Here is a 56276-nt window from a genome sequence, read left to right as displayed (position 1 = left end):
GTAGAGAGGGATCGAGTCGTGAGTCTGGAGAGAAGCTGGTGGTAGCCGATAGAGGTGCTTCTCTCTCCGGTCGGTGGAGTTGGCAGAGTCCCCGATCCGACACGAGAGAGAGAGACCAGAGCTAGCCGGACAGGGACCAGGACTCAGTGTAGGACCCCCTAACCCCTGGGAGCTGTGTACCCTTGTGTTAGATTGTAACAGCCCTTAAAAAACCTTTGGCGAAAGCCCTTAACCTTACCTGCGTCTCCGAGTGCGTCCTGGGAACTCCTCAACACATGCACAATCGAAGTTACTTACCCTCACAGGAGAAGCTAACAGCGAGGAGATGGGGCCGATTCACATTCACAACAAAATTCCAGCACTTAATCTTCAACGTTAAGCAGAGTGCTCGAAGTTGCTGTGAGCGTGAACAGTCAAGACGCGTAGATTGTCACTCTGCACATCATAGCGTGCTATCGTTGTCGTCACGAAACACATTTCAATTGTCCGAGTGAGCCCTTGAGAATGAACTCCGTGGCGAGCATGACCGCTCACGTGCAGACTTCGAATAGACGTTCCGTGTAAACGTTCACAACAACAGCGAGCACTTGTTGATGAATGTACAACAAAGTGCTCAGTGTTGCCGTGAACGTAGTAGGTGTACAGGGTAGCGAATCGCGCCTCCTTCTCTGCAATGCGAATCGCACCCTGATTTCACCTTAGTCATTTGAGATGTATACCTTGTTGATTTATACATGCATGGTCAAAGTTACTCGCCCTCACAGGAGAAGTTAATAACCAGTAGATGGGTCTAACTCACATTCACAACAACAGCAAGCACTTGCTAGTCATCAGTAAGAAGTGCTTGAAGTTGCTGTCAACGTAAACAGAATACACGATGTCAAGACTGTGTAGATTGTCACTGGTCTAGCGGAAGAATCACCAGCTGGATAATACAATTTCGTGACATTTACAATTGCAAAATGTACCACGTGGCCATGCAGTCACCTCTACGAATCGATCCCTTATCTTTCGTTAGTTTGTCAAAGTATTCTTTGGCGATATATATACACACATTCCATATATTTAAACATGTGCTGTTTAAGTTGTTTACCGTTACAGGATAACCTAACAGCGAGTAGATGGGTCTGATTCACATTCACAACAACAGCAAGCACTTATTAATCATCATTAAGCAGAGTGCTCGGAGTTGCTGTCAACGTGAACAGAAGACGAGCAGTCACGACGCGTAGATTGTCACTCTGCACTTCATACCGTGACACCATTTTGTTCACAGACACACATCCGTGGCGAGCATCACTGCTCACGTGAAGACTTCGAATAGACGTTCCGTGTCAACGTTCACAACAACAGCGAGCACTTGTTGATGAATGTACAACACAGTGCCCAGTGTTGCCGTGAACGTAGCAGGTGTACAGGGTAGCGCATCGCGCCTTCTTCTCTGCAATGCGAATCGCACCCTGATTTCACCTTAGTCATTTGTGATGTATACCTTGTTGATTTATACATGCATGGTCAAAGTTACTCACCCTCACAGGAGAAGTTAACAACCAGTAGATGGGTCTGATTCACATTCACAACGACAGCAAGCACTTGCTAGTCATCAGTAAGCAGTGCTCGAAGTTGCTGTCAACGTAAACAGAATACAAGATGTCACGACGTGTAGATTGTCAATGGCATATCAGCAGCATCACCACCTGAATAATAATAATTAGTTACGTTTCGAAATGCAAAATGTACCACGTGGCCATGCAGTCACCTCTACAAATCGATTCCTTATCTTACGTTAGTTTGCCAAAGTATTCGTTGTCGATATATACAGACACTGTCGATTTATACATGCACCCTCAAAGTTATTTACCGTCAAAGGATAATCTAACAACCAGTAGATGGGTCTGATTCACATTCACAACAACAGTACGCACTTGCTAGTCATCAGTAAGCAGTGCTCGAAGTTGCTGTCAACGTAAACAGAATACAAGATGTCAATACGTTGCAGATTGTTACTGGCACTCATAACATGAACAAACAACTGTTTTTAAACATACAGTATACCCAGATATACGTTAAGTCCATTTACAATAATTCGTTATTGCGTTCGTCTTCAATGTACACTGGTTTAGGTTTACGTCTACTTTGTATCGTTATTACGTTTTTTCCTTCCAAATTTTAAGTTGCATTTTTGTTGGTGGAAGAAAAAAGATCTATATAGCTCTGTCTATGAACCAGTAGATGGGTCTGACTCACGTTCACCACAACATTCAAGCTCTTGCTAGTCAACATATTACGCAGAGAGCTCGAAGTTGTTGTGAACGTGAACAGACGACAAGATGTCACGACGGGTAAATTGTCACTGGCCCAGCAGCAGCCCCACCTGAAAAATAATTCGTTACATTTCTAATGATAAATGTACCGCGTGGCAATGCAGTCACATCTATAATTCACCCCTTTATCTCACGTTTTTGTGCCATCATTGTCGATATATACACTTTTGATTTATACATGCACGGTCAAACTTACTTATCGTTACAAGATAATCTAATAACCAGTAGATGTGTCTGATTCACATTCACAACAACAGGAAGCACTTGCTAGTCATCATTAAGCAGTGCTCGAAGTTGCTGTCAACGTAAACAGAATATAAGATGTCAAGACGTGTAGATTGTCATTGGTCTAGCGGAAGCATCACCAGCTGGATAATACAATTTCGTGACATTTTTAATTGCTAAATGTACCACGTGGCCATGCAGTCACCTCTACAAATCGATCCGTTATCTTACGTTAGTTTGTAAAAGTATTATTTGGCGATATATATACATACACCGTCTATTTAAACACGCACCATCGAAGTTGTTTACCATAACAGGATAACCTAACAACCTGTAGATGGGTCTGATTCACATTCACAGCAACAAGAAGCACTTGCTGGTCGTCATTATGCAGAGTGCTCGAAGTTGCTGTCAACGTAAACAGAATACAAGATGTCAATACGTGTAGATTGTCACTGGCCTAGTGGACGCATCACCACCTGGATAATACAATTTCGTGACATTTTGAATTGCTAAATGTACCACGTGGCCATGCAGTCACCTCTACAAATCTATCCGTTATCTTACGTTAGTTTGTCAAAGTATTCTTTGGCGATATATATACACACACATCATCTATTTAAACATGTGCTGTCAAAGTTGTTTACCGTTACAGGATAACCTAACAACGAGTAGATGGGTCTGATTCACATTCACAACAACAGCAAGCACTTATTAATCATCATTAAGCAGAGTGCTCGGAGTTGCTGTCAACGTGAACAGAAGACGAGCAGTCACGACGCGTAGATTGTCACTCTGCACTTCATACCGTGACGCCATTTTGGTCACAGACACACATCCGTGGCGAGCATCACTGCTCACGTGAAGACTTCGAATAGACGTTCCGTGTCAACGTTCACAACAACAGCGAGCACTTGTTGATGAATGTACAACACAGTGCCCAGTGTTGCCGTGAACGTAGTAGGTCTACAGGGTAGCGCATCGCGCCTCCTTCTCTGCAATGCGAATCGCACCCTGATTTCACCTTAGTCATTTGTGATGTATACCTTGTTGATTTATACATGCATGGTCAAAGTTACTCAATCTCACAGGACAAGTTAACAACCAGTAGATGGGTCTGATTCACATTCACAACAACAGCAAGCACTTATTCGTCATCATTAAGAAGAGTGCTCGAAGTTGCTGTCAACGTAAACAGAATACAAGATGTCACGACGTGTAGATTGTCACTGGCATATCAGCAGCATCACCACCTGAATAATAATAATTAGTTACGTTTCGAAATGCGAATTGTACCACCTGGCCATGCAGTCGCCTCTACAAATCGATCCCTTATCTTACGTTAGTTTGCCAAAGTATTCGTTGTCGATATATACAGACACCGTCGATTTATACATGCACCCTCAAAGTTATTTACTGTTACAGGATAATCTAACAACCAGTAGATGGGTCTGATTCACATTCACAACAACAGCAAGCACTTGCTAGTCATCAGTAAGCAGTGCTCGAAGTTGCTGTCAACGTAAACAGAACACAAGATGTCAAGACGTGTAGATTGTTACTGACACTCATAACATGAACAAACAACTTTTTAAGACATACACGTGGTCCCCGATATACGTTAATACTGGTAGGAACGAAGTGAACCAGCCTACAATAGATTACATCGTCCGTCCGTCCGTCTGATGTCCGATTAGGTGTAGCAACATCGCCCCCTACTGCAAACATTTGGCAGGACCCTACAAAAACCTTTAGACTCAGTGACGCTTTCCTGGCTAAACAAGTGTAACATTCCCTTATAATTCCCTGAGATAGCTTTTAATTAAATTATAATTCCCTGAGATAGCTTTTAATTAAAACATTTAAATTAAATATTAGTAATTCCCTGAGATAGCTTTTAATTAAAACATTTAAATTAAAAATTTACTCACAGCGGCCTAAAGCCTACAGCTAGACCTAAAGCCTAGAACTAGGCCTCAAACTCTCCCTTCATATCGTACCCCCGCGTGTGTGAAAGGGAGTTAATGTTTAACAATGTTACATTCCCTGATGTTTTTAAATATAAATATTTACATTTAAAGCTTTTACATTAGTAATTATACATTAATAATTAAAACATTTACATTAAAAATTAACTCACATCGGCCTAAAACCTACAGCTAGGCCTAAAGCCTAGAACTAGGCCTCAAACTCTCCCTTCGTATCGTCCGATTAGGTGTAGCAACATCGCCCCCTACTGCAAACACTTGGCAGGACCCTACAAAAACCTTTACACTCAGTGAGGCTTTCCTGGCTAAACAAGTGTAATTATACATTATGTTTATATTCTTTGGTTATTCGTTCCTACCAGCCCACCCCGCAGGGACCTGTTTAGATTAACAATAATTCGCCATTATGTTCGTCTTAAATGTGCACTTGTTTCGGTTTGCGTCTACATTGTTTCGTTATTACGTTTTCTCCAAATGTCAAGTTACATTTTTTTGGTCGGAAAAAAATCTCAATGGCTCTGTCTATGAACCAGTAGATGGGTATAACTCACGTTCCCAACAACATTCAAGCTCTTGCTAGTCAACATATTAAGCAGAGAGCTCGAAGTTGTTGTGAACGTGAACAGACGACAAGATATCTCGACGGGTAAATTGTCACTGGCCCAGCAGCAGCTCCACCTGAATAATAATTCGTAACATTTTGAAAAAGCTAAACGTACCGCGTGGCCATGCAGTCAGCTCTATAAATCACCTCCTTATCTTACGTTAGTTTGGCAAAGATTTCTTTGTCGATTATATACAAACACTGTTGATTTATACATGCACGGTCAAAGTTACTTACCGTTACAGGATAATCTAATAACCAGTAGATGGGTCTGATTCACATTCACAACAACAGGAAGCACTTGCTGGTCGCCATTATGCAGAGTGCTCGAAGTTGCTGTCAACGTGAACAGAAGACGAGATGTCAATACGTGTAGATTGTCACTGACCTAGCGGAAGCATCACCACCTGGATAATACAATTTCGTGACATTTTGAATTGCTAAATGTACCACGTGGCCATGCAGTCGCCTCTACAAACCGATCTGTTATCTTACGTTAGTTTGTCAAAGTATTCTTTGGCGATATATACACACACATACCATATATTTAAACATGTGCTGTCAAAGTTGTTTACCGTTACAGGATAACCTAACAGCGAGTAGTTGGGTCTGATTCACATTCACAACAACAGCAAGCACTTATTAATCATCATTAAGCAGAGTGCTCGGAGTTGCTGTCAACGTGAACAGAAGACGAGAAGTCGTCACGACGCGTAGATTGTCACTCTGCACTTCATACCGTGATACCATTTTGGTCACAGACACACATCCGTGGCGAGCATCACTGCTCACGTGAAGATTTCGAATAGACGTTCCGTGTCAACGTTCACAACAACAGCGAGCACTTGTTGATGAATGTACAACACAGTGTTCAGTGTTGCCGTGAACGTAGTAGGTCTACAGGGTAGCACATCGCGACTACTTCTCTGCAATGCGAATCGCACCCTGATTTCACCTTAGTAATTTGAGATGTATACCTTGTTGATTTATACATGCATGGTCAAAGTTACTCACCCTCACAGGAGAAGTTAACAATCAGTAGATGGGTCTGATTCACATTCACAACAACAGCAAGCACTTGCTAGTCATCAGTAAGCAGTGCTCGAAGTTGCTGTCAACGTAAACAGAATACAAGATGTCACGACGTGTAGATTGTCACTGGCATATCAGCAGCATCACCACCTGAATAATAATTAGTTACGTTTCGAAATGCGAATTGTACCACGTGGCCATGCAGTCACCTCTACAAATCGATCCCTTATCTTACGTTAGTTTGCCAAAGTATTCGTTGTCGATATATACAGACACCGTCGATTTATACATGCACCCTCAAAGTTATTTACCGTTACAGGATAATCTAACAACCAGTAGATGGGTCTGATTCACATTCACAACAACAGCAAGCACTTGCTAGTCATCAGTAAGCAGTGCTCAAAGTTGCTGTCAACGTAAACAGAACACAAGATGTCAAAACGTTGCAGATTGTTACTGACACTCATAACATGAACAAACAACCGTTTTTAAGACATACACGTGGTCCCCGATATACGTTAATGCTGGTAGGAACGAAGTGAACCAGCCTACAATAGATTATATCGTCCGTCCGTCCGATGTCCGATTAGGTGTAGCAACATCGCCCCCTACTGCAAACATTTGGCAAGACCCTACAAAAACCTTTAGACTCAGTGACGCTTTCCTGGCTAAACAAGTGTAACATTCCCTTATAATTCCCTGAGATAGCTTTTAATTAAATTATAATTCCCTGAGATAGCTTTTAATTAAAACATTTAAATTAAATATTAGTAATTCCTTGAGATAGCTTTTAATTAAAACGTTTAAAGTAAAAATTTACTCACAGCGGCCTAAAGCTTACAGCTAGACCTAAAGCCTAGAACTAGGCCTGAAACTCTCCCTTCGTATCGTACCCCCGCGTGTGTGAAAGGGAGTTAATGTTTAACAATGTTACATTCCCTGATGTTTTTAAATATGAATATTTACATTTAAAGCTTTTACATTCATAATTATACATTAATAATTAAAACATTTACATTAAAAATTAACTCACAGCGGCCTAAAACCTACAGCTAGGCCTAAAGCCTAGAACTAGGCCTCAAACTCTCCCTTCGTATCGTCCGATTAGGTGTAGCAACATCGCCCCCTACTGCAAACACTTGGCAGGACCCTACAAAAACCTTTACACTCAGTGAGGCTTTCCTGGCTAAATAAGTGTAATTATACATTGTTTATATTCTTTGGTTATTCGTTCCTACCAGCCCACCCCGCAGGGACCTGTTTAGATTAACAATAATTCGCCATTATGTTCGTCTTAAATGTGCACTTGTTTCGGTTTGCATCTACATTGTTTCGTTATTACGTTTTCTCCAAATGTCAAGTTACATTTTTTTGGTCGGAAAAAAATCTCAATGGCTTTGTCTATGAACCAGTAGATGGGTCAAACTCACGTTCACAACAACATTCAAGCTCTTTCTAGTCATCATATTAAGCAGAGCGCTCAAAGTTGTTGTGAACGTGAACAGACGACAAGATGTCACGACGGGTAAATTGTCACTGGCCCAGCAGCAGCCCCACCTGAAAAATAATTCGTAACATTTTCTAATGCTAAACATACCGCGTGGCCATGCAGTCACCTCTATGAATCACCCCCTTATCTCACCTTATTGTGCCATCATTGTCGATATATACATACACTGTTGATTTATACATGCACGGTCAAAGTTACTTACCGTTGCATGATAAACTATTAACTAGTAGATGGGTCTGATTCACATTCACAACAACAGGAAGCACTTGCTGGTCGCCATGATGCAGAGTGCTCACAGTTGCTGTCAACGTGAACAGAAGACGAAAAGTCAATACGTGCAGATTGTTCATTCCACTTATAACATGAACAAACAACTGTTTTTAAACGTACAGGTATACCAAGATATACGTGAATTATATTAACAATACTTCGTTATTACGTTCGTCTTCAATGTTCACTGGCTTCAGTTTACATCTTCTCTGTTTCGTTATTACGTTTTTTCCTTCCAAATTTTAAGTTACATTTTTTTGGTGGAAACAAATCTAAATTGCTCCGTCTATGAACCAGTATATGGGTCTGATTCACATTCACAACAACAGGAAGCACTTGCTGGTCGCCATTATGCAGAGTGCTCACAGTTGCTGTCAACGTAAACAGAAGACGAGAAGTCACGACGCGTAGATTGTCACTCTGCACTTCATACCGTGAAACCATTTTGGTCACAGACACATATCCGTGGCGAGCATCACTGCTCACGTGAAGACGTCGAATATACGTTCCGTGTCAACGTTCACAACAACAGCGAGCACTTGTTGATGAATGTCCAACAAAGTGCTCAATGTTGCCGTGAACGTAGTAGGTCTACGGGGTAGCGCATCGCGCCTTCTTCTCTGCAATGCGAATCGCACCCTGATTTCACCTTAGTCATTTGTGATGTATACCTTGTTGATGTATACATGCATGGTCAAAGTTGCTCACCCTCACAGGAGAAGTTAACAACCAGTAGATGGGTCTGATTCACATTCACAACAACAGCAAGCACTTGCTAGTCATCAGTAAGCAGTGCTCAAAGTTGCTGTCAACGTAAACAGAACACAAGATGTCACGACGTGTAGATTGTTACTGGCACTCATAACATGAAGAAACAACTGTTTATAAGACATAAACGTGTACCCAGATATTCGTTAATTAGATTAACAATAATTCGTTATTGTGTTCGTCTTAAATGTGCACTTGTTTCGGTTTGCGTCTACTTTGTTTCGTTATTACGTTTTCTCCAAATGTCAAGTTACAATTTTTTTGGTCGGAAAAAAATCAAAATGGCTCTGTCTATGAACCAGTAGATGGGTCATACTCACGTTCACAACAACATTCAAGCTCTTGCTAGTCAACATATTAAACAGAGAGCTCGAAGTTGTTGTGAACGTGAACAGACGACAAGATGTTACGATGGGTAAATTGCCACTGGCCCAGCAGCAGCCCCACCTGAACAATAATTAATTACATTTTCTAATGCTAACCGTACCGCGTGGCCATGCGGTCACCTCTATAATTCACCCCCTTATCTCACGTGATTGTGCGACCATTGTCGATGTATACATACACTGTTGATTTATACATTTACGGTCAAAGTTACTTACCGTTGCATGATAAACTAATAACTAGTAGATGGGTCTGATTCACATTCACAACAACAGGAAGCACTTGCTGGTCGCCATGATGCAGAGTGCTCGCAGTTGCTGTCAACTTGAACAGAATACAAGATGTCAATACGTGTAGATTGTCATTGGTCTAGCGGAAGCATCACCAGCTGGATAATACAATTTCGTGCCATTTTGAATTGCTAAATGTACCCGTGGCCATGCAGTCACCTCTACAAATCGATTCCTTGTCTTACGTTAGTTTGTCAAAGTATTATTTGGCGATATATATATGCACACACCGTCTATTTAAACACGCACCATCAAAGTTGTTTACCGTTACAGGATAATCTAACAGCGAGTAGTTGGGTCTGATTCACATTCACAACAACAGCAAGCACTTATTAATCATCATTAAGCAGAGTGCTCGGAGTTGCTGTCAACGTGAACAGAAGACGAGCAGTCACGACGCGTAGATTGTCACTCTGCACTTCATACCGTGATACCATTTTGGTCACAGACACACATCCGTGGCGAGCATCACTGCTCACGTGAAGACTTCGAATAGAAGTTCCGTGTCAACGTTCACAACAACAGCGAGCACTTGTTGATGAATGTACAACACAGTGTTCAGTGTTGCCGTGAACGTAGTAGGTGTACAGGGTAGCGCTTCGCGCCTTCTTCTCTGCAATGCGAATCGCACCCTGATTTCACCTTAGTCATTTGTGATGTATACCTTGTTGATTTATACATGCATGGTTAAAGTTACTCACCCTCACAGGAGAAGTTAACAAGAAGAAGATGGGTCTGATTCACATTCACAACAACAGTAAGCACTTGCTAGTCATCAGTAAGCAGTGCTCAAAGTTGCTGTCAACGTAAACAGAATACAAGATGTCAAAACGTGTAGATTGTTACTGCCACTTTTAATATGAAGAAACAACTGTTTATAAGACATACACGTGTACCCAGATATTCGTTAATTAGATTAACAATAATTCGTTAGTATGTTCGTCTTAAATGTGCACTTGTTTCGGTTTGCGTCTACTTTGTTTCGTTATTACGTTTTCTACCAAATGTTAAGTTACATTTTTTTGGTCAGAAAAAATCTAACTGGCTCTGTCTATGAACACGTAGATGGGTCTGACTCACGTTCACCACAACATTCAAGCTCTTGCTAGTCAACATATTAAGCAGAGCGCTCGAAGTTGTTGTGAACGTGAACAGACGACAATATGTCACGACAGGTAAATTGTAACTGACTAAACAGCAGCCCCACCTGAATAATAATTCGTAACATTTTGAAAATGCTAAACGTACCGCGTGGCCATGCGGTCACCTCTATAATTCACCCCCTTATCTCACGTGATTGTGCGACCATTGTCGATGTATACATACACTGTTGATTTATACATTTACGGTCAAAGTTACTTACCGTTGCATGATAAACTAATAACTAGTAGATGGGTCTGATTCACATTCACAACAACAGGAAGCACTTGCTGGTCGCCATGATGCAGAGTGCTCGCAGTTGCTGTCAACTTGAACAGAATACAAGATGTCAATACGTGTAGATTGTCATTGGTCTAGCGGAAGCATCACCAGCTGGATAATACAATTTCGTGCCATTTTGAATTGCTAAATGTACCCGTGGCCATGCAGTCACCTCTACAAATCGATCCCTTGTCTTACGTTAGTTTGTCAAAGTATTATTTGGCGATATATATATGCACACACCGTCTATTTAAACACGCACCATCAAAGTTGTTTACCGTTACAGGATAATCTAACAGCGAGTAGTTGGGTCTGATTCACATTCACAACAACAGCAAGCACTTATTAATCATCATTAAGCAGAGTGCTCGGAGTTGCTGTCAACGTGAACAGAAGACGAGGCGTCACGACGCGTAGATTGTCATTCTGCACTTCATACCGTGACACCATTTTGGTCACAGACACACATCCGTGGCGAGCATCACTGCTCACGTGAAGACTTCGAATAGACGTTCCGTGTCAACGTTCACAACAACAGCGAGCACTTGTTGATGAATGTCCAACACAGTGTTCAGTGTTGCCGTGAACGTAGTAGGTCTACAGGGTAGCGCATCGCGCCTCCTTCTTTGCAATGCGAATCGCACCCTGATTTCACCTTAGTCATTTGTGATGTATACCTTGTTGATTTATACATGCATGGTCAATGTTACTCACCCTCACAGGAGAAGTTAACAACCAGCAGATGGGTCTGATTCACATTCACAACAAAAGCAAGCACTTGCTAGTCATCAGTAAGCAGTGCTCAAAGTTGCTGTCAATGTAAACAGAATACAAGATGTCACGACGTGTAGATTGTCAATGGCATATCAGCAGCATCACCACCTGAATAATAATAATTAGTTACGTTTCGAAATGCGAAATATACCACGTGGCCATGCAGTCACCTCTACAAATTGATCCCTTATCTTACGTTAGTTTGCCAAAGTATTCGTTGTCGATATATAGTATATACATACACCGTAGATTTATACATGCATCCTCAAAGTTATTTACCGTTACAGGATAATCTAACAACCAGTAGATGGGTCTGATTCACATTCACAACAACAGGAAGCACTTGCTAGTCGCCATTATGCAGAGTGCTCGAAGTTGCTGTCAACGTAAACAGAATACAAGATGTCACGACGTGTAGATTGTTACTGACACTCATAACATGAACAAACAACTGTTTATAAGACATACACGTGTACCCAGATATTCGTTAATTCCATTAACAATAATTCGTTTTTACGTTCGTCTTAAATTTTCACTTGTTTCGGTGTGCGTCTACTTTGTTTCGTTATTACGTTTTCTTCCAAATGTTAAGTTACATTTTTTTGGTCGGAAAAAAATCGAAATGGCTCTGTCTATGAACCAGTAGATGGGTCTAACTCACGTTCACCACAACATTCAAGCTCTTGCTAGTCATCATATTAAGCAGAGAGCTCGAAGTTGTTGTGAACGTGAACAGACGACAAGATGTCACGATGGGTGAATTGTCACTGGCCCAGCAGCAGCCCCACCTGAAAAAGAATTCGTAACATTTTCTAATTTCTAAACGTACCGCGTGGCATGCAGTCACCTCTATAAATCACCCCCTTATCTCACGTTATTGTACCATCATTGTCGATATATACATACACTGTTGATTTATACATGCACGGTCAAAGTTACTTACCGTTACAGGATAACCTAACAGCGAATAGTTGGGTCTGATTCACATTCACAACAACAGCAAGCACTTATTAATCATCATTAAGCAGAGTGCTCGCAGTTGCTGTCAACGTGAACAGAAGACGAGAAGTCGTCACGACGCGTAGATTGTCACTCTGCACTTCATACCGTGACGCCATTTTGGTCACAGACACACATCCGTGGCGAGCATCACTGCTCACGTGAAGACTTCGAATAGACGTTCCGTGTCAACGTTCACAACAACAGCGAGCACTTGTTGATGAATGTCCAACACAGTGTTCAGTGTTGCCGTGAACGTAGTAGGTCTACAGGGTAGCGCATCGCGCCTCCTTCTTTGCAATGCGAATCGCACCCTGATTTCACCTTAGTCATTTGTGATGTATACCTTGTTGATTTATACATGCATGGTCAATGTTACTCACCCTCACAGGAGAAGTTAACAACCAGCAGATGGGTCTGATTCACATTCACAACAACAGCAAGCACTTGCTAGTCATCAGTAAGCAGTGCTCAAAGTTGCTGTCAATGTAAACAGAATACAAGATGTCACGACGTGTAGATTGTCAATGGCATATCAGCAGCATCACCACCTGAATAATAATAATTAGTTACGTTTCGAAATGCGAAATATACCACGTGGCCATGCAGTCACCTCTACAAATTGATCCCTTATCTTACGTTAGTTTGCCAAAGTATTCGTTGTCGATATATAGTATATACATACACCGTAGATTTATACATGCATCCTCAAAGTTATTTACCGTTACAGGATAATCTAACAACCAGTAGATGGGTCTGATTCACATTCACAACAACAGGAAGCACTTGCTAGTCGCCATTATGCAGAGTGCTCGAAGTTGCTGTCAACGTAAACAGAATACAAGATGTCACGACGTGTAGATTGTTACTGACACTCATAACATGAACAAACAACTGTTTATAAGACATACACGTGTACCCAGATATTCGTTAATTCCATTAACAATAATTCGTTTTTACGTTCGTCTTAAATTCTCACTTGTTTCGGTGTGCGTCTACTTTGTTTCGTTATTACGTTTTCTTCCAAATGTTAAGTTACATTTTTTTGGTCGGAAAAAAATCGAAATGGCTCTGTCTATGAACCAGTAGATGGGTCTAACTCACGTTCACCACAACATTCAAGCTCTTGCTAGTCATCATATTAAGCAGAGAGCTCGAAGTTGTTGTGAACGTGAACAGACGACAAGATGTCACGATGGGTGAATTGTCACTGGCCCAGCAGCAGCCCCACCTGAAAAAGAATTCGTAACATTTTCTAATTTCTAAACGTACCGCGTGGCATGCAGTCACCTCTATAAATCACCCCCTTATCTCACGTTATTGTACCATCATTGTCGATATATACATACACTGTTGATTTATACATGCACGGTCAAAGTTACTTACCGTTACAGGATAACCTAACAGCGAATAGTTGGGTCTGATTCACATTCACAACAACAGCAAGCACTTATTAATCATCATTAAGCAGAGTGCTCGCAGTTGCTGTCAACGTGAACAGAAGACGAGAAGTCGTCACGACGCGTAGATTGTCACTCTGCACTTCATACCGTGACGCCATTTTGGTCACAGACACACATCCGTGGCGAGCATCACTGCTCACGTGAAGACTTCGAATAGACGTTCCGTGTCAACGTTCACAACAACAGCGAGCACTTGTTGATGAATGTCCAACACAGTGTTCAGTGTTGCCGTGAACGTAGTAGGTCTACAGGGTAGCGCATCGCGCCTCCTTCTTTGCAATGCGAATCGCACCCTGATTTCACCTTAGTCATTTGTGATGTATACCTTGTTGATTTATACATGCATGGTCAATGTTACTCACCCTCACAGGAGAAGTTAACAACCAGCAGATGGGTCTGATTCACATTCACAACAACAGCAAGCACTTGCTAGTCATCAGTAAGCAGTGCTCAAAGTTGCTGTCAATGTAAACAGAATACAAGATGTCACGACGTGTAGATTGTCAATGGCATATCAGCAGCATCACCACCTGAATAATAATAATTAGTTACGTTTCGAAATGCGAAATATACCACGTGGCCATGCAGTCACCTCTACAAATTGATCCCTTATCTTACGTTAGTTTGCCAAAGTATTCGTTGTCGATATATAGTATATACATACACCGTAGATTTATACATGCATCCTCAAAGTTATTTACCGTTACAGGATAATCTAACAACCAGTAGATGGGTCTGATTCACATTCACAACAACAGGAAGCACTTGCTAGTCGCCATTATGCAGAGTGCTCGAAGTTGCTGTCAACGTAAACAGAATACAAGATGTCACGACGTGTAGATTGTTACTGACACTCATAACATGAACAAACAACTGTTTATAAGACATACACGTGTACCCAGATATTCGTTAATTCCATTAACAATAATTCGTTTTTACGTTCGTCTTAAATTTTCACTTGTTTCGGTGTGCGTCTACTTTGTTTCGTTATTACGTTTTCTTCCAAATGTTAAGTTACATTTTTTTGGTCGGAAAAAAATCGAAATGGCTCTGTCTATGAACCAGTAGATGGGTCTAACTCACGTTCACCACAACATTCAAGCTCTTGCTAGTCATCATATTAAGCAGAGAGCTCGAAGTTGTTGTGAACGTGAACAGACGACAAGATGTCACGATGGGTGAATTGTCACTGGCCCAGCAGCAGCCCCACCTGAAAAAGAATTCGTAACATTTTCTAATTTCTAAACGTACCGCGTGGCATGCAGTCACCTCTATAAATCACCCCCTTATCTCACGTTATTGTACCATCATTGTCGATATATACATACACTGTTGATTTATACATGCACGGTCAAAGTTACTTACCGTTACAGGATAACCTAACAGCGAATAGTTGGGTCTGATTCACATTCACAACAACAGCAAGCACTTATTAATTATCATTAAGCAGAGTGCTCGGAGTTGCTGTCAACGTGAACAAAAGACAAGAAATCACGACGTGTAGACTGTCTCTGGCACTTATAACATTAACAAACCATTTTATTAACATGCAGGTGTCCCCTGATATACGTTATTTCATTTACCTATGATTCGTTATTACGTTCAAATGTGCAATTGTTTCGGTTAAGGTCTAGTTTGTTTCGTTATTACGTTATTTTTCTCAATTCGAAGTTACATTTTATTAGTAGAAAAAAATCTAAAAAGCCCCATCTATGAACCAGTAGATGGGTCTGACTCACATTCACAACAACTTTCGAGCACTTACTCTTCATCATTAAGCAGAGTGCTCGAAGTTGCTGTGAGCGTAAACAGAAGACAAGATGTCAATACGTGTAGATTGTCACTGGCCCAGCAGCAGCTCCACCTGAATATGAATTCGTTACATTGTTAAAATGCTAAATGTACCGCGTGGCCATGCAGTCACCTCTATGAATCCCCTCCCCCTTATCTTACGTTAGTTTGGCAAATATTTCTTTGTCGATTATATACAAACACTGTTGATTTATACATGCACGGTCAAAGTTACTTACCGTTACAGGATAATCTAATAACCAGTAGATGGGTCTGATTCACATTCACAACAACAGGAAGCACTTGCTGGTCGACATGATGCAGAGTGCTCGAAGTTGCTGTCAACGTGAACAGAATACCCGATTTCAATACGTGTAGATTGTCAATGGCCTAGCGGAAGCATCACCACCTGGATAATACAATTTCGTGACATTTTGAATTGCTAAATGTACCACGTGGCCATGCAGTCACCTCTACGAATCGATCCGTTATCTTACGTTAGTTTGTCAAAGTATTATTTGACGATATATATACACACACCGTCTATTTAAACACGCACCATCAAAGTTATTTACCATAACAGCATAACCTAACAACCTGTAGATGGGTCTGATTCACAACAACAGGAAGCACTTGCTGGTCGCCATTATGCAGAGTGCTCGCAGTTGCTGTCAACGTGAACAGAAGACGAAAAGTCAATAAGTGCAGATTGTTCATTCCACTTATAACATGAACAAACAACTGTTTTTAAACGTACAGGTATACCAAGATATACGTTAATTCTATTAACCATACTTCGTTATTACGTTCGTCTTCAACGTTCACTCGTTTCAGTTTACGTCTACTCTGTTTCGTTATTACGTTTTTTCCTTTCAAATTTTTAATTACACTTTTTTTTGGTGGAAATTGATTTTTGTATTGCTCCGTCTATGAACCAGCAGATGGGTCTGATTCACATTCACAACAACAGGAAGCACTTGCTCGTCGTCATTATGCAGAGTGCTTGAAGTTGCTGTCAACGTAAACAGAATACACGATGTCAAGACGTGTAGATTGTCACTGGCCTAGCGGAAGCATCACCAGCTGGATAATACAATTTCGTGCCATTTTGAATTGCTAAATGTACCACGTGGCCATGCAGTCACCTCTACGAATCGATCCGTTATCTTACGTTAGTTTGTAAAAGTATTCTTTGGCGATATATATACACACACATACCATCTATTTAAACATGTGCTGTCAAAGTTGTTTACCGTTACAGGATAACCTAACAGCGAGTAGTTGGGTCTGATTCACATTCACAACAACAGCAAGCACTTATTAATCATCATTAAGCAGAGTGCTCGCAGTTGCTGTCAACGTGAACAGAAGACGAGAAGTCGTCACGACGCGTAGATTGTCACTCTGCACTTCATACCGTGACGCCATTTTGGTCACAGACACACATCCGTGGCGAGCATCACTGCTCACGTGAAGACTTCGAATAGACGTTCCGTGTCAACGTTCACAACAACAGCGAGCACTTGTTAATGAATGTACAACACAGTGTTCAGTGTTGCCGTGAACGTAGTAGGTCTACAGGGTAGCACATCGCGACTACTTCTCTGCAATGCGAATCGCACCCTGATTTCACCTTAGTAATTTGAGATGTATACCTTGTTGATTTATACATGCATGGTCAAAGTTACTCACCCTCACAGGAGAAGTTACCAATCAGTAGATGGGTCTGATTTACATTCACAACAACAGTAAGCACTTGCTAGTCATCAGTAAGAACAGTGCTCAAAGTTGCTGTCAACGTAAACAGAATACAAGATGTCACGACGTGTAGATTGTCAATGGCATATCAGCTGCATCACCACCTGAATAATAATAATTAGTTACGTTTCTAAATGCGAAATGTACCACGTGGCCATGCAGTCATCTCTACAAATCGATCACTTCTCTTACGTGATTTTGCCAAAGTATTCGTTGTCGATATATACAGACACCGTCGATTTATACATGCACCCTCAAAGTTATTTACCGTCACAGAATAATCTAACAACCAGTAGATGGGTCTGATTCACATTCACAACAACAGTAAGCACTTGCTAGTCATCAGTAAGCAGTGCTCGAAGTTGCTGTCAACGTAAACAGAATACAGGATGTCAAGACGTGTAGATTGTCATTAGTCTAGCGGAAGCATCACCAGCTGGATAATACAATTTCGTGACATTTAGAATTGCTAAATGTACCACGTGGCCATGCATTCCCTCTACAAATCGATCCGTTATCTTACGTTAGTTTGTCAAAGTTTTCTTTGGCGATATATATACATACGCCTTCTATTTAAACATTTTACGTCAAAGTTACTTACCATTACAGGATATCCTAACAGCGAGTAGTTGGGTCTGATTCACATTCACAACAACAGCAAGCACTTATTAATCATCATTAAGCAGAGTGCTCGGAGTTGTTGTCAACGTGAATAGAAGATGAGAAGTCGTCACGACGCGTAGATTGTCACTCTGCACTTCATACCGTGATACCATTTTGGTCAAAGACACACATCCGTGGCGAGCATCACTGCTCACGTGAAGACTTCGAATAGACGTTCCGTGTCAACGTTCACAACAACAGCGAGCACTTGTTGATGAATGTCCAACACAGTGCCCAGTGTTGCCGTGAACGTAGTAGGTCTACAGGGTAGCACATCGCAATGCGAATCGCACCCTGATTTCACCTTAGTCATTTGTGATGTATACCTTGTTGATTTATACATGCATGGTCAAAGTTACTTACCCTTATAGCGGAAGCGAACAACCAGTAGATGGGGCTTGTTCACATTCACAGCAACATGCAGAGCGCTTGCTCGTCATCATTTAACGTGAAAAGAAGACGAGAAGATGGTTCTTTCGGTAAAGTCTCGTGGATAGAAGAAGAAAAATAATAGCAATTAAGTAATAAAAATGAAAATAAAGTCGATAAAAATAATAATTAAATATCACGACGTTTCGATCGCAACACAAGCGGTCAACTTCTTTGATCTCCTGATGACGACCGCCTGTGTTGCGATCGAAACGTCGTGAAATTGTATTCTTTTTAAAATCCTTTATATTAAGTTCGCTTGCTTGCTTAGGACCGTGCAAATCTTTCGGTCGTTTTTTAACCCACTTCCCGTGATCCAATCGAGCTGACATTTTGCACGCAGACTCGTTGTGCGTGACAATTAATGTTCGTAAAAATCTTTTCAAAAATTTTACACTTTTTAGGACAAAATTTTTATATTTAATAACCAATTGCTTAATGGTGCAATGCAATCATCTGACCCATAGGTGGCAGCCATCTCAAGCCAGAGGAAGAGAGGACTCTAGCCGCCACGCATATAAAGGATTTAGAGTGAAAAACTTTGTTTTTACGGGTTATACTTATTCTTATTATTAACTTTATTTTCATTTTTATTATTTCATTGTTATTATTTTTCTATCTACGTGACTTCACCAACAGAACCGTAGAATGTGAATTCCTGCAGTCACGAAAGTTTTAAGTAAAAAAAAAGTTAGGACGTGTACATTGTCAATTCCACTTTCGCCCGTGATATCATTACGGCCACAGACACACATTCCCGTTGCCCGAGTGAGCCCTTGAGAGTGATCTCCATGGCGAGCATAATCATCATCACCATCATCACCATCATCACCGTCATCATCGTCACCACCATCATCACCATCATCACCTCCACCATCACCATTACCACCACCATCATCACCATTACCATCACCGTCATCATCGTCGCCATCATCACCTCTACCATCACCATCATCACCATCACCACCATCATAGTCATCGTCACCATCATCACCATCGTCATCATCACCATCATCACCATCGTCATCGTCACCATCATCACCTCCACCATCACCATCATCATCACCACCATCATCACCATCATAATCACCATGACCACCAGCACAACCATCTTCATCATCACCATTACCACCACCATCATCATCACCATTACCACCACCATCATCATCATCACCATCGTCATCACCACCATCATCACCATTATCACCACCATCATCATAACCATCACCACAACCACCATCACCACCACCACCACAACCATCTCCACCACTACAAACACCACCATCATCACCACCACCACCACCATCACAACCTGACCCGCTCTCCTTGTTGAACCATCACCGCACGCGGACCTCAGCCGGAGGCAGACGGAATGGCAGACAGCAGCAGCAGCAGCCGGAGTTGAACCTGGACCCTTCACCTGCTCCTGATGCTGCTTCCCTCCGTATCAACTTAAATACCATCTACCCCCCCTCCACCCACCCACCCGCTGCGCCCCTCCCCCCATCCCTCTCTCCCTCCCGCACTCCCGCAGGTGTCATTGTGATGGACTTGCATAATTGCTTAACAAAGCCGGCGCCGGGTGCTGTAAATCGTCAATCCGAGTAGGAGCGCAAGTCTGCGGTGGTGGTGGTGGTGGCACGCGCTGTAGGGTGGGAGGCGGGGGGCTTTCGCGTGCCCGATCGAGGCCGCGAAGACAAATTTTTCATGATTTCACGTTCAGTTTGCCAGGACCGGATGTCTCTCTCGCTCACTCGATCTCTCGCTGGCGTTTCTGCAAATTGGTTGAAAATCGGTGTGGTTCTTCTGCTTCTTAACCTCTCTGGGGGGTGAGAAGGGATGTGAGGTTCCCTTTCTGGGGGTGCAAATTTTTCCTTTCTGGGGGTGCAAATTTTCCCTTTCTGGGGGTGTGAGATGCCCTTTCTGGGGGTGTGAGATGCCCTTTCTGGGGGTGCAAATTTTCCCTTTCTGGGGGTGTGAGATGCCCTTTCTGGGGGTGTGAGATGCCCTTTCTGGGGGTGCAAATTTTCCCTTTCTGGGGGTGTGAGATGCCCTTTTTGGGGGTGCAAATTTTCCCTTTCTGGGGGTGCAAATTTTCCCTTTCTGGGGGTGTGAGATGCCCTTTTTGGGGGTGCAAATTTTCCCTTTCTGGGGGTGTGAGATGCCCTTTTTGGAGGTGTGAGATGCCCTTTCTGGGGGTGCAAATTTTCCCTTTCTGGGGTGCAAATTTTCCCTTTCTGGGGGTGTGAGATGCCCTTTCTAGGGGTGCAAATTTTCCCTTTCTGGGGGTGCAAATTTTCCCTTTCTGGGGGTGTGAGATGCCCTTTCTGGGGGTGCAAATTTTCCCTTTCTGGGGGTGTGAGATGACCTTTCTGGGGGTGCAATTTTTTCCTTTCTGGGGGGGCAAATTTTTCCTTTCTGGGGGTGCGAGATGCCCTTTCTGTGGGGGTGCCAGACGTGGCCACATTGTTTTGTTAACGAGGTGAAATCACCGACAACGCAAATCGCGACTCGCTTTGTTTCACCAAAGCCTGTGTATTTATTGACATTCTTCATTGTTGCACTTGGTTAACGGTTAAGCACCAAATGCTGTAAGCAAAGATCAAGGACCGCTGATCGAAATGAATCACGAAATGTCTGAACCGATTTTGAAATGGAAAAGTCACGTAGGTAGAAAATAATTATTATTTATAGATAAATTACTATAAGTAAATGTTTTGTTATATATTAATGGATTATTATTTCTAGATAAATTACTATAAATAAATATTTTGTTACTTATTAATTGCTTCTTATTTTTAAACCATTATTTATTTATAAATAATTATTATTTTTCTACCTACGTGACTTTATCGAAAGAACCACAGAGTATGGATTCCTGCAGTCACGAAAGCTTCGAGATTGACGAGTGTAATGTGTAAAATATAATGTCAATATCTTCTTGGTTCTTTCGGTAAAGTCACGTAGAAGGGAAATAATAAAATAATAAAAATAAAACATAATAAAATAAAATAATTATAAAATAACATTATAAAATAATAGAACAAACTAATATAATATAATAATATATTAATAAAATAATATATTATTATATAATAAAATAATATAATAAAATAATAAAAGACATTTACTTTCTTATTTTTTTTATTTCCCTTCTACGTGACTTTACCGAAAGAACCAAGAAGATGAATCCCTGCAGTCACGAAAGCTTTAAATCGAAATACAATGTCAATAGCTTCGACAAAGTCAGAGAGTTTCTCCCAACTCGTTCGCCTTCGTTGTCAACCGCGTGGACCTGGTAATCTTCTCCCGGTGGTCTCATAGAAGCCACGGAGTTGGCAAACTTCTCGTGGCGTCGTTCTTGCAAATTCTCAGAAGCGTTAAAACATTTTCTTGAAGCGCCCTGTGTGTGTGTGTGTCTCACTCTACGCTGCGCTACGAACCCGGCGACCCGAGTTCGATTCCCGCTCACGGCCAACACCACCAGTGACGATGATCTGAACCGGTCCTGGGCCTCCCCTAGGTCGACTCAGCCTCAAGTGAGTAGCTGGTGTAGCGGTGTGTAGTAAACATCGCCACTGGGGAGACAAAGGCGGTCGGGCGTGGTGCCGGCTACCCACCCCCTCGTGTACCACAGCGCCGGTAGCCTTCATAGGCGCTCGCTAACAGCACTTGTCCCTACAGTCTGTTACAGGCTACACGGGGGATCTCTATCTTTGTGTGTTCATAGGCGCTGCTGCTACTCGCTAGCAGCACTTGACCCAACAGTCTGTTACAGGCTACACGGGGGATCTCTATCTTTGTGTGTTCATAGGCGCTGCTGCTACTCGCTAACAGCACTTGCCCCAACAGTCTGTTACAGGCTACACGGGGGATCTCTATCTTTGTGTGTTCATAGGCGCTGCTGCTACTCGCTAGCAGCACTTGCCCCTACAGTCTGTTACAGGCTACACGGGGGATCTTTGTCTTTGTGTGTTCATAGGCGCTGCTGCTACTCGCTAACAGCACTTGCCCCAACAGTCTGTCACAGGCTACACGGGGGATCTTTATCTTTGTGTGTTCATAGGCGCTGCTGCTACTCGCTAGTAGCACTTGCCCCAACAGTCTGTTACAAGCTACACGGGGAATCTTTGTCTTTGTCTCGTGTTATTCTGGCTGCGTACGGCGCGAAAGAAGTTCAACGTGCACACACTAACAAAAAGTACACAGACAAAGATCCCCCTGGATAGCCTCAACAGACTGTTGGGGCAAGTGCTGTTAGCGAGTAGCAGCAGCGCCTATGAAGGCTACCGGCACTGTGGCACACGAGGGGGTGGAGGGGTAAAAAATTAACAAGTATACTTGTTATATAACAAGTATAACCCGTAAAAACAAAGTTTTTCACTATAAATCCTTTATATGCGTGGCGGCTAGAGTCCTCTCGTCCTCTGGCTTGAGATGGCTGCCACCTATGGGTCAGATGATTGCCTGCCACCATTAAGCAATTGGTAATTAAATATAATTTATTTTTTCCTAAGAAGTGTAAAATTTTGGAAGAAAATTTTCACGAAAATAAATTGTCACGCACAACGAGTCAGTGTGCTAAATGTCAGCTCGATTGGATCACGGGAAGTGGGTTAAAAAACGACCGAAAGATTTGCACGGTCGTAAGCGCGCAAGCAAGCAAGCAAGTGAACTTAATATAAAGGATTTAATAAAACCCGAAGGACCCGGAGGAAAATCCACGCGACCATTAAGAGAGAGAGAGAGACGCTGCAAACTCCAAATATACAGCAGCAGCAGGCGTCAGGGTCAGGATCGAACCCACGACCTCCTGTATACCAGGCGAGGTAGTTAACATCTCCTAGCCACCGTGATGATGATGAGAGAGAGAGAGACGCAAACTCCAAATCTACAGCAGGCGTCAGGGTCAGGATCGAACCCACGACCTCCTGTACACCAGGCGAGGTAGTTAACATCTCCTCGCCAACGATGGATTGGCCACCACCGGGCGAGAGGATTTCGCAGCGACGTGTGTTAAGTCCTGGACACACGCGAGCAACTGGTTTCCAACTTAGCCACCATCCATCGGCGGGTGGTGGCTGGCACGTCGCACTAATTCCCGGTGATTAATTCCAATGGCAAATAACATTTATGTTTGTTTGTTCCACTCGTGCTGTGTGTGTGTGTCGCTGAGCCACGTAGCCCCCATGCCCCAGCAGCCAACGCATGGCCAAAAGCAGATTTTGTTCGGCCAGATAGAGGGGGTCTAAACGGGCGCGGCACGGGCTAGAGAAGAGATGGAGTTGATGTGGTACAGGAGGATATGGAACTGAGTAGACGACTGGTACCAGCGGTGTCAAGATCGGCCTCTGTGGAGGAGGAGGCTCGTGAAGAACGCTGATAGTGGGCAGTGCCAGGCTAGGTGCACCTTGAGGCTACTGGGCAGTGCCAGGCTAGGTGCACCTTGAGGCTACTGGGCAGTCGGAGGCAATCGCCCTCCAGCAACAATGGAGGGCGGAGGAGCGACGCTCACTACAACGAGCGGAGCGCCGGGCGGATAAAACGCAGCGAGTTGGCACAGTCGGGGGGCATAGGTAGTGCATCAGCCGGTGATCTCAGTCGGTCGACCCGTGGCACCTGCTGGGTCTGTCACCGTGACCTCCTGCCGGCAAGGGCGTTCGACACATCACGTGGTTTTAAAGTGCACCTAGCCTGGCACAGGCGCCGTGGTGACCGCGTAGTGGCGAATGGCGGTTGTTGTTGTTGTGGTGGTGGGGGTTGGGGCAGTGGGTAGCTGCGCTACCAAACCCGGCCACTCCTACTTCGATTCCCGCTCACGAGGCCACCAGCAGCGGTGGCCACGATCTTAAACCGGTTCCTGGGCCTCCCCTAGGTCGACTCGACCTCAAATGAGCACGTGCTGTTGTGGAGTAAAACATCGCCAGGTGGCAGCCATCTCAAGACAGAGGACGAGAGGACTCTAGCCGCCACGCATATAAAGGATTTATAGTGAAAAACTTTGTTTTTACGGGTTATACTTGTTTGTAGTGCAAAGTTAGCCTGATAACTTTAATCTGCATTGTCTTATGGTTGTTATTGTTTGACTTGCATCCCACTGGGATTTTTTGCACGCAGCGTTGAAATGCGGTGGGGGTTTTTTTTCGCGGAAGACTTTTGCTGTTTCTTCCAGGATTTTTCTGTTGCGTGTAGTAACTTTTAAGATGTTTCTTTGATCACGTTTTTGTTTTGTTACGGTTGCACCCGAGTCAAGAGCCGCATAGCTCACAGGGTTATATACCTAATACATGAAATGAAATGACTCACGGTCAACTTCAGCGGCTGGTACGTGGACCTCTCCTTCGACATTCTGGACTAACCCGATCTTAGATTTGAAGCTTTCGTGACTGCAAGTATTCATATTCTTAGGTTTTCGGTAAAGTCACGTAGGTAAAAAAAAAATTATTAATAAAAAGTAATAAAAGTAAAATAAAAATAAAATAAAAATCACGACGTTTCGGAGGCAACACAAGCTTCCGTCTTCAGGTTTTTATTTTTATTAATTTTAATTTTTTTTACCTACGTGACTTTACCGAAAACCTAAGAATATAACCCGATATTGCCCAACAACGGACAACGAAATCCTCTCGGTTGTCTTTTAAAAGTTGTGAGCGAAGTGACGACTCAAACGCGCCTCCCCAAAGAACACACAGGTGCAAGATGATCAGTGTCTTATTATCTTAGCAGCAAAAGTAGCTGCAAACGCTACGGGGCCACGCACTTTCAAAGGCCCCGCGCTAAACGCTTTCAAGCTATCAATTCCGGTTAAGTGATGCTGCACTTGCTCTACTACTATAGTACTATACCGCCTTCGACTTCGATGAACGACTGGGGTGTTTAAGGTTAGCGATTTGTCGTACTATCTGGCCGTACAGCAAATGAAAAAATACAATTTTCTTTACTGTGCAAGTTAAAAAGTTACGTGTTTTAATATTTACGTTTATTTTTACTTGATAACAACATTTGCTACAGGCCCCGCACTTAGCTTCGTCCGGCACTGGAGGTGAGGCATTTATTCAAGTGTGTGTAACTCCACGCGTGTGCATCTAAAGTGGATGTCTATGTGTGTGTAAGTCCATATGTGTGTGTGTGTGTAAGTCGATGTCTGTCTGTGTGAGTCCATATGTGTGTGTGTGTGTAAGTCGATGTCCGATGGTAACCTCCTGCCAGCGGGCGTTCGACACTTCACGTGGCCTCAAGGTGCACTTGGCCTGGCACAAGCGTCGTGGTGACGTCACCGCCACTTAGTGGCGAATGGCGGTTGTTGTTGTTGTAAGTCGATATCTGTCTGTGTGAGTCCATATGTGTGTGTGTGTGCATGTAAGTCGATGTGTTTCTGTGTGTGGGTCGATGTCTGTGTGTAAGTCAATGTGTGTGTCTGTCTTTTTCGCCCGGGCAACGCCGGTTACTTACCGCTAGTTCAACAATAATTATCTGAGAGCCTTCGTTAAATCGACTGAAGGGGAGTTGCCGCTGCAAAACATTAACAGCCGGGGTAAACAAAGATCATCTCTCGCTTGCACAGACGTTAGAGCATCGCACACGAAGTCGGTCACTGTCTGTGTTATTAGGGTTAAGTCAGCCCTCCCCCATGCAATGAAGAAGCTCTAAATGGGGGGAAAATCTCGACTTAAAGCTTTCGTGAGTACAGGAATTCATATTCCTTGGGTCACGTAGATAGGTTTGAAAGAAAATAACAATTTTTTCTCTTTGGTTTTTTCGGTGAAGTCACGAAAGTAAATATTTTATATAAATTAAATCACGACGTTTCGGGCGCAACACAAGCGTCCTTCTTCAGGTGGGGACAACTTAGTGAAAACACAACCGCTTAATCTTCTTGATTCTTTCGGTAAAGTCACGTAGAAGGGAAATAATAAAATAATAAAAATAAAACATAATAAAATAATTCTCACGACGCGTCTGAATGACGCTGTCTTTCCGACAGACCTGTTCTTCACCTGAGGACGGCTGCTTGCGTTGTGGCCGAAACGTCGTGAGAATTATTTTATTATGTTTTATTTTTATTATGTTATTATTTCCCTTCTACGTGACTTTACCGAAAGAACCAAGAAGATGAATCCTATGGATACTTTAACGGACTTTTAGCTGTGTGGCCTGGCCTCTCAATGTTGTGCTGTGAAGAAGGGCCATTGTCCGAAACGTCGCCTGTTTTATATTTCTATTGTTTTCCTATTTAAGGCCACACACATTCAAGATAGATACGCACAAAGACAAAGATCCCCTATGTAGCCTTTTTCAAATTTTCCTGCTGTGGTTTTCACACCTGATGATGATTGCTTGTGCTGCAATCGAAACGTCGTGAGAATTTTATTGTTTTATTTTTATTATTTCATTATTTCCCTTCTACGTGACTTTACCGAAAGAACCAAGAATACGTGCTTCAAATGCGTTAACGGTGTGTGTGTGAGCTTCCCGTTCAAGTCGTAAGTTGCGTATTGAGACGAAAACGCCTTCCCAGCGAAGGACGGTGGGTGATGGGTGGGTGATGGACCCTCTGTAATCTTCTTTCGAGGCGAGGCACCAGACGGGCGAGTGTTGTAGACCCCCCCCCCCTGGTTGCTGCCGCTCGTTGTTTACGCAGCGCCTCGGGGAACAATGGGCAGAGCAGAGAGGCGGCTCTCCGAAAAGTTCCCGTTGCCTTGATCCTCGCGATACATAAGAAGGCGATTGCTAATAATTGTTTCTTTACCCTTCTATCTGGCAACAAAACTGACACCTTTTTTACAAGGAGTCATGTTTGCATAGACCGCAATACCTGCAGTCATAATACAAACAAAAGACATAACTCTGATAATGTGCACTGTCCTTGAAGTTGATTGGTCCACACCCGAGACAGCTTTCCTTAGAGCCTAGTCTCACATGTGTTGGACCAGATGACGCCAAAAGGCGCACAACTCAAAGACAATTCACCATCAGAGTATGAGAGCTCGGGGCAAGAATCTACACTATGGGAACCTCATTTGCCAGTAAAAATATGATAATTGTTTTTTTACCCTTCTATCTGGCAACAAAACTGACACCTTTTTACAAGGAGTCATGTTTGCATAGACCGCAATACCTGCAGTCATAATACAAACTAAAGACAAACTCTGATAATGTATGCACTGTCCTTGAAGTTGATTGGTCCACACCCGAGACAGCTTTCCTTAGAGCCTAGTCTCAGATAGAAGGGTAAAAAACCAATTATCATATTTTTACTGGCAAATGAGGTTCCCATAGTGTAAAGGCGATGTTGCTGTACAAGGAAAACCAAAATGTGGACTCTTGTCTGGACCGCGTCTTTGTCTCAATGCGCTAAGGCCGTAGCCATGGAGTCAACATTGGGGGGGGGGGGGGGCAAATCTTCCAGGGGGTCTGGGGGTCCTCCTCCCCCCAGAAAAAAAATTAAATTTGAAAACTAATTTCCTGCCTAAAACATTAAAAAAATTCACAAACGCATGGGATGGACTTTTTTTTTTTACAATAATGTCTAATAGTGTATTGTATTACATTTATCAGTTTTTTCTTATTTACCTTTTCTTGTTTCATAGTATGTAATGGCAGAGATTAGGGATTCATAAAGTACAACCATAACCTACAATCATATAAACAGAAATCTACGCGTTGACTTATATGAAGACAAGTCCACATATTGTGGCCAAGGTTTAGCAAATTGTTGTTTTTATTTACATAGCATAGCAATTATATTTTTTTATCGCAATATATTGGGGGTGACATTTTGAGCATATTTGAATATTTGAGGGGGGGGGGGGGATTTGTGAGCATCCAATCAAGGCCGGCACTGTGGCACACGAGGGGGTGGGTGGCCAGCACCATGCGCGACCGCCTTTGTCCCCCCCAAAATATATTATAATTACGGCCATGCCACACACACACACAGAGAGAGAGAGAGACAAGTATAACCCGTAAAAACTAAGTTTTTCACTATAAATCCTTTATATGCGTGCCGGCTAGAGTCCTCTCGTCCTCTGGCTTGAGATGGCTGCCACCTATGGGTCAGATGATTGCATTGCACCATTAAGCAATTGGTGATTAAATATAATATTTTTGTCCTAAAAAGTGTAAAAATTTTGGAAAAAAAATTCACGAACATTAATTGTCACGCACAACGAGTCTGTGTGGAAAATGTCAGCTCGATTGGATCACGGGAAGTGGGTTAAAAACGACCGAAAGATTTGCACGGTCGTAAGCAAGCAAGCGAACTTAATATAAAGGATTTAAAAATATATTCGCCTGTGGAGGGGAAGCGAGGGCGCTACTAACTGCGCTACTCCACCACGGCCTGTGGAGGGGTTACGCTCTGGGCTCTTGCACTGTGATGTTCAGCCAAAGCCACGAATGCGTTCTATTTGAATATATGCAAAATAAAAAAATTTTGCCTAAAAAGTGTAAAATTTTGGGAATTTTTTTTCACGAACATTAATTGTCTGGCACAACGAGTCTGTGTGGAAAATGTCAGCTCGATTGGATCACGGGAAGTGGGTTAAAAAAACGACAGAAAGATTTGCACGGTCCTAAGCAAGCAAGCAAGCGAACTTAATATAAAGGATTTAAAAAGCTCCCGAGTCGAGAGTCGAACTCAGGTGGTCGTTACTGCGAGGCGCAGCTGTACAGCAGCAGCACCACCGCCCTATTCATTAGCAACGCGTTGGGCCGCGCTTTAGAAATGCGCCCTCAACTCGCATCTCAAAGAGACGGAGCACGTGGCCGCGTCTCCGCATCACAATGAGAGCGGCGGCATCACGTGGTGCTAGAGGGGGCGGGGCGAGGGGTTAGGGAGGGAGGGGGCGAGGGGGGAGGGTCACTGAGGGGGGGGGGCGCAACGATGCCCTCAGTCGTGAACATCGGAATGTGATTTGTTTATTTTTGTTTTATTTTAGTTTTATTTTTAAATCCTTTATATTAAATTCACTTGCTTGCGTGCTTGCTTGCTTACGACCGTGTAAATCTTTCGGTCGTTTTTTAACCCACTTCCCGTGATCCAATCGAGCTGACATTTTGCACACAGACTCGTTGTGCGTGACAATTAATGTTCGTGAAAATTTTTTTCCAAAATTTTACACTTCATAGGACAAAAATATTATATTTAATTACCCATTGTTTAATACTGCAGACAATCATCTGACCCATAGGTGGCAGCCATCTCAAGCCAGAGGACGAGAGGACTCTAGCCGCCACGCATATAAAGGATTTATAGTGAAAAACTTAGTTTTTACGGGTTATACTTATAGTCCTATTTTTATTTGTATTTTAATTTTATTTTAGTTTTATTTTATTTAAATTTTATTTTAGTTTTATTTTAGTTTTATGTTTATTTTATTTTTTATTTTATTTTCTTTCTAACTACGTGACTTTACCGAAAGAACCAAAGATTATCAGAATGATTTTTTTTGTATGTCTACTGCAGGAGGAATCCGATGAGCTATGAAGCTCTTTGTTCACGGATGTCCCAGTAGGGTCACGGGTCTGAGCTGGGGTTGGCGAATATGGGGGAGGGCGATGGGGAGGAATGAACTCTAAACTATTTATTTTATTTATTTTACCAAGTCTATGTAGCTTATTGTTCATAAGCGAGCCTGGCTATCACAAATGATGACTCAATGGAGTGGGCTTATCACCATCATCTGTGGGTCTGTATGAGTTTCTATGGGTCTCTGTGGGTCTCTGTGGGTCTGTATGAGTTTATATGGGTCTCTGTGGGTCTTTGTGGTCTCTGTGGGTCTGTATGAGTTTCTATGGGTCTCTATGGATCTCTGTGGGTCTGTATGGGTTTCTATGGGTTTCTATGGGTCTCTGTGGGTCTCTGTGGTCTCTGTGGGTCTGTATGAGTTTCTATGGGTCTCTATGGATCTCTGTGGTCTCTGTGGGTCTGTATGAGTTTCTATGGGTCTCTGTGGGTCTTTGTGGTCTCTGTGGGTCTGTATGAGTTTCTATGGGTCTCTATGGATCTCTGTGGTCTCTGTGGGTCTGTATGAGTTTCTATGGGTCTCTGTGGGTCTTTGTGGTCTCTGTGGGTCTGTATGAGTTTCTATGGGTCTCTATGGATCTCTGTGGGTCTGTATGGGTTTCTATGGGTTTCTATGGGTCTCTGTGGGTCTCTGTGGTCTCTGTGGGTCTGTATGAGTTTCTATGGGTCTCTATGGATCTCTGTGGTCTCTGTGGGTCTGTATGAGTTTCTATGGGTCTCTGTGGGTCTTTGTGGTCTCTGTGGGTCTGTATGAGTTTCTATGGGTCTCTATGGATCTCTGTGGTCTCTGTGGGTCTGTAGAGTTTTTATGGGTCTCTGTGGGTCTTTGTGGTCTCTGTGGGTCTGTATGAGTTTCTATGGGTCTATATGGATCTCTGTGGGTCTGTATGGGTTTCTATGGGTTTCTATGGGTCTCTGTGGGTCTCTGTGGTCTCTGTGGGTCTGTATGAGTTTCTATGGGTCTCTATGGATCTCTGTGGGTCTCTATGAGTCTGTAGAAACCCGCCTTTAGAGTATTTGGCTGCTGCGATGACATTCCACGTGATGATGATGATGGTGATAATCCCACTCCGTTGAGCCATCATTTGTGATAGCCAGGCTCGCTTATGAACAATAAGCTACATAGATCAGTGGGGCCTTCCACTTGGTAAAATAAAGAAAAATTAGTATAGAGTTCATTCCTCCCCATCGCCTGCCCCCATATCCGCCCACCCCAACTCAGACCCGTGACCCTACTGGGACATCCGTGAACAAAGAGCTTCATTATTTTACTTCTATTATTTATATTTTTTTATTTTTTACCTACGTGACTTTACAAAAAAAAAACTAAGAGTATAGCTTCATAGCTCATCGGATTCCTCCTGCAATAGACATACAAAAATCTCATTTTGATAAATCTTTGGTTCTTTCGGTAAAGTCACGTAGTTAGAAATAAAATAAAATATAAAATAAATATAAAATTAAACTAAAATAAAAAATACAATTTAAATGAAACAAAATACAATTTAAATAAAATTAAATTAAAATAAACTAAAACTTAAACAAAACTAAAAATAAAAATAAAATAAAACAAATCACATTCCGATATTCACGATTGAGGGCATCGTTGCGGCCCCTGCCCCCCTCCCTCAGTGACCCTCCCCCCTCGCCCCCTCCCTCTCTAACCACCCCGCCCCCTCCAGCACCACGTGGTGCCGCCGCTCTCATTGTGATGCGGAGACGCGGCCACGTGCTCCGTCTCTTTGAGATGCAAGTTGAGGGCGCATTTCTAAAGCGCGGCCCAACGCGTTGCTAATGAATAGGCCGGTGGTGCTGCTGCTGCACAGCTGCGCCTCGCAGTAACGACCACCTGAGTTCGCTTCTCGACTCGGGAGCTATTTTCTCTCTCTCTGTGTGTGTGTGGCAAGGCCGTAATTATAATATATTGGGACACACACACACCCCCCTCCCCAATATTCAAATATGCTCAAAATGTCACCCCCAAATATGTTGCGATACAAAAAAGAATTGCTATGCTATGTAAATAAAAATAACAATTTTCTAAACCTTGGCCGCAATATCTGGACTTGTCTTCATATAAATCAACGCATCGATTTCTGTTTATATGGTTGTGGTTATGGTTGTACTTCATTAGTCCCTAACCTGTGTGTGTGGTGTTTACGTGCTCTCACCATGTGCTGCAGAGTGTGGGTGACTGGTGAGTGAGTGAGTGGGTGATTGAGTGAGTGAGTGGGTGAGTGAGTGAGTGAGTGGGTGAGTGAGTGGGTGACTGGTGAGTGAGTGAGTGGGTGATTGAGTGAGTGAGTGAGTGGTTGAGTGGGTGGGTGAGTGAATGAGTGGGTAGGTGGGTGAGTGAGTGGGTAGATGAGTGAGTGGGTGGGTGAGTTAGTGAGTGGGTAAATGGGTGAGTGAGAGTGTCTGCGAGTGAGATGGTGAGTCTTTGTAAGTGAAGGTGAGTGAGTGGGTAAGTGAGTGAGTGAGTGGGTAAGTGAGTGGGTGGGTGAGTGAGTGAGTGGGTGAGTGAGTGAGTGGGTGGGTGAGTGAGTGAGTGGGTGATTGAGTGAGTGAGTGGGTGAGTGAGTGAGTGGGTGAGTGAGTGAGTGGGTGAGTGAGTGAGTGGGTGGTGAGTGAGTTGAGTGGGTAAATGGGTGAGTGAGAGTGGAGGACTCCCCCCCACCCCCTCCTCACCCACCTCACCCCCCCTGCCCCCCCCTCACCCCCTTCTCCTCACCTCCCACTGCCACGCTCCCTTTGCAATGCGCAGTGGCTGGAATCTATTCGCATTGATACGCAATCGTCAATTACCGACCCAAGTGAGCTAAACAAATGGAAATTGTTCGCAAATGAACAAAACCACTCCGCCATTTCCATGTCAATGGAAACCCCCACACCGCCGATTTGTGCGGGAGGTTACATACGGTGCGACGGAAGTTCAACATACACACGCTACACTATACACTACACTATACACTACTACACTATACACTACACTATACACTACACTATACACTATTATACACTATTATACACTACACTATACACTACACTATACACTACACTATACACTACTATACACTATTATACACTATTATACACTACACTATACAAAACACTATACACTACACTATACACTACTCTATACACTACCATACACACTACACTATATACTACTATACACTACACTATACACTGCACTATACACTACTATACACTACAATATGCACTACACTATACACTATTATACACTACTATACACTGCACTATACACGACTATACACTACACTATACACTACACTAATATACACTACACACTACCATACACTACACTATACACTACTATACACACGACACTATACACTACGATACACTACTATACACACGACACTATACACTACTATACACTACGTCACTATTCTAAATAAAAAAACTAATTTCGTTACAACCGATTGTTGTTGTTGTGTTAGTTTGTTGTCCTTTGCCCACACGGTGCGAAATAAGTTCAACATCCATACAAATAAATAATCCCTTACGTAGTTTTAAAAAAACGTGCTTTACTGCGACAGCCGGGAATCGAACCCGGGTCAACTGCTTGGAAGGCAGCTATGCTCACCACTATACCACTGTCGCTGTTGTTGTTGTGTAGCTTGCTGTTGACCCACTCATCATCATCACCATCATTACCACCATTACCACCACCATCATCATCATCACCACCATCATCATCACCATCATCATCATCACCATCATCACCATCACCACCACCATCATCACCACTATCATCACCACCACCATCATCATCACCACCATCATCACCACCATCATCACCATCATCACCATCATCATCATCACCATCATCATCATCACCATCATCACCACCACCATCATCACCACTATCATCACCACCACCATCATCATCACCACCATCATTACCACCATTACCATCATCATCACCACCACCATCACCACCATCATCACCACCATCATCACCATCATCATCACCACCATCATCATCACCATCACCGCCATCATCATCATCACCACCATCACCACCATCACCACCACCATCATCACCACCATCACCATCACCACCATCATCACCACCATCATCACCATCATCATCATCACCACCATCATCACCATCACCATCATTACCACCATCACCACCATCACCACCATCATCACCACCACCATCATCACCACCATCACCATCACCACCATCATCACCACCATCATCACCACCATCATCACCACCATCATCACCATCACCATCATTACCACCATCACCACCATCACCACCACCATCATCACCACCATCACCACCACCATCATCATCATCACCACCATCACCACTATCATCATCACCATCACCACCATGATCATCATCACCACCATCATCATCACCACCATCATCACCACCATCACCATCACCACCATCATCACCACCATCATCACCACCATCACCATCACCACCATCATCACCACCATCATCATCACCACCATCATCACCATCATTACCACCATCATCACCACCACCATTATCATCATCATCATCCCAGGCTGTACACCATGCAAAAATTATAAAAAATACACTTTTGTATTTTGGGGGGACGTCAACCCGCATTCAGGACTGGCGATAATCGATATCTGGTGAGCGTTTGTGGTATCGATTAAAGAAATCTACAACCTTCGATTCAATTTTTCGATTTAAAGCTTTCGTGACTGCAGGGATTCATCTTCTTGGTTCTTTCGGTAAAGTCACCACGTAGAAGGGAAATAATAAAATAATAAAAATAAAACATAATAAAATAATTCTCACGACGTTTCGGCCACAACGCAAGCAGCCGTCCTCAGGTGAAGATCAGGTCTGTCGGGGAGACAGAGTCTAATAAGCCAATAATGTGTGTGTCCCGCGCGTGACGTCACTGCACATGAGCCCCCCACCCCCCCGCGTGACGTCACTCCACATGAGGCCCACCCCCCCCCGCGTGACGTCACTCCACATGAGGTCCCACCCCCCCGCGTGACGTCACTCCACATGAGTCTCCCCGCGTGACGTCACTCCACATGAGGCCCCACCCCCCCGCGTGACGTCACTCCACATGAGGCCCCCGCGTGACGTCACTCCACATGAGGCCCCACCCCCCCGCATGACGTCACTCCACATAAGGCCCCCGCGTGACGTCACTCCACATGATGCCCACCCCCCCGCGTGACGTCACTCCACATGAGGCTCCCTGCGTGACATCACTTCACATGAGGCCCCACCCCCCCGCGTGACGTCACTCCACATGATGCCCACCCCCCCAGCGTGACGTCACTCCACATGAAGTCCCACCCCCCCGCGTGACGTCACTCCACATGAGGCTCCCTGCGTGACGTCACTTCACATGAGGCCCCACCCCCCCGCGTGACGTCACTTCACATGAGGCCCACACCCCCCGCGTGACGTCACTCCACATGAGGCCCCCCGCGTGACGTCACTCCACATGCCACTCCCCTCATTAATAACCATGAGGGGGTGACGTCACTCCACATGCCGCACCCCTCCCCAACAACCATGAGCGGGTGACGTCACTCCACATGCCGCACCCCTCCCCAACAACTATTAGGGGGTGACGTCACTCCACATGGGGCAATCCCCCCCCCCACCCCCTCATTAATAATAATGAGCTGAACAATTTTTCTATTCAATATTTCAGGCTTACTGCAATAGACACCCGTCCCTGGACGGGCAAATAAAGAACGAGTTGTCCATGATAGAGGTTTTAGTTGGGGTTACATCACGCGATCTAACCTCCAAATAAGTGTAACCCGTAAAAACAAAGTTTTTCACTCTAAATCCTTTATATGCGTGGCGGCTAGAGTCCTCTCGTCCTCTGGCTTGAGATGGCTGCCACCTATGGGTCAGATGATTGTCTGCCAGTATTAAACAATTGGTAATTAAATATTGAATTTGTTTTCCCTAAACAGTGTAAAATTTTGGAAAAAAATTTCACGAACATTAATTGTCTCGCACAACGAGTCTGTGTGCAAAATGTCAGCTCGATTGGATCACGGGAAGTGGGTTAAAAAACGACCGAAAGGTTTGCACGGTCGTAAGCAAGCAAGCAAGCGAACTTAATATAAAGGATTTAAAAACCCTCATCAATCAATGGATAATAACACAACGCGTTCAATTAAATTTAAAGAGCTGCGACAGCCGGGAATCGAACCCGGGTCAACTGCTTGGAAGGCAGCTATGCTCACCACTATACCACTGTCGCTGTTGTTGTTGAGCAGCTTGCTGTTGACCCACTCATCATTACCACCATCAACATCACCACCATCATCATCATCACCACCATCATCATCATCACCACCATCATCATCATCACCACCACCATCATCATCACCACCATCATTACCACCATTACCACCATCACCACCATCATCACCACCACCATCATCATCATCACCACCATCATCATCATCACCACCACCACCATCATCATCACCACCATCATTACCACCATTACCACCATCACCACCATCATCACCACCACCATCATCACCACCATCATCATCATCACCACCACCATCATCATCACCACCATCATTACCACCATTACCACCACCATCATCATCACCACCACCATCATTACCACCATTACCACCATCACCACCATCACCACCGTCATCATCATCACCACCACCGTCATCATCAACATCATCATCATCTTTCGATTTAAAGCTTTCGTGACTGCAGGGATTCATCTTCTTGGTTCTTTCGGTAAAGTCACGTAGAAGGGAAGTAATAAAATAATAAAAACAAAACGTAATAAAATAATATAATTCTCACGACGTTTCGGCCACAACGCAAGCAAGAACCAAGAAGATCATCATCATCATCACCACCAGCATCATCACCACCACCACCATCGTCATCATCATCACCACCATCATCATCATAAACACCATCATCATGATCATCACCATCATCATGATTATCACCATCATCATGATCATCACCATCACCACCATCATCACCACCACCACCATCGTCATCATCATAACCACCACCGTCATCATCATCACCACCATCATCATCAACATCATCATGATCATCACCATCATCATGATCATCACCATCACGACCATCATCATCATCACCACCATCATCAACACCATCATCATGATCATCACCATCATCATGATCATCACCATCACGACCATCATCACCACCATCACCACCACCATCATCACCACCACCATCAGCTATCATCAGCCAGGGCTCAATCCACTGCTGGATTGAAGGCCTCCTCTTCCCCAAATCCGTTGCCACCACTCAGGGCTGATCTCCTGAATCCATTTCTTCCGTTAAAACTAAATAAATACGAAGACACTTCAGACTTGCAACAGACGGGAATCAAAACCTTGTAATTGCTTGCAAGGCAGCGATGCTCACCACGATACCACTGTCACGGCTGACGCTCACAGCAGTTGAATTAATCCTGGCTGATGATGATGACGATGACGGTGGTGATGTTGATGGTGGTGATGATGATGGTGATGATAAGTGGGTCAACAGCAAGCTGAACAACAGCAACAGCGATATAGTGGTGAGCATAGCTGCCTTCCAAGCAGTTGACCCGGGTTCGATTCCCGGCTGTCGCATGCAACTTCGCATTTTATAAATCTTGTATTTTATTTGCCAAGTGTTGAGATTCGAGCCGAGGTGAATGAATGAACGCGGGGGATGGTGGCGCATTGCACAGAGAATACAGAGAGATGCAGCGTCTCACAGGGGGTGCTTTAACACATTGTCCTGCGGAGGGAGCTGGTAGGAACGTTGGGTTGCTCGGTCAATGGCCTGCAGGGTCAACGGCGGCGTGGTGTATTCCGCAAATATGCCCGACTGTGAGGGCGGGCACAAGCCGGCGTGAGTAGGTTAAACGTTGAGTTTTATAAGGGCACCACGGGGTGACCAGCCCCACCCCACCCAGCCCCTCCCCACCCTCCCCACCCAGCCCCACCCTCCCCACCCAGACCCTCCCCTCCCTCCCCTCCCCACCCAGCCCCTCCCCTCCCTCCCCTCCCCAACCAGCCCCTTCCCACCCTCCCCACCCTCCCCTCCCCACCAGCCCCTCCCTCCCCTCCTCACCCAGCCCCTCCCTGCACGAGGGACACACTAATCCCCTGTGGGCTGGTGTAACCAGGAGGTTCCTACCAGTAAAATTGCTGCAGAGTAGCAGCAGCAGCAGCTACCTGCTCAGAAGCGACCGGTCACAAATGAGAGCCGCTCACCGAAGCCGCCTGACCACGTGGACATTGGGAGCAGCAGCAGCCCAAATAGTCTGAACGCGTTGGTTTGTAAAATGAGGCATGGGGGAAAACACGGAGGAAGGAGCGCGGAGGAGGAGGCAGCGGAGGCAGGGCAGAGGAGATGATTTCCTAAATCCATCTCAACTATAAAAATTAAAATAAATATGTAAATACGTACTCTTTGGTTCTTTCGGTAAAGTCACGTATATGAAAAAAAATGAAAATCACAAAATTAAATCACAATGATTTAATTTAGTGATTTTCATTTCTTCTGAAAATCACTCAATCAAACTTAAATCACGATGATTTAATTTAATTTAGTTATTTTCATTTCATTATTTATATTTTTCACCCACGTGACTTTATCGAAAGAACCAAAGAGTTTGAATCCTTGCAGTCACGAAAACTTCAAATCTAGAATATTAAAACTTGCGACAAGCGGGAATTGAACCCGGGTCAACTGCTTGGAAGGCAGCTATGCTCACCACTATACCATTGTTGCTGTTGAGCAGCTTGCTGTTGACTCACTCATCATCATCAACATCATTACCACCCAGGCTCAATCCAGTGATGATGATGATGATGATGGAGGTGATGATGTAGGTGATCATGGAGGTGGTGGTGGCGATGATGATGGTGATGATAATTATGATGGTGGTGGTGATGATGGTGATGATGATGATGGAGGTGGTGGTGATAATGATGATGATGGTAGGGTGGTGATAATGATGATGGTGATAATGATGATGGTGGTGATGATGATGGTGATGATGATGGTGGTGGTGGTGATAATGATGATGATGGTAGGGTGGTGATAATGATGATGGTGATAATGATGATGGTGGTGATGATGATGGTGATGATGATTGTGGTGGTGGTGATAATGATGATGATGGTAGGGTGGTGATAATGATGATGGTGATAATGATGATGGTGGTGATGATGATGGTGATGATGATGATGGAGGTAGTGGTGGCGATGATGATGGTGGTGATAATGATGATGATGATGGTAGGGTGGTGATAATGATGATGGTGGTGATGATGATGGTGATGATGATGATGGAGGTGGTGGTGGCGATGATGATGGTGGTGGTGGTGGTGATAATGATGATGATGGTGGTAGGGTGGTGATAATGATTATGATGATGGAGGTGGTGGTGGCGATGATGATGGTGGTGATAATGATGATGATGATGGTAGGGTGGTGATAATGATGATGGTGGTGATGATGATGGTGATGATGATGATGGAGGTGGTGGTGGCGATGATGATGGTGGTGGTGGTGGTGATAATGATGATGATGGTGGTAGGGTGGTGATAATGATTATGATGATGGAGGTGGTGGTGGCGATGATGATGGTGGTGATGATGATTATGATGATGGTAGGGTGGTGATAATGATGATGGTGATGATGATGATGTTGTTGTTTGACTTGCATCCCACTGGGATTTTTGCACACAGCGTTGGTGTACGGTTTTTTTCTGCAATATTTTGCTGTCTTTTCTTAGATTTTCTGTTTGCACTTAGTCACATAGTCACTTTAAGATGTTTTTTGTTCATGTTTTTTTGTTTGTTGCGGTTGCACCCGATTCAAGAGCCGAATGGCTCACAGGGCTATACCTAATACATGAACTTGAACTTGAATTATGGAGGTGCTGCCTATTTAAGGCCACTCCACAGAGACGATCTCCCTCTCTGTACCTGTGTTACTCTCTCTGTCTGTGTATCTTGGTGATATCTGTCTGCTTATATGTCTGTCTATAGTTTTTCTGGTTAGAATTTTTGTTGCTATTTTATTTATACCTGGTGATGATTGCTTGTGTCGCAATCGAAACGTCGTGATTTTTTATTTTTATTTTATTTTTATTTTATTTTTATTTTATTTTTATTTTATTTTTATTTTATTTTTATTTTTATTTTATTTTTATTTTATTTTTATTTTATTTTTATTTTATTTTTATTTTATTTTTATTTTATTAATTTTAAATTTAATTTTTTTTACCTTACGTGACTTTACCGACAAACCTAAGAATATGAATCATTGCAGTCACGAAATCTTCAAATCTAGAATTGGTAATGATGAGTCTATAATAAGTATAACCCGTAAAAACAAAGTTTTTCACTATAAATCCTTTATATGTGTGGCAGCGAACTTAATATAAAGGATTTAAAAATATATTCGCCTGTGGAGGGGTTACGCTCTGGGCTCTTACACTGTGACGTTCAGCCAAAGCCATGAATGCGTTTTATTTGAATATATGTAAAAAATATAAAGGATTAAAAAAATTAACCCGTAAAAACAAAGTTTTTCACTATAAATCCTTTATATGCGTGGCGGCTAGAGTCCTCTCGTCCTCTGGCTTGAGATGGCTGCCACCTATGGGTCAGATGATTGCCTGCCACCATTAAGCAATTGGTAATTAAATATAATTTATTTTCCCTAAACAGTGTAAAATTTTGGAAAAAAATTTCACGAAAATTAATTGTCACGCACAACGAGTCTGTGTGCAAAATGTCAGCTCGATTGGATCACGGGAAGTGGGTTAAAAAACGACCGAAAGATTTGCACGGTCGTAAGCAAGCAAGCGAACTTAATATAAAGGATTTAAAAAAGGGGTTGGGTTTATAAAAGGGGCGGAGTCTATGCAAAAGGGGGCGTGTTCTGAGGGAAGGGGCGTGGCCTATAAAAGGGGGCGTGGCCTATAAAAGGGGCGTGGTCTATCAAAGGGGGCGTGGCCTATAAAAGGGGGCTTGGTCTATCAAAGGGGGCGTGGTCTATAAAAGGGGGCGTGGTCTATAAAAGGGGGCGTGTCTATAAAATGGGGCGTTGTCTATAAAAGAGGGCGTGGTCTATCAAGGGGCGTGGTCTATAAAAGGGGGTGTGGTCTATAAAAGGGGGCGTGGTCTATAGAAGGGGGCGTGGTTTATAAAAGGGGCGTGGTCTATAAAAGAGGGCGTGGTCTATCAAAGGGGGCGTGGTTTTCTAAAGGGGGCGTGGTCTATCAAAGGGGGCGTGGTCTAATGACGGGGCGGGGTCTATAAAAGGGGGCGTGGCATATAAAAGGGGCGTGGTCTATCAAAGGGGGCGTGGCCTATAAAAGGGGGCTTGGTCTATCAAAGGGGGCGTGGTCTATAAAAGGGGGCGTGGTCTATAAAAGGGGGCGTGTCTATAAAATGGGGCGTTGTCTATAAAAGAGGGCGTGGTCTATCAAGGGACGTGATCTATAAAAGGGGGCGTGGTCTATAAAAGGGGGCGTGGTCTATAAAAGGGGGCGTGGTTTATAAAATGGGCGTGGTCTATAAAAGAGGGCGTGGTCTATCAAAGGGGGCGTGGTCTATGAAAGGGGCGTGGTCTATAAAGGGGGCGTGGTCTAATGACGGGGCGGGGTCTATAAAAGGGGCAGCCCCCATCAGAGGGGTGGAGTCTTCGTAGCCCCTCCCCCCCCTCCCCCGCCGGTGACGTCACCGAGCGCTGCAGGAAGTCGTCTCGCCGTCTCCGCCGCACTGTACCGCACTGTACGCACTGTACGTGGTTTGTCTTATCGAGTTGCGGCGGTAGCGTCGCGGTGGCAGAGAGAGAGAGAGCGTTGTGGTGGTGGTGGTGGTGCGGTAGTGGTGGTGGTGGTGCGGTAGTGGTGGTGGTGGTGGTGGTGCGGTAGTGGTGGTGGTGGTGGTGCGGTAGTGGTGGTGGTGGTGTAGTGGTGGTGGTGGTGCGGTAGTGGTGGTGGTGGTGCGGTAGTGGTGGTGGTGGCAATAGTGGTGGTGGTGGTGCGGTGGTGGTGGTGGTGCGCGTCGTGGTGGCAGAGAGAGAGAGAGCGTTGTGGGTGTGGTGGTGGTGGTGGTGCGGTAGTGGTGGTGGTGGCAATAGTGGTGGCGTTGTGGTGGTGGTGGTGGTGGTGCGCGTCGTGGTGGCAGAGAGAGAGCGTTGTAGTGGTGGTGGTGCGGTAGTGGTGGTGGTGGTGGTGACAATAGTGGTGGTGGTGGTGCGGTGTGGTGGTGGTGGTGGTAACAATAGTGGTGGTGGTGGTGCGGTGGTGGTGGTGTGGTGTGGTGGTGGCAATAGTGGTAGTGGTGGTGATGGTGCGGGGGTGGTGGTGGTGACTAGTAGTGGTGGTGGGGCAGTAGTAGTGGTGGTGGTGGGGAAGTAGTGGTGGTGGCAATAGTGGTGGTGGGGGTGGGGCGGTAGTGGTGGTGGTGGTGGCAATAGTGGTGGTGGTGGTGCGGTGAGGTGGTGGTGGTGACTAGTAGTGGTGGTGGTGTAGGTGGCAGTAGTGGTGGTGGTGCGGTGTGGTGGTGGTGACTAGTAGTGGTGGTGGTGGTGGGGCGGTAGTGGTGGTGGTGGTGTAGGTGGCAGTAGTAGTGGTGGTGGTGGTGTAGGTGGCAGTAGTGGTGGTGGCGGTGGGGCGGTAGTAGTGGTGGTGGTGGTGGTGGCAGTGCGGTAGTGAACACACAGACACACACAGACACACACAGACACACTCAGACACACTCAGACACACTCAGACACACACAGACACACACAGACACACACTCGCACACATCCACACACCCCATCACCGCCTGAGAGTGAACTGTGGTTCTTAGTGGGTGGTTGGTTGGTGGTGGTGGTTATGAGCGGTGGTGCAGCGGTTAGCGCTACGAACACGGCAGATGCTCACACCAGCGACTGTCATCTAAACCGAGAGTCCCAGGTACTCCCCTAGGTGGACTCGGTGGTAAACCGTCGCCACTAGGGGAGACAAAGGCGGCCCGGATGTACGTGGTTCTGGCCACCAATCCCCCCCCCCCTTCGTATGTGCCACAGTGCCGGTAGCCTTCATAGCTGCTGCTGCTGCTAATCGCTGCTAACAGCCACTTGCCCCCAGAGCCTGCTGAAGGCTACATACACGGGGATATCTTTGATAAGCGTGTGGTGGTAGTGGTGATTATAAGTGGGTGGTCGTGGTAATTATAAGTGGGGTGGTGGTGGTGGTCAATGCCGGATGAAGCTAGGCGCGGGGCCTGTAGAATGTGTTATAAAAGGGCCCTGATTTTTTTTAAAAACCGCATCAATATTTAAACACATTTTTAACTTGCATAGTAAAGTAACTGTATTTATTAATTTGCTATACAGCCAGATAGTACGACAAATCGCTAACCTTGAACACCCAAGTCGTTCGTGAAAGTTGAAGGCGGTATAGTACTATAGTAACAGAGCAAGTGCAGAATCACTGAACCGAAATTGATAGCTGGAAAGTGCGGTGCCCTGAGCATATGCTACTTTTGCCACGAGGATAATCCGGCACTGGTGGTGGTGATAAGTGGGTAGTGGTGTTGGTGGTGGTGATGAGTGGGTGGTGGTGATAATTGAGTGGTGGTGGTGATTTTAGCAGGGTGGTGATGGTCGTTGGCACAACAACACCACACAACCTTGCCCCACCACCACCACCACCATCACCGCAGACTCCTCTAACGCCGAACGCGACCGAAACAACGCGATGGAGGAAGAGGCGGCGCTTGTCCACTACCGCGACCTCCGCTGCGTCATCTGCCTGGAGCTCTTCGACTGGCCCATCACGCTGCCGTGCGGCCACACATTTTGCCGGACCTGCATCGCCGCATCTTGGGCTGCCCAGCGCCGCGCTCCGGCCCACCCATGCTGCACGTGCCCCGTGTGCCGCAAGGAGTACCCGCGCAAGCGGCGGCTGGCCAAGACTGTCGTGCTCGCCAACATGGTGGAGGAGGTGAAGAAGAGGCGGCGAAAGGTGGCCCACGGTGAGGACGACGACGACGACGAGGCGGCGGCGGCGGCCGTGTCGTGCAAGAGCTGCCTCGGCGAAGACGTGCTGGCCGTCAAGACGTGCCTCAGGTACCGTGGTTGTGGTGGTGGTTGTGGTGGTGGTAATGGAGCATCTTCGCCGGTTGGAAACATTTAGGCTGGCCTGCCTACGATCCATCCTGGGTTTAACCTGCAGGCTGGATTGTGTGAGGAGCTCACAAATCCTTGAAAGATCTGGGCAAAGTCCCATCGGGGAGCTCCTCCAGCAGGCAAGGCTGCGTTGGCTGGGTCATGTAACCCGCATGCCCAGCCACTGCATGCTGAAAACAGCTTTTGTTCGGCCGAATCGAGGGGGCTAAACGGGCGCGGCACGGACTAGAGAAGAAATGGAGTGATGTGGTACAGGAGGACGTGGAGCTGAGTGGACTTGCCAATGACTGGTACCAGCGGTGTCAGGATCGGCCTCTGTGGAGGAGGCTCATGAAGGACGCTACTGGGCAGTTGGAGGCAGTCGCCCTCCAGCAACAAGCGGAGCGCCGGCTGGCTAAAGCATAGCAAGTTGGCACAGTAGGGGGCACAGGTGGTGCATCAGCCAGTCGACCAGTGGCACCTGGGTCTGCCCCGTGACCTGCCAGCGGGCGTTCGACACTTCACGTGGCCTCAAGGTGCACATGGCCTGGCACAAGCGTCGTCGTGACGTCACCGCCACCTAGTGGCGAATGGCGGTTGTTGTTGTTGGTAATGGGTGGTGGTGGTTGTGGTGGTGGTACCAGGTCATGGTGATGATTATGGTGATGGTTGTGGTACCAAGTCTTGGTGGTGGTGATGGCATTAGTGGGACCAGGTCGTGGTGACGGTGGTAGTACCAGATGATGCTTGTACACTACTCTATACACTACATACTACACTACTATACACTACACCACTATGCTATATTGAAAATTAATTTATTTATAACTGCTTGTTCTTGTGTTTAGTTTGTTGTCCTCTTCCCCCGCCGCACCTCCGTTTTAAAACGTATGGCGCGAAAGAAGTTCACCGGATGTACACTCCACATGCAAGGGGCGGTGGGGGGGGGTGGTGGCGAGGAGATGTTAACTACCTCGCCCGCTATACATGAGGTCGTACGCGGGGTTTCGATGCCGACCCTCATAACGACGCCGCCTGCTTTTGTGCGGCAGGTGCGAGTCGGCTCTCTGCGAGGCCCACGTGAAACTCCACCGGCACGACCCGGCCTTCAGCGGCCATGTGCTGGCTCCGCTCGGCATCAACGTGGCCGCTCGCCGGTAAACCACCGCTTGGCTCGGCCATCGGACAACAACGGCCACCGCATCGCGCGCCGCTCTCAGATGCTATTTACACTACGCTATACACTACGCTATACACTATGCTATACACTATGCTATACACTACGCTATACACTACGCTACACACTACGCTACACACTACGCTATACACTATGCTATACACTATGCTATACACTATGCTATACACTATGCTATACACTACGCTATACACTACACTATACACTATGCTATACACTATACACTGCACTGCTATACACTATACACTGCACTGCTATACACTATACGCTACCCACTACGCTATACACTATACGCTACCCACTACGCTATACACTACACTGCACTGCTATACACTATACACTACCCACTACACTATACACTATACGCTACCCACTACGCTATACACTATACACTGCACTGCTATACACTATACACTGCACTGCTATACACTATACACTGCACTGCTATACACTATACACTGCACTGCTATACACTATACACTGCACTGCTATACACTATACGCTACCCACTACGCTATACACTATACGCTACCCACTACGCTATACACTATACGCTATCCACTACGCTATACACTACACTGCTATCCACTACGCTATACACTACTGTACCCTTCACGATACACGACACTATACAACTCTTTGGTCCTTTCGGTAAAGTCGCGTAGAAAGAATAATAAATGAAATAATAGCATACGACGTTTCGATTGCAACACAAGCAATCATCATCGGGTACGAATGAATGAGAAAACAAAACCTGGTAAACTTAGAAATATAATGTAATGCAACACAGAGAGTTGGCTAACATAAACAGGTCCCTGCGGGGTGGGCTGGTAGGAACGAACAAATGAATGGCTATAATAAAATGAAATGGCGGGGGTACGATACGAAGGGAGAGTTTGAGGCCTAGTTCTAGGCTTTAGGCCTAGCTGTAGGCTTTAGGCCGCTGTGAGTTAATTTTTAACTTAAATGTTTTAATTAAAAACTATCTCAGGGAATTATAAGGGAATGTTACACTTGTTTAGCCAGGAAAGCCTCACAGGTTTTTGTAGGGTCCTGCCAAGTGTTTGCAGTAGGGGGCGATGTTGCTACACCTAATCGGACATCGAACGGACGGACGGACGATATAATCTATTGTAGGCTGGTTCACTTCGTTCCTACCAGTACAATCAACACCCTACCTGGAGGTGGTGCCGTTTCCTTTCAAATTGTGACCCCGCCCCTCCCTCCCCCCCCCCCCCCCAGGTGCACAGAGCATGGCGCGACGCTCCGCTACTACTGCACCCGGGAGGGGCTGCTGGTGTGCTCCGACTGCTCGCTGTTCGGCACTCACAAGAACCACCAGCTGGTGGCGGCCAAGGACGAGTATGAGGAGAGGAAGGTGGGTCTCTGTGTGTGTCTCTGTGTGTGTCTCTGTGGGTCTCTGTGTGGGTCTCTCTGTGGGTCTCTCTGTGGGTCTCTCTGTGGGTCTCTCTGTGTGTGTCTCTGTGTGTCTCTGTGTGTGTGTCTCTGTGTGTGTCTCTGTGTGTGTCTCTGTGTGCGTCTCTGTGTGGGTCTCTCTGTGTGGGTCTCTCTGTGGGTCTCTCTGTGGGTCTCTCTGTGTGTGTCTCTGTGTGTGTGTTTCTGTGTGTGTGTCTCTGTGTGTGTGTCTCTGTGTGTGTGTCTCTGTGTGTGCGCCTCTGTGTGTGGGCCTCTGTGTGTGGGCCTCTGTGTGTGGGCCTCTGTGTGTGGGCCTCTGTGTGTGGGCCTCTGTGTGTGGGCCTCTGTGTGTGGGCCTCTGTGTGTGGGCCTCTGTGTGTGGGCCTCTGTGGGCCTCTGTATTTCCGTGGGTCTCTGTGTGCCTCTCTGGGTCTTTGTAAGTCTCTGTGTATTGTCCGTGGGTCTCTGTGCATATCCGTGGGTCTCTGTGTTTCCGTGGGTCTCTGTGTGCCTCTGTGTGCCTCTGTGTGCCTCTGTGTGCCTCTGCGTGCCTCTGCGTGCCTCTGCGTGCCTCTGCGTGCCTCCGTGTGCCTCCGTGTGCCTCCGTGTGCCTCCGTGGGTCTCCGTGGGTCTCCGTGGGTCTCTCTGGGTCTCTGTGGGTCTCTGTGTGCCTCTGTGGGTCTCTATGGGTTTGCAACCGCTTACCAGTCGATTCCCCGACGTCTTTCCGACGTTGCTTCCCCCAACCTCTTTGGCAGCTGCTGGTGACCATGGAGAGGGAGGGGAGGATCGACCGCAAGAAGAACTCAGAGTCCAAAGTGCACGAGCTGACGGCATTCCACGACCGAGTGGAGGTGACCGATACCCCCACTGATGCCCCCGCCATTGCCCCCACTGATACCGGTGGTGGTAAACGGGGTTGGGGTAATGGTAGTGATAGTGGTTAGGGTAGTGATAGGGGTAGTGATAAGTGTATTATAATTGGATAGGGGTAGTGATAGTGGTTAGGGTAGTGATAGGGGTAGTGATAAGTTTATTGTAATTGGATAGGGGTAGTGATAGTGGTTAGGGTAGTGATAAGTTTATTGTAATTGGATAGGGGTAGTGATAGTGGTTAGGGTAGTGATAAGTTTATTGTAATTGGATAGGGGTAGTGATAGGGGTAGTGATAGTGGATAGGGTAGTAATAGGGGTTGGGGTAGTGATCGCGGTTAGGGGTAGTGATAGTGGATAGTGTAGTAATAGGAGTAGTAATAGGGGTTGGAACACACGAGTTGAGATAATCAAGAACAGGTGCCCCTTAAGGTACTGTATAGATAATTCATTAATTAATTTGCACACTGCGTGTTGAGATGATCGGCTGACGGGCACCAGAAAGTTGTTGGGGGGGGGGGGGTGGAGACAGCTCAATGTCGACGTTGAGATAATTGAAGGCACGTGCCAGAGTGGGGGAGGGGTGGGCACTTTCTGATAGGGGCGAGGCCTGCGGGGTATACAAGGGGGGAGCGATTGCAGCAGGGACGGCTAGCAACGGTGGGCGACATCGGTGCGTTCACGACTGCCCCACAAGTTGTAAAAATAAAAAAAAATTAACCCGTAAAAACAAAGTTTTTCACTATAAATCCTTTATATGCGTGGCGGCTAGAGTCCTCTCGTCCTCTGGCTTGAGATGGCTGCCACCTATGGGTCAGATGATTGCCTGGCAGCATTAAGCAATTGGTAATTAAATATAAAAAAAAAAAGTGTAAAATTTTGCAACATTTTTTTCGCGAAAATTAATTGTCACGCACAACGAGTCTGTGTGGAAAATGTCAGCTTGATTGGCTCACGGGAAGTGGGTTAAAAAACGACCGAAAGATTTGCACGGTCGTAAGCGCGCAAGCAATCAAGCGAGCGAGCGAACTTAATATAAAGGATTTAAAAACGCACGCGCATCTTTCTTTAAGAAACCAAATTGACGTCTGCCCAGGGGGGTAGGAGGGAGCTCCTTCACATCGCTGTCTTTTGTTCGAAACTCCGCGAGGGCAGAGATACACGGACGCGATCAAGACGCGGGTGAGCGCCTTCTACGCCGTCAGCAAGCCGGCGGCGGACGACGACGACGAAGAGGAGGAGGACGAGGTAGTCCGCGGTCTGGACGCGCAGTGCGGCCCCGTGCTCTACTCCACGCAGCTCGCGATCGAGCGCCACCGCAAGGAGATCGAAGCCCTCGGCTGCATCATCTCGCGCCTGGAGGCGCTGCTCGAGACGCATGACCCCATCGCCTTTCTGCAGGTGCATGTTAACTAACACGATGCACGACTAGACACACGGGGGCTGAACGATTTGGGGGAAATGTCTACTTGCGATTTTTCTGACGGATGCGATTTGATTTTTTGAAGTCAAGCTTCAGTTCAATGTTCACTGTAGATGTGACGCTTTCGTGACCCGCAGGAATCGATACTCTTTGGTTCTTGAGGACGACCGGCTTGTGTGGCGATCGAAACGTCGTGATCTGTTATTATTTTACTACGTGACTTTACCGAAAGAATCAAAGAGTATTCACGAACAGATTTAAAATATGATAATTGGTTTTTTACCCTTTTATCTGGCAACAAAACCGACACCTTTTTTAACAAGGAGTCAAGTTTGCCCTAACCACAATACCTGCGGTCAGAATGCAAAAAAAAACTAGCATTCTGGACAAGATCATCTCTCTATGCACTATCCTTGAAATTGATTGATCCACACCCGAGACAGCTTTTCTTAGAGCCCAGTCTCACATGGTGTTGGTTGAACCACATGACGCCAAAAGGCGCACGTGCGTCATCGTTGTTCAGTTTTTGTTGAGTTTCTCTCCAGAGCTGAGGTGAGAGTAAAACTCACCTCTCACTTGTTCTCTTTTGCAGGATCCGGTTCTCAACGAGCTTACGTGAGTCTCGTTAACACCGTGTCCCTCCGCTCCCCCCGCCCTCTGAAAACTCGCCTATTTTCTATACATTTATTTTTGAAGGTGACAGACGCACACGCACGCGCACCCGCGTGTGGCGTTCGCTGTTATTTACCCGGTCCGTGTTGGAGTTGTCGTCGTCTCTTGCCTGTCGCACCGCCGCCAATGCAGTAGCGGCGGTGGCGGCATAATCGCCGCCACCGGATAATTTGTTCGAATTGAATCGTGGTGACACGTATAATAGCCGGAGCGCCGATGCCAATGGAGGCACTGCTGCTGTGCTTCTCAGACGCAGCCTTGAGTGGTCTACAGTCGGTGCCCGCTTGGCTCGCCCACCGGCGCACGTCCAGGCTGGCACGCTGTCGCTGGGGCGATGCCGGTCCTCGCACTCTGGGCGGGGGGGGGGGGGGGGGTGGGCGCTTTACGCACGGAGCGCGCGCCATTAGAGCGCAGAGCTCGTGACGTCCCTAACGCAGAATGCGCGCGCGCCGTTTGTCTTCTATTGGACGGCCGTTGGGAGTTAAGCTGTACCTGCGCGCTCTCTCTCTCTCTCTGTCTTGCAGTAGCGTGCCCGCCAAGGTGCACACCAAGGGCCTGCTGCTGTCCACCACAACGGACCTGGACAAGATCATCTCTCTGCAGAAGATCATGGGCACGCGCCCGCTGCCACTCATCGCCGAGAGATGTGAGCACACCGGTGTAGCAGCGCCAAGCCCGGGGTTGGGAAGAACCCAACCAGCTACCCATCCATATAACCACCCAGCCACCCACACAACTATCCAGCCACCCACATAACCACCCAGCCACCCACACAACTACCCAGCCAGCCACCCACATAACCACCCAGCCAGCCACCCACATAACCACCCAGCCAGCCACCCACATCCAGCCACCCAGCCACCCACACAACTATCCAGTCACCCACATATCCACCCAGCCACCCACCCACCCACATATCCACCCAGCCACCCACCCACTCGGCCTCCCACACGACCACCACCCACTCGGCCACCCGCCCACACGGCCACTCTGCCGCCCACCCACTCGGCCTACGGCAGAGTGTGTAAGTGTATAGCACGTACATTGAACCTCTTTCACACCGTACGCAGCCAACCGTGCTAACCGGAGGTTGCACCCCCCCCCACCCAGATGGCTGCTCCCCGACGCTGAACCCGACCACCGCGTCGCCGTGGCTGCGCGTCTCCCGCGACCTCAAGACCGTCATGGGCTCCCCGCCGCGCCAGCCGCCGCCCGACCACCCCGAGCGTTTCGACTGCTGGCACCCGCAGGTGCTGGGCGCCCGGCCGCTGGCGTCTGGCCGCCACTACTGGGAGGTGGACGTGGGCGGCGCGGGCTCGTGGCGCGTCGGCGTCGCGTACGGCTCCGTCCCGCGCAAGGGCCAGGGCGGCGTCTGCAAGCTGGGCGAGAACGGCGAGTCGTGGTGCCTCTTCATGGACAACAGCGAGCTGACTGCTCGCCACGGCGGCGTGGGCACGCTGCTGCTGCGCCCGAACCCGCTGCAGCTGCAGCAGCTGCAGCAGCAGCAGGGCGACGCCAGTGAAATGCCGGCGGCACCGGCGTTGGCACCGGCATTGGCACCGTCGTTGGCACTGGCACCATCGTTGGCACTAGCACGGCCGTGGCACCAGCCATGGCTCCAGCCTTGGCTCCAGCCTTGGCACCAGCCTTGGCACCAGCCTTGGCACCAGCCTTGGCACCAGCCTTTGCACCAGCCTTTGCACCAGCCATGGCACCAGCCTTTGCACCACCCTTGGCACCACCCTTGGCACCGGCCTTGGCACCGGCCTTGGCACCGGCCTTGGCACCGGCCTTGGCACCGGCCTTGGCACCAGCACTGGCACCAGCACCGGCGGTGGCGGCCGTGGCACCGGTTCGCAAGGTGGGCGTCTTCCTGGACTGCGACGCGGGGCTGCTGTCCTTCTACCTGGCGGACGACATGACGCTGCTGCACACGTTCCACGCCAAGTTCACGCAGCCGCTGTTCCCCGCCCTCGCCGTGCTCGTGTGGGACGGCTCCCTCACCATGGTGGAGCTCGAGTAGATTGGTGGGGGGAGGGGGGGGATAGGGGGGTGGATAAGGAGGGGGATGGGTAAGGTGGGGGGGTGATGGGGAAGGTGGGGATGGGTAAGGTGAGGGCAGATGGGTAATGTAGGGGGGGGGGGGGGATGGGTAAGGTGGGGGGGGATGGGTAAGGTGGGGGGGATGGGTAAGGTGGGGGGGGAGGTGTGGGGGGGGATGGGTAAGGTGGGGGGGGATGGGTAAGGTGGGGGGGATGGGTAAGGTGGGGGGGATGGCTAAGGTGGGGGGGATGGCTAAGGTGGGGGGGGATGGCTAAGGTGGGGGGGCGATGGGTAAGGTGGGGGGGAGGATGGGTAAGGTGGGGGATGGATAAGGTAAGGTGGGGGGAGGATGGGTAAGGTGGGGGGCGGAAAAGGTAAGGTGGGGGGAGGATGGGTAAGGTGGGGGATGGGTAAGGTGGGGGGCGGATAAGGTATGGTGGGGGGAGGATGGGTAAGGTGGGGGGGGGATAGGGTAAGGTGGAGGCAGATGGGTAATGTAGGGGGGGGGGAAGGATGGGTAAGGTGGGGGAGGAGCGATTAGGGGTGGGTGTGAAGGTGTCGTAGTCCGTGAGCCAAGGGGGGCGTTTAAGCGCGTTCCCTGCGTTTGCCGTCGCGCAACGGAAATCCGTCAACCCCCCCCACCAACTCGCAGCTGGGCGGCACGCAGACCCAGCAGTCCACGTGCCCCTCGCAGCAGCAGCACTGCCTGCCGTGGGTTGATGAACAGCTGTTCGGGGGGGGGGAGGGGATGGTAGAAGGTCGGGGGGGGGGGGATGCGAGTTTTCATCCGTGATCACCGAGGTCACGATGATGAGTTTACAGGAGTATAAAGATGTAAAAATAAATGTGTACGACAAATGTTACTCCCCCGTTGACTTGCAATGGGGAGGGTGAGACTAACTAATGTATTGCTTTTAAGATACGGTTTGTGGATGGCCCACGAGCTATTGGCGAACGTGGTTGAATTTTATATTTTAGTGTTTGCTGTTATTTGCACGTTGCTGTAACGGATGTACCCAGCGTCGTCCAGAACGACATTTGGCGTAAGGGAGGTCGCGGTGTATCGCAGGAAGCAACTATTCGCGGGTGAATGCGTGTTTAGTTTTTTTACTGGACGTTGTAACCTGTTGTTTTGTTGTTACTCGTTTAACTCTGCGGCCACCAGAGACCACGCTGGACATCTGCGAGGGGGAAAGAAATCACTCTGCAGCTCATCGGATTTCCCACCGGTACAAATAAACATTCTGATCTTGAACAATCGCAACGGTGGGGGGGGGGGGGGAGATGATGATGTTGGTTCATTCTTCGCGCCAGGTGTGTTCCTGCAGTCTTGTTGGTATTAAATTCTCGTTTTAAACAAATCTCTCCACGTGGTGTGAATTCTTCTGCTATCCCCAACATCCTGCCACTGCCACCCACTCTGCTGTAGCCTGGTACTCGAGATGTAGCCTGGAATAAAGCAAAAACATTAAATAACCTCCGATTGGATTAACTATAGCACACTCAGAAATAGATAGACATGCCAAATAAGAAACACTACATTTTAGAGGGCCATCACACTATGCTAAATGCACAACAACAACAACAGCCCCAGGACTTTGTTGTCAAACGTTCAGCTCGGTTGCAAAGAAAAAAATGCTAAATACGCTTAAAAAAAAACTATTGGATGGCAAAGAAGTGTTCACAAGACCGCGGCAATGGATTTAATTCTCATTTAGGATCAGCAGGATGCATCTTTGACAAAAACTCACCAGAGTAAAATTTCTCCGAATTGCACCAGACGCCGTTCACATCACCCCCCTTGATTTGAAGCTTTCGTGACTGCAGTAATCCATGCTCTTGGTTATTTCGGTAAAGTCACGGAGGTAGAAAAATAAAATAAAACGAATCGCGACGTTTTTTGCTGCGGTTGTGCCACCTGATGCTTGTGTTGCGATCGAAACGTCGGGATTTGTTTGATTTTATTTCTCCCTACGTGACTTTACCGAAAGAACCAAAAAGTTTCGATTTAAAGCTTTCGTGACTGCAGGGATTCATCTTCTTGGTTCTTTTGGTAAAGTCACGTAGAAGGGAAATAATTAAATAAAAATTAAATTAAAAGTCACGTACAAGGGAAATAATATAATAAACATTTATCACGTAGAAGGGAAATCATAAAATAAAAAAGAAGAAAATAATAAATTGTTTTATTATTTTATTACTTCCCTTCTACGTGACTTTACCGAAAGAACCAAGAAGAACCAAAGAGTTATCGCCCCTCTTCTACCTCTTCACACCAAGACTGAAAATGTTTGCGAAAGGCATCGTCCCTACTTCTCGTTTAGTCCCATAGCTGAACTGGATGCAGTGGGTAAACTCGCGTCGGGCAAGACATTGTCGTGCACGCGAGAAGACTGCTCGCATTTTTGCACTCGTGGCTGTAGCGGAGCTCATTTGTAAACCTCGCGATACATTTTCTCAACCTCCCCACTTATCGAAGGTACATTTCCGCTGGAGTCCAGCGTGTAAAAAGTATAACCCGTAAAAACAAAGTTTTTCACTCTAAATCCTTTATGTGTGGCGGCTAGAGTCCTCTCGTCCTCTGGCTTGAGATGGCTGCCACCTATGGGTCAGATGATTGTCTGCCAGTATTAAGCAATTGTTAATTAAATGTTTAATTTGTTTTCCCTAAACAGTGTAAAATTTAGGAAATTTTTTTTCACGAACATTAATTGTCTCGCACAACGAGTATGTGTGCAAAATGTCAGCTCGATTGGATCATGGGAAGTGGGGTAAAAAACGACCGAAAGATTTGCACGGTCGTAAGCAAGCACGCAAGCAAGCAAGCAAGCGAACTTAATATAAAGGATTTAAAAATGGTTCCAAGGAAGGCCCTAATGATTATAAACCAATCTATATTCTTTCACCAGTTAGCAATTTTTGTTTTAATACTTAAAAGTACAAATAAACTTCTCCCTAAAGAAACTCAATCTCCATCCTAAACAGATTTTGTTTGCTAGGAGATCACTTTATTATTACAGCCATGGTGGACGCATCTTCTTGGTTCTTTCGGTAAAGTCACGTAGAAGGGAAATAATAAAATAAAAAAATAAAACAAAATATCATTCTCACGACGTTTCGGCCACAACGCAAGCAGCCGTCCTCAGGTGAAGAACAGGTCTGTCGGAAAGACAGCGTCCGAATAAACACCACCAGGCTTGGTAGCGTATATTTAAGCTGGGTTAGAGGAGAAGAGCGCCTTGACAAATGAATTTACATATCAACAGAGGAATTTAGCATATTTATGGCAAATGCAGATATGGGATTAGTCACTACTTGTGGAATGTGTAGGTGGTGGGGGGGGGGGGCTCAAAGTCATATTATGCTCGTGTATTATGTAGGATTAGCAGTCATAAAGGGAGGAAGTAGGATTAGCAGTAATAAAGGGAGGAAATGTTTAATAGTAAGGAGCTGCAGCAGCCAAACCACCACGTAAAAAACTAAAATATTAACTACATCAATATCATCAATATACTCTCCAATAAGCTGAGCTACTAACAGTGGGTCATACATTACACTTCTATGTCGCAAAAAATATAATATATAATATGCCTCCAGCTAAACTTTTTTCTTACATCACACGGATATACCCCGTACTATATACTGCCATAGACAACCCCAACATTAAATTATACACTGCGTTACTATACATTGTAATATTACACTTTGTATTTACATTTCCTCTTCAGTAATCTGGATGAAGCCCGCCACAGCTGTGCACTATTCCGCAACCTTGGTCAAAAGCCTTTGGACACACTTGACCACGATATTCTACTCGCAAGACTTGGTCAACGAACATTTGCGGACGGTACAACGAAATGGTTTAAGAGCTACACCTGTCAGACCGTTCTCAACAGGAGCTAACATCGTGATAACATCTCGGCCACAAACATTAAAAAAAGATAACTAAAGGGTTTCCGCATGATGGGCCGCTTTTTGTTGGCCTATCATTTGTGATGTACGGGTCGTTTCTGAAACATAAGTTAACATCTTGGTGGCTTTGCCTGGTAGAACGGAAATGGTTCAGTTTTAGATTTGAAGCTTTCGTAACTGCAAGGAATCGTCGCTTTGTGTTGCACGCGGTTGGTGTTTGTTCACGTCGTTATGGATGAGGCGCCTCTATTTAAATACAAAAATATATATAAGTTTAGCTTGCGACAGCCGGGAATCGAACCCGGGTCAACTGCTTGGAAGGCAGCTATG

General features: G+C 46.0%; 1 protein-coding gene and 4 non-coding genes across 5 annotated transcripts in view; 1 reads left to right on the top strand and 4 right to left on the bottom strand.

Annotated features, from left to right (window-relative positions):
* Nucleotides 1-33776: 33776 nt before the first annotated feature.
* TRNAG-UCC (transfer RNA glycine (anticodon UCC)) lies at nt 33777-33848 on the bottom strand. The gene has a single exon. It is a non-coding gene; the product is annotated as a tRNA-Gly (tRNA).
* A 2564-nt stretch (nt 33849-36412) lies between these two features.
* Nucleotides 36413-36484, bottom strand: TRNAG-UCC (transfer RNA glycine (anticodon UCC)). Its single transcript has one exon. It is a non-coding gene; the product is annotated as a tRNA-Gly (tRNA).
* Nucleotides 36485-38952: 2468 nt separating this feature from the next.
* Nucleotides 38953-39024, bottom strand: TRNAG-UCC (transfer RNA glycine (anticodon UCC)). Its single transcript has one exon. It is a non-coding gene; the product is annotated as a tRNA-Gly (tRNA).
* Nucleotides 39025-42846: 3822 nt separating this feature from the next.
* Nucleotides 42847-52029, top strand: LOC133360584 (tripartite motif-containing protein 14-like). The gene is made up of 9 exons (XM_061579389.1): nt 42847-44373; nt 45465-45569; nt 46850-46985; nt 47782-47877; nt 49052-49297; nt 49912-49934; nt 50516-50637; nt 51102-51531; nt 51750-52029. The coding sequence occupies exons 1-9, from the start codon at nt 44003-44005 to the stop codon at nt 52012-52014; spliced, it is 1794 nt and encodes a 597-aa protein (XP_061435373.1). The 5' UTR covers nt 42847-44002; the 3' UTR covers nt 52015-52029.
* Nucleotides 52030-56226: 4197 nt separating this feature from the next.
* TRNAG-UCC (transfer RNA glycine (anticodon UCC)) overlaps nt 56227-56276 on the bottom strand; it is a 72-nt gene continuing 22 nt past the window's right edge. The window contains exon 1 of the tRNA in view: nt 56227-56276. This exon is cut by the window's right edge and continues 22 nt beyond it. This is a non-coding gene — a tRNA (tRNA-Gly).

The sequence above is a fragment of the Lethenteron reissneri genome, chromosome 69 (assembly GCF_015708825.2).
Source record: "Lethenteron reissneri isolate LAM-NWPU_2019-01 chromosome 69, ASM1570882v1, whole genome shotgun sequence".
Classification (NCBI taxonomy): domain Eukaryota; kingdom Metazoa; phylum Chordata; class Hyperoartia; order Petromyzontiformes; family Petromyzontidae; genus Lethenteron; species Lethenteron reissneri.
This window is presented reverse-complemented; position numbering and strand designations above follow the sequence as displayed.

Excerpts from the sequence above, each read along its gene's own strand:
- LOC133360584 (XM_061579389.1), top strand. The coding sequence starts at position 44,003 with ATGGAGGAAGAGGCGGCGCTTGTCCACTACCGCGACCTCCGCTGCGTC. Across the intron at positions 44,374-45,464 it reads GCCGTCAAGACGTGCCTCAG|GTGCGAGTCGGCTCTCTGCG; the intron begins GTACCGTGGTTG and ends TTTGTGCGGCAG. Across the intron at positions 46,986-47,781 it reads ACGAGTATGAGGAGAGGAAG|CTGCTGGTGACCATGGAGAG; the intron begins GTGGGTCTCTGT and ends CCTCTTTGGCAG.